Here is a 72,089-nt window from a genome sequence, read left to right as displayed (position 1 = left end):
AATATAATTTAACAAATAGAAAGAAAAGGGAAAACACAGAAGCCTGTAATGTCAACAACAATGTTTTCAACCCACCATCTAATTATAAAAATGCCTTCTGGAAGAAATAACAGCACGATAGCTTTCAGTGTAAGACTGAATGGTGGCACTGTATTATTGCAATCATTTCAGTTGCACCCCAGGTCAATGAAAAGCAAAACAATTGTTAAAATGAGTGTTTTTAATCATTGTATTCCACCAAGACAACGTATTGGCTGCTTTAACCTTCAAAAATGGCTGCAGAAAAAATAAAGAATTCGGTACTCTACGGACCTACGTTTACTAAGAGAAAATGTGTGGAATAAAACGTAAATCTTTTGCTTAAAGTTTGTGTTAATTGCCGGCTCAAATACCAGTTTACGGTAAGGCAACAAGAAAGGGCTCTGACATGCGGCTTTCCAGAAAAATGATACCTTACTCAAGCGGACTGTTAATGGCAGATCGATGTTCTGGGTAAACAGTACTTTTGCCAGTAAAATCATACAGTTATAAATTCCTTAAAAAGCGGCAGGTTAGTGTTCACATTAGGACAGATTTATGGCCCCATCTTAGCTCCATAGAGGCCTGCTATGTGAACGTAATTCTAATAGCAACAATAATTCTCCAAATGTCATCTTTTTGTGCAATGATTATTTTTTAAATTTTTTAAGATGTAAGAGAATATTACACGCAACCATATACAGTTGAAACCAGAAATTTACATACACTAAAAAAAAGACACATCTGCATGTTTTTCTCACTATTTGACATGACATCAGAATAAACGTTTATCGTCAATAGGTCAATTAGGAACCAAAATTATTTATATTTGTCAATTGCTAGAATAATGAGAGCGACAGAGAATGTTTTAAGGCATTTTTATTACTTTCTGCAAAGTCAAAAGTTTACATACACTAAGGGGTACTTTACACGCTACGACATCGCTCAACCAATGTCGTTGGGGTCACGGTGTTTGTGACGCACATCCAGCACCATTAACGACGTCAACGCGTGTGACAGGCTGGAGCGACCTAAAACAATCGCAAAAAAGACAAAATCATTTGTTTTGGAGAGGTTATTTAATAACAAAAAATCATTGTCAGGTAAGTTGCGATGTTGTTCCTCGTTCCTGCGGCATCACACATCGCTATGTGTGACACCAAAGGAGCGACGAACATCTCCTTACCTGCATCCATCGACAATGCGGAAGAAAGGAGGTGGGCGGGATGTTATGTCCCGCTCATGTCCGCCCCTCCGCTTCTATTGGCCGGCCATTTAGTGACGTCGCGGTGACTAGAGATGAGCGAACCGGCCGTGGTTCGGCTCGAGTTCGGTTCGCCGAACGGAGGTCTTGTTCGAGTTCGGTTCGGCGAACCACTCGAACCGCATAGGAAACAATGGAAGGCAATCACAAACACATAAAAACACCTAGAAAACACCCTCAAAGGTGTCCAAACAGTGACAAACAACTCACAACACAACACAAACACATGGGAAAGTGACAAGCATAAATTCTCATGCGAAAACAAAACAGCGTTACAAGGAAAAGAGGATGAGACACAGATATAGGCATGGCATGCCCTTCTAAAATCATGCAAAACACCGCAAAGTAACTCGAAGCGGAGTCTCCATTTTTTCCAAAAATTGGGCCCCACACACACTCACCCTTTCAGTGGCAGCACTTGTGCCCCAGTTGTACACTTCACAGGTAGATTTGCATCAAGAACATTCAAAATTACGCCATCCTTAACTGTCCCCAGGATGACACCGGGGTAGGTAGCAAAGTCTTTCCTGATCCCAGCTATGTTCATCTTGGATCATTTTTAAAAACACTGTAAGCAAGGGTTACTCCAAGCGGAGTCTCCTTTTTTTCCAAAAATTGGGCCACACACACACCCACCCCTTCAGTGGCAGCACTTGTGCCCCAGTTGTACACTTCACAGCTAGATTTGCATCAAGCACATTCAAAAATACGCCATACTTAACTGTCCCCAGGATGACACCGGGGTAGGAAGCAAAGTCTTTGCTGATCCCAGATCTGTTCATCTTGGATCATTTTTAGAAACACTGCAAGCAAGGGTTACTCCAAGCGGAGTCTCCCTTTTTTCCAAAAATTGGGCCACACACACACCCACCCCTTCAGTGGCAGCAGTTGTGCCCCAGTTGTACACTTCACAGGTAGATTTGCATCAAGCACATTCAAAAATACGCCATAATTAACCGTCCCCAGGATGACACCGGGGTAGGTAGCAAAGTCTTTGCTGAACCATGACTTGTTCATCTTGGCTCCTTTTAAAAAACACAGCAAGCAAGGGTTACTCCAAGCGGAGTCTCAATTTTTTCCAAAAATTGGGCCACACACACACAACCACCCCTTCAGTGGCAGCACTTGTGCCCCAGTTGTACACTTCACAGGTAGATTTGCATCAAGAACATTCAAAATCCACAAGCATTTACTCTCCCCAGGATGACACAGGGGTAGTAAATTCCTTGTGGATCCATGACTTGTTCATTTTGATGAACGTTAGTCTGTCCACATTGTCAGTGGACAGACGCGTGCGCTTATCTGTCAGCACACACCCAGCAGCACTGAAAACACGTTCAGAGACAACGCTGGCCGCTGGACATGACAAAATCTCTAAGGCGTAAGTGGAGAGCTCTGGCCATTTTTCAAGATTTGAAGCCCAAAATGAGCAAGGCTCCATTTGCAAAGTCATGGCATCGATGTTCATTTGGAAATACTCCTGTATCATCCTCTCCAGCCATTAACTATGTGTCAGACTTGTTGTCTCTGGTGGCCATGCAAAGGATGGTCTAAAAAAATTATGAAAAGATTCAATAAAATTGCTGTTACCAGCACCAGATACGGTGCTGCTGGTACGGGTAGACTGTTGAAGATGACGAGACCGTCCCATGTTTGTCAAGTTACAACTGGGAGATTCACTCCCTGCACCTGCACGGTTGTTTGGTGGAAAAGCCGAGCTAAGATCGAATAACAGCTTTTGCTGATACTCCTGCATACGTGCGTCTCTTTCTATGGCTGGAATTATGTCACAAAATTTGGACTTGTACCGGGGATCTAATAGTGTGGCAAGTCAGTACTCATCGTCACTTCTAATTTTGACAATACGAAGGTCATGTTGGAGGTAGTGCAGCAAGAAGGCGCTCATGTGTCTTGCGCTGCCATGCGGACCAAGTCCACGCTGTGTTTGTGGCATAGAGGTGCTAACCGTTCTTTCTTCCTCTGACATCTCCCCCCAACCTCTTTCATCTGAAATTTGACCAATGTCTCCCTCATCCGCTGAGTCTTCCATGTCCATGGACAGTTCGTCCTCCATTTCTTCATGTTCTCCTGCACCTTCCTCAACATCTCGCCTGCTACCATGCGCCCTTGTTGATCCCTGTCCCCCATGGTCCCATGCCTGTCGTGTTGGTGATGATGAACGTCTGGACCTTGGTGATGTTGTTGTCTCTTGCGCATATGAATCCTCCTGTAGTTCCTCCCCTTCCTGTTGTCCCACCCCCTGACTCTGAATAGTGTTTAGCGGGTGCTCCAGCATGTAAATGACTGGAATTGTCATGCTGATAATGGCATTGTGAGCGCTAAACATATTCATCGCCATGTCGAAATTGTGCAGAAGGAAGCATAGGTCCTTGATCTGAGACCACTCCATCAGGGTGATCTGCCCCACCTCTGCATCTCTTTGGCCCAGGCTATACATCATGATGTATTGCACCAGGGCTCGACGGTGCTGCCACAGTCGCTGTAACATGTGGAGAGTCGAATTCCAGCGTGTCGGCACATCGCATTTCAGGCGATGAATCGGCAGGCCGAAAGACTTCTGGAGCAATGCAAGTCGCTCAGCAGCGGTGGTTCAACGGCGGAAGTGAGCAGACAGTTTTCGTGCCCTGTTCAGAAGGCCATCTAGGCCGGGATAGTGTGTTAAAAATTGCTGGACAACAAGGTTCAACACGTGAGCCACACAAGGCACGTGTGTCACCTTGCCCAGGCGAAGGGCCGCACCCAGGTTTGCCGCATTGTCGCACACGGCCTTACCAGGCTGCAGGTTGAGTGGAGACAACCATTTACCAAACTCAATCTCCAGAACTGCCCACAACTCAGCCGCTGTGTGACTCTTATTTCCAAGACATTTCAAGCTAAAGACCGCCTGATGCCGTTGCGCTCTGCTGCCAGCATAGTAATGAGGGGTGCGTGATTCCTTCTGCACAGTTAGAACACTGGTGGCCTGACCAGGCAGGCTTGGGGCGGAGGTGGAGGACCCAGACGAGGTGGAGGAGGCAGAAGCAGTGGCGGAACTTGGACAGACAGAAGAGTGACACACAAGTCATGGGGACGGCAAGACTTGTGCAGCAGACCCTTCACCATCTATCACCATAGATACCCAGTGCCTAGTCAGCGACATGTAACGTCCCTGTCCATGCTTACTGGTTCAAGTATCGGTGGTGAAATGCACCCATTCACACACAGAGTTTCTCAAGGAAGCGGTGATGTTCTGTGCGACATGCTGGTGTAGCGCAGGCACACCTTTCTTAGAGAAGTAGTGGCGACTGGGCATCTGGTACTGGGGCACAGCGAAAGACATAAGGTCTCTAAAATCCTGTGTGTCCACCAGGCGGAAAGGCAGCAGAGCTTACACAGGGATAAAGTCAACCTCTTAGATTTGTCATGGGTCGCAGGAAATGGCATTTTATTTGTCCACATCTGAGTGATAGAGATCTGGCTGCTGTGTGTAGATGGTGTTGAGTAGGGTGTCCCTGGAAAAATCCAGGTTTGTGAGGAAAGTGCAGGCATAGACATGATGTTGCCTTCATCCAACGTTGGTGCTATCGATGTCTGAGAGAGCTGTACACACGCACTTGTTTCCCCTTCCAAACCAACTGACGACCTACCAATCAAACTGCCTGTTGCGGTTACAGTGGTGGAAGTTGTGCGTGGAAAACCAGGTGTGACAGCTGTCCCCACAGTCCTAGAAGATGAAGAGCACGCGGATGCACTCAAAGGGGCAGGCGGTGGATCGTTCGCTCCGCTAGGCCGCATTGCAGCATGGTGAGCTTCCCACTGGGACATATGATATTTATTCATGTGACGCTTCATGGAAGAAGTTGTTAAACTGCTGAGGTTTTGCCCTCTACTAACAGAATCACGACAAATTTTACATATCACATAATTTGGGTGATCTTTTGCAATGTCAAAAAAGGACCAGGCTAGGTAATGCTTAGAGGGCATGCGACCTGCTGATCCACCCCGACTAGTGCTAAGAGGCAGAGTGGTGGCTGAGGATGCAGTTGTAGATGTACTACCAGTACTCCGACTCTGTCCAGGATGGCGCAAGGTAACTTCGTCGTCAGTTGCATCCTCCTCCACCGCCTATGTTGACCTCCTGGAGTGCCTGACTATAGGTTGACAGTAGGTGGGATCTAGAACTTCCTCATCAATTGTTGTGTTTGCACTCCCCTCACCCTCAGACCAAGCCTCTTCTTGCCCTGACCGAATATTTAAGTTGTCATCCCAATCTGGTATCTGCATCTCATCGTCATCAGTATGTTCCTCATTGTCTATAACAACAGGTGTTACAGTTTGTGAATAAGGGTCAACATTATGCTCAGAAACTTGGTCCTCATGGCCTGAATCAGAGTCACAAAGGTTCTGGGCATCACTGCAGACCATTTCTTGGTCTGTACTCACTGTAACTTGGGAGCAGACCTCTGATTCCCAGGCTATAGTGTGACTGAACAGCTATGCAGACTCAGCCATCTCAGTTCCACCATACTGTGCAGGGCGGATGGAGACTTGAGAGCTGGGAGAAAGCAAGTGTGATTGAGATGACAACTCAGAGGACTGGTGTTTTTTGGATGCGGTAGTTGAGGTGGCGGAGAGGGCACTTGTTGGACCACTTGAGATCTATTCAAGCATTTTCTTATTTTGGCCATCATCTACCTTTGTTTCAGTTGTTCGTGTCCGTAAAAAAGGGAGCACATCGGATTGTCCACGGTAAGTAGTAGACATCTTACTTTTGCTGGAAGATGGTCTATCTTCAGCAGATGTTAATGGAGCTTTGCCACCTTCCCCACGGACAAACCCTTTTTTTCCTTTTCCAACACGCCTCTTCCCCCAGCATCTGTCATTTTGCCACTCATTTTGATTGCGATAAGATTGTGCACTTAAAATGTGGTAGTAAATATTGAGAGGTGGTGTAGATTTCAGCGGTGGTCTAGCTTTATTAACAGCAGAATAAAAAACAATAACTATCCCTGACAATGCAACTACGGCCCTTAAACTGGCAGTATAGTTTGCTATTAGAATGGCTTAGTAAAAATGAGTTTGAGTGTGCAATGCAGTGGTGCCGCAAATAGCTTTGCACCAATGGGACAATAATGAAGTCCAACAGCCACTTTTAGAATGCCACTAAGTTTCCTCAGTGTTTGCTAGTATAATGGCTTAGTAAGAATGAGTTTGAGTGTGCAATGCAGTGATGCTGCAAATAGCTTTGCACCAATGGGACAATAATGAAGTCCAACAGCCACTTTTAGGATACCACTAAGTTTCCTCAGTGTTTGCTGGTATAATGGCTTAGTAACAATGAGTTTGATTGTGCAATGCAGTGGTGCTGCAAATAGCTTTGCACCAGTGGAACAATAATGAAGTCCAGCAGCCACTTTTACGATGCCACTAAGTTTCCTCAGTGTTTGCTAGTATAATGGCTTAGTAACAATGAGTTTGAGTGTGCAATGCAGTTGTGCTGCAAATATCTTTGCACCAGTGGGACAACAATGAAGTCCAACAGCCACTTTTAGGATGCCACTAAGTTTCCTCAGGGTTTGCTAATATAATGGCTTAGTAACTAGAGATGAGCGAACCGGTCCCGGTTCGGCTCGAGGTCGGTTCGTCGAACGGAGGTCCCGTTCGAGTTCGGTTCGTCGAACGTTCGACGAACCGAACTCGAAACGCATAGGAAACAATGGCAGGCAATCACAAACACATAAAAACACTTAGAAAACACCCTCAAAGGTGTCCAAAAGGTGACAAACAACTTACAACACAACACAAACACATGGGAAAGTGACAAGGACATATACTCATGCGAAAATAAAAGAGCAGGCAAGGAAAAAGAGGAGGACACACAGATATAGGCATGGCACGCCCTGCTAAAATCATGTAAAACACCGCAAGGTGACTCCAAGCGGAGTCTCCCTTTTTTCCAAAAATTGGGCCACACACACACCCACCCATTCAGTGGCAGCAGTTGTGCCCCAGTTGTACACTTCACAGCTAGATTTGCATCAAGCACATTCAAAAATACGCCATAATTAACCGTCCCCAGGATGACACCGGGGTAGGTAGCAAAGTCTTTCCTGAGCCCAGCTCTGTTCATCTTGGATCATTTTAAAAAAACACAGCAATCAAGGGTTACTCCAAGCGGAGTCTCCCTTTTTTTCCAAAAATTGGGCCACACACACACCCACCCATTCCGTGGCAGCAGTTGTGCCCCAGTTGTACACTTCACAGCTAGATTTGCATCAAGCACATTCAAAAATACGCCATAATTAACCGTCCCCAGGATGACACCGGGGTAGGTAGCAAAGTCTTTCCTGAGCCCAGCTCTGTTCATCTTGGATCATTTTAAAAAAACACAGCAATCAAGGGTTACTCCAAGCGGAATCTCCCTTTTTTTCCAAAAATTGGGCCCCACACACACCCACCCATTCAGTGGCAGCAGTTGTGCCCCAGTTGTACACTTCACAGCTAGATTTGCATCAAGCACATTCAAAAATACGCCATAATTAACCGTCCCCAGGATGACACCGGGGTAGGTAGCAAAGTCTTTCATGATCCCAGCTCTGTTCATCTTGGATCATTTTTAAAAAACCCAGCAATCAAGGGTTACTCCAAGCGGAGTCTCCCTTTTTTTCCAAAAATTGGGCCACACACACACCCACCCATTCCGTGGCAGCAGTTGTGCCCCAGTTGTACACTTCACAGCTAGATTTGCATCAAGCACATTCAAAAATACGCCATAATTAACCGTCCCCAGGATGACACCGGGGTAGGTAGCAAAGTCTTTCCTGAGCCCAGCTCTGTTCATCTTGGATCATTTTAAAAAAACACAGCAATCAAGGGTTACTCCAAGCGGAATCTCCCTTTTTTTCCAAAAATTGGGCCCCACACACACCCACCCCTTCAGTGGCAGCAGTTGTGCCCCAGTTGTACACTTCACAGCTAGATTTGCATCAAGCACATTCAAAAATACGCCATAATTAACCGTCCCCAGGATGACACCGGGGTAGGTAGCAAAGTCTTTCCTGATCACAGCTCTGTTCATCTTGGATCATTTTAAAAAAACACAGCAATCAAGGGTTACTCCAAGCGGAGTCTCCCTTTTTTTCCAAAAATTGGGCCACACACACACCCACCCCTTCAGTGGCAGCAGTTGTGCCCCAGTTGTACACTTCACAGCTAGATTTGCATCAAGCACATTCAAAAATATGCCATAATTAACCGTCCCCAGCATCACACCGGGGTGGGTAGCAAAGTCTTTGCTGAACCATGACTTGTTCATCTTGGCTCCTTTTAAAAAACACAGCAAGCAAGTGTTACTCCAAGCGGAGTCTCCCTTTTTTCCAAAAATTGGGCCCCACACAGACACCCCATCAGTGGCAGCACTTGTGCCCCCGTTGCAAACAGGATGTTTTGATTTGCATCAAGCACATTCCAAATCCACAAGCATTTACTCTCCCCAGGATGACACAGGGGTAGTAAATTCCTTGTGGATCCATGACTTGTTCATTTTGATGAACGTCAGTCTGTCCACATTGTCACTGGACAGACGCGTGCGCTTATCTGTCAGCACACACCCAGCAGCACTGAAGACACGTTCTGAGACAACGCTGGCAGCTGGACATGACAAAATCTCCAAGGCGTAAGTTGAGAGCTCTGGCCATTTCTCAAGATTTGAAGCCCAAAATGAGCAAGGCTCCATTTGCAAAGTCATGGCATCGATGTTCATTTGGAGATACTCCTGTATCATCCTCTCCAGCCGTTGACTATGTGTCAGACTTGTTGTCTCTGGTGGCCTTGCAAAGGATGGTCTAAAAAAATTATGAAAAGATTCCATAAAATTGCTGTTACCAGCACCAGATACGGTGCTACTGGTACAGGTAGACTGTTGAAGATGATGAGACCGTCCCATGTTTGTCAAGTTACAACTGGGAGATTCACTCCCTGCACCTGCACGGTTGTTTGGTGGAAAAGCCGAGCTAAGATCGAGTAACAGCTTCTGCTGATACTCCTGCATACGTGCGTCCCTTTCTATGGCTGGATTTATGTCACAAAATTTGGACTTGTGCCGGGGATCCAATAGTGTGGCAAGCCAGTAGTCATCATCACTTCTAATTTTGACAATACGAGGGTCATGTTGGAGGTAGTGTAGCAAGAAGGCGCTCATGTGTCTTGCGCGGCCATGTGGACCAAGTCCACGCTGTGTTTGTGGCATAGAGGTGCTAACCGTTCTTTCTTCCTCTGACATCTCCCCCCAACCTCTTTCAACTGAAATTTGACCAAGGTCTCCCTCATCCGCTAAGTCTTCTATGTCCATGGACAGTTCGTCCTCCATTTCTTCATGTTCTCCTGCACCTTCCTCAACATCTCGCCTGCTACCATGCACCCTTGTTGATCCCTGTCCCCCATGGTCCCATGCCTGCCGCCTTGGTGATGATGAACGTCTGGACCTTGGTGATGTTGTTGTGTCTTGCGCATATGAATCCTCCTGTAGTTCCTCCCCTTCCTGTTGTCCCACCTCCTGACTCCGAATAGTGTTTAGCGTGTGCTCCAGCATGTAAATGACTGGAATTGTCATGCTGATAATGGCATTGTCAGCGCTAAACATATTCGTCACCATGTCGAAACTCTGCAGAAGGGTGCATAGGTCCTTGATCTGAGACCACTCCATCAGGGTGATCTGCCCCACCTCTGCATCTCATTGGCCCAGGCTATACGTCATGACGTATTGCACCAGGGCTCGACGGTGCTGCCACAGTCGCTGTAACATGTGGAGAGTCGAATTCCAGCGTGTCGGCACATCGCATTTCAGGCGATGAACCGGCAGGCCGAAAGACTTCTGGAGCGATGCAAGTCGCTCAGCTGCGGCGGTTGAACGGCGGAAGTGAGCAGACAGTTTTCGTGCCCTGGTCAGAAGGCCATCTAGGCCGGGATAGTGTGTTAAGAATTGCTGGACAACAAGGTTCAACACGTGAGCCATACAAGGCACGTGTGTCACCTTGCCCAGGCGAAGGGCCGCACCCAGGTTTGCAGCATTGTCGCACACGGCCTTACCAGGCTGCAGGTTGAGTGGAGACAACCATTTATCAAACTCGGACCGCAGAGCTGACCACAACTCCTCAGCTGTGTGACTCGTATTCCCAAGACATGTCAAGCTAAAGACCGCCTGATGCCGTTGCGCTCTGCTGCCAGCATAGTAATGAGGGGTGTTTGATTCCTTCTGCGCAGTGAGAACGCTCGTGGCCTGACCAGGCAGGCTTGGGGCGGAAGTGGAGGACACAGATGAGGTGGAGGAGGCAGAAGCAGTGGCGGAACTTGGACAGACAGAGGATTGACACACAAGTCATGGGGACGGCAAGACTTGTGCAGCAGACCCTTCACCATCTATCACCATAGTTAACCAGTGCCCAGTCAGCGACATGTAACGTCCCTGTCCATGCTTACTGGTCCAAGTATCGGTAATGAAATGCACCCGTTGACACACAGAGTTTCTCAAGGAAGCGGTGATGTTGTGTGCGACATGCTGGTGTAGCGCGGGCACACCTTTCTTAGAGAAGTATTGGCAACTGGGCATCTGGTACTGGGGCACAGCGACAGACATAAGGTCTCTAAAATCCTGTGTGTCCACCAGGCGGAAAGGCAGCATTTCGGTAGCCAAGAGCTTACAAAGGGATAAAGTCAACCTCTTAGCTTTGTCATGGGTCGCAGGAAATGGCCTTTTATTTGTCCACATCTGAGGGACAGAGATCTGGCTGCTGTGTGTAGATGGTGTTGAGTAGGGTGTCCCTGGAAAAATGCAGCTTTGTGAGGAAAGTGCAGGCGGAGACATGATGTCGCCTTCATCCAACGTTGGTGCTATCGATGTTTGAGAGAGCTGTACACACGCACTTGTTTCCCCTTCCAAACCAACTGACGACCTACCAATCAAACTGCCTGTTGCGGTTACAGTGGTGGAAGTTGTGCGTTGAAAACCAGATGTGACAGCTGTCCCCACAGTCCTAGAAGATGAAGAGCGCGCGGATGCACTGGAAGGGGCCGGCGGTGGATGGTTCGCTCCGCTAGGCCGCATTGCAGCACGGTGAGCTTCCCACCGGGACATATGATATTTATTCATGTGACGATTCATGGAAGAAGTTGTCAAACTGCTGAGGTTTTGACCTCTACTAAGAGAACCATGGCAAATTTTACAGATCACATAATTTGGGCGATCTTTTGCTATGTCAAAAAAGGACCAGGCTAGGCAAGGCTTAGAGGGCATGCGACCTGTTGATCCACCCCGACTAGTGCTCAGAGGCAGAGTGGTGGCTGAGGATGCAGTTGTAGACGTGCTACCAGTACTCCGACTCTGTCCAGGAAGGCGCAAGGTAACTTCGTCATCAGTTGCATCCTCCTCCACCACCTCTGTTGACCTCCTCGAGTGCCTGACTGTGGGTTGACAGTAGGTGGTATCTCGAACTTCCTCATCAATTGTTGTGTTTGCACTCCCCTCACCCTCAGACCGAGCCTCTTCTTGCCCTGACCGAATATTTAAGTTGTCATCCCAATCTGGTATCTGCGTCTCATCGTCATCAGTATGTTCCTCATTGTCTATTACCACAGGTGTTTCAGTTTGTGAATAAGGGTCAACAAACTTGGTCATCACGGCCTGAATCTGAGTCACAAAGGTTCTGGGCATCACTGCAGACCATTTCCTGTTCTGTACTCACTGTAGCTTGAGAGCAGATCTCTGATTCCCAGGCTATAGTGTGACTAAACAGCTCTGCAGACTCAGCCATCTCAGTTCCACCATACTGTGCAGGGCGGATGGAGACTTCAGAGCTGGGAGAAAGCAAGTTTGATTGGGATGACAACTCAGAGGACTGGTGTTTTTTGGATGCGGTAGTTGAGGTGGCGGAGAGAGCACTTGTTGAACCACTTGAGATCCATTCAAGCATTTTCCTTTTTTGTTCCAGTTGTCCGTGTCCGTAAAAAAGGGAGCACATCGGATTGTCCACGGTAAGTAGTAGACATCTTACTTTTGCTGGAAGATGGTCTATCTTCAGCAGATGTTAATGGAGCTTTGCCACCTTCACCACGGACAAACCCTTTTTTTCCTTTTCCAACACGCCTCTTACCCTTTCCACCAGCATCTGTCATTTTGCCACTCATTTTGATTGCGACAAGATTGTGCACTTAAAATGTGGTAGTAAAAATTGAGAGGTGGTGTAGATTGCAGCGGTGATTTATCTTTATTAACAGCAGAATAAACAACAATAATTATCACTGACAATGCAACTACGGCCCTTAAACTGGCAGCAGTGTTTGCTAGTATAATGGCTTAGCTACAATGAGTTTGAGTTTGCAATGCAGGCACACGTGCTGCAAATATCTTTGCACTAGTGGGACTATATAGAAGTCCAATAGCCACGTTTAGGATGCCACTAGGTACACTCAGTGTTTGCTAGTATAATGGCTTAGCTACAATGAGTTTGAGTGTGCAATGCAGGTAGAGGTGCTGCAAATATCTTTGCACTAGTGGGACTATACAGAAGTCCAATAGCCACGTTTAGGATGCCACTAGGTACACTCAGTGTTTGCTAGTATAATGGCTTAGCTACAATGAGTTTGAGTGTGCAATGCAGGCAGACTTGCTGCAAATATCTTTGCACTAGTGGGACTATACAGAAGTCCAATAGCCACGTTTAGGATGCCACTAGGTACACTCAGTGTTTGCTAGTATAATGGCTTAGCTACAATGAGTTTGAGTGTGCAATGCAGGCAGACGTGCTGCGAAAATCTTTGCACTAGTGGGACTATACAGAAGTCCAATAGCCACGTTTAGGATGCCACTAGGTACACTCAGTGTTTGCTAGTATAATGGCTTAGTAACAATGAGTTGGAGTGTGCAATGCAGGCAGAGGTGCTGCAAATATCTTTGCACTAGTGGGACTATACAGAAGTCCAATAGCCACGTTTAGGATGCCACTAAGTACACTCAGTGTTTGCTAGTATAATGGCTTAGTAACAAAGAGTTTGAGTGTGCAATGCAGGTAGAGGTGCTGCAAATATCTTTGCACTAGTGGGACTATACAGAAGTCCAATAGCCACGTTTAGGATGCCACTAGGTACACTCAGTGTTTGCTAGTATAATGGCTTAGCTACAATGAGTTGGAGTGTGCAATGCAGGCAGACGTGCTGCAAATATCTTTGCACTAGTGGGACTATACAGTAGTCCAATAGCCACGTTTAGGATGCCACTAGGTACACTCAGTGTTTGCTAGTATAATGGCTTAGCTACAATGAGTTGGAGTGTGCAATGCAGGCAGAGGTGCTGCAAATATCTTTGCACTAGTGGGACTATACAGAAGTCCAATAGCCACGTTTAGGATGCCACTAAGTACACTCAGTGTTTGCTAGTATAATGGCTTAGTAACAAAGAGTTTGAGTGTGCAATGCAGGTAGCGGTGCTGCAAATATCTTTGCACTAGTGGGACTATACAGAAGTCCAATAGCCACGTTTAGGATGCCACTAGGTACACTCAGTGTTTGCTAGTATAATGGCTTAGTAACAATGAGTTGGAGTGTGCAATGCAGGCAGAGGTGCTGCAAATATCTTTGCACTAGTGGGACTATACAGAAGTCCAATAGCCACGTTTAGGATGATACTAGGTTCACTTAGTGTTTGCTAGTATAATGGCTTAGTAACAATGAGTTGGAGTGTGCAATGCAGGCAGAGGTGCTGCAAATATCTTTGCACTAGTGGGAGTATACAGAAGTCCAATAGCCACGTTTAGGATGACACTAGGTTCACTCAGTGTTTGCTATTATAATGGCTTAGCTACAATGAGTTTGAGTGTGCAATGCAGGTAGAGGTGCTGCAAATATCTTTGCACTAGTGGGACTATACAGAAGTCCAATAGCCACGTTTAGGATGCCACTAGGTACACTCAGTGTTTGCTAGTATAATGGCTTAGTAACAATGAGTTGGAGTGTGCAATGCAGGCAGAGGTGCTGCAAATATCTTTGCACTAGTGGGACTATACAGAAGTCCAATAGCCACGTTTAGGATGATACTAGGTTCACTCAGTGTTTGCTAGTATAATGGCTTAGTAACAATGAGTTGGAGTGTGCAATGCAGGCACAGGTGCTGCAAATATCTTTGCACTAGTGGGAGTATACAGAAGTCCAATAGCCACGTTTAGGATGACACTAGGTTCACTCAGTGTTTGCTATTATAATGGCTTAGCTACAATGAGTTTGAGTGTGCAATGCAGGTTGAGGTGCTGCAAATATCTTTGCACTAGTGGGACTATACAGAAGTCCAATAGCCACGTTTAGGATGCCACTAGGTACACTCAGTGTTTGCTAGTATAATGGCTTAGTAACATTGAGTTTGAGTGTGCAATGCAGGCAGAGGTGCTGCAAATATCTTAAAAGGACTGATAGAAAGTGCTATCCCTAAGCTGTCCAGCGCTGTGTATGGAGCGCATACAGCAGTATCGGCGATAGGACTCAGGATGGAGCTGCGCCAGTGATGTCTGACACCAAGGACGCAGAAGGCAGATAATGGCGTGCTGGAGGAAAATGTCCTTTTTTATAATGCAGGGACATGTGACATGGACATCGTATCACACATGCCGTTGCTTCTCTGGCTAAAAGTCCACTTAGCTGTGTGTGTGTCTGGGATTGGCTGACATGCTGGCCCTCCCCACTACACGTGCGCGCTTAGGGAAGGAAGACAAGGAAAAAAAAAAAATGGCGATCGCCATTATCCACACAGCAGTGATCTGAATGCGCTGTTCCCGCACACTATACACTGAAATGTCATAATAGTGTGAGTCACAGAGTGACTTACACTATTACAGCGGAAAGCCAGCTAGGAATTAGCTGGTTTTTTTGCTGCTAGAACCGTTCTCGAACGTATCTAGAACTATAGAGCTTTTGCAAAAAGCTCGAGTTCTAGTTCGATCTAGAACAGCCCCCAAAATCACTCGAGCCTCGAACTGGAGAACCTCGAACCGCGAACCGCGCTCAACTCTATTAGTAACAATGAGTTTCAGTGTGCAATGCAGAGGTGCTGCAAATATCTTTGCACCAGTGGGACAATAATGAAGTCCAACAGCCACTTTTAGGATGCTACTAAGTTTCCTCAGTGTTTTCTAGTATAATGGCTTAGTAACAATGAAATGGAGTGTGCAATGCAGGCAGAGGTGCTGCAAATATCTTTGCACTAGTGGGACTATACAGAAGTCCAAAAGCCACGTTTAGGATGCCACTAGGTACACTCAGTGTTTGCTAGTATAATGGCTTAGTAACAATGAGTTAAAGTGTGCAATGCAGGCAGAGGTGCTGCAAATATCTTTGCACTAGTGGGACTATACAGAAGTCCAATAGCCACGTATAGGATGCCACTAGGTACACTCAGTGTTTGCTAGTATAATGGCTTAGTAACAATGAGTTGGAGTGTGCAATGCAGAGGTGCCGCAAATATCTTTGCACCAGTGGGACAATAATGAAGTCCAACAGCCACTTTTAGGATGCCACTAAGTTTCCTCAGTGTTTGCTAGTATAATGGCTTAGTAAAAATGAGCTTGAGTGTGCAATGCAGAGGTGCCGCAAATATCTTCGCACTAGTGGGACAATAATGAAGTCCAGCAGCCACTTTTAGGATGCCACTAAGTTTTCTCAGTGTTTGGTAGTATAATGGCTTAGTAAAAATGAGTTTCAGTGTGCAATGCAGAGGTGCTGCAAATATCTTTGCACTAGTGGGACTATACAGAAGTACAATAGCCACGTTTAGGATGCCACTAGGTACACTCAGTGTTTGCTAGTATAATGGCTTAGCTACAATGAGTTTGAGTGTGCAATGCAGGCAGACGGCCTGCAAATATCTTTGCACTAGTGGGACTATACAGAAGTCCAATAGCCACGTTTAGGATGCCACTAGGTTCACTCAGTGTTTGCTAGTATAATGGCTTAGTAACAATGAGTTGGAGTGTGCAATGCAGGCAGAGGTGCTGCAAATATCTTTGCACTAGTGGGACTATACAGAAGTCCAATAGCCACGTTTAGGATGACACTAGGTTCACTCAGTGTTTGCAAGAATAATGGCTTAGTAACAAAGAGTTGGAGTGTGCAATGCAGGCAGAGGTGCTGCAAATATCTTTGCACTAGTGGGACTATACAGAAGTCCAATAGCCACGTTTAGGATTCCACTAGGTTCAATCAGTGTTTGCTAGTATAATGGCTTAGTAACAATGAGTTTGAGTGTGCAATGCAGGCAGAGGTGCTGCAAATATCTTTGCACTAGTGGGACTATACAGAAGTCCAATAGCCACGTTTACGATGCCACTAGGTACACTCAGTGTTTGCTAGTATAATGGCTTAGTAACAATGAGTTGGAGTGTGCAATGCAGAGGTGCCGCAAATATCTTTGCACCAGTGGGACAATAATGAAGTCCAACAGCCACTTTTAGGATGCCACTAAGTTTCCTCAGTGTTTGCTAGTATAATGGCTTAGTAAAAATGAGCTTGAGTGTGCAATGCAGAGGTGCCGCAAATATCTTCGCACTAGTGGGACAATAATGAAGTCCAGCAGCCACTTTTAGGATGCCACTAAGTTTTCTCAGTGTTTGGTAGTATAATGGCTTAGTAAAAATGAGTTTCAGTGTGCAATGCAGAGGTGACGCAAATACCTTTGCACGAGTGGGACAATAATGTAGTCCAACCGCCACTTTTAGGATGCCACTAAGTTTTCTCAGTGTTTGCTAGTATAATAGCTTAGTAGAAATGAGTTTGAGTGTGCAATGCAGTGGTGCTGCAAATATCGTGGCACCAGTGGGATACTAATGAAGTCCAACAGCCACTTTTAGGATGCCACTAAGTATCCTCAGTGTTTGCTAATATAATAGCTTAGTAAAAATGAGTTTGAGTGTGCAATACGGTGGTGCTGCAAATAGCTTTGCAACAGTGGGACAATAATGAAGTCCAACAGCCACTTTTAGGATGCCACTAAGTTTCAACAGTGTTTGCTTGTATAATGGCTTAGTAAAAATGAGTTTGAGTGTGCAATGCAGTGGTGCTGCAAAAAGCTTTGCACCAGTGGGACAATAATGAAGTCCAACACCCACTTTTAGGATGCCACTAAGTTTACTCAGTGTTTGCTAGTATAATGGCTTAGTAACAATGAGTTTGAGTGTGCAATGCAGTGGTGCTGCAAATAGCTTTGCACCGGTGGAACAATAATGAAATCCAGCAGCCACTTTTACGATGCCACTAAGTTTCCTCAGTGTTTGCTAGTATAATGTCTTACTAAAAATGAGTTTGAGTGTGCAATGCAGAGGTGCCGCAAATACCTTTGCACCAGTGGGACAATAATGTAGTCCAACCGCCACTTTTAGGATGCCACTAAGTTTCCTCAGTGTTTGCTATTATAATGGCTTAGTAACAATGAGTTTGAGTGTGCAATGCAGTGGTGCTGCAAAAAGCTTTGCACCAGTGGGACAATAATGAAGTCCAACAGCCACTTTTAGGATGCCACTAAGTTTTCTCAGTGTTTGCTAGTATAATGGCTTAGTAAAAATGAGTTTCAGTGTTCAATGCAGGGGTGACGCAAATACCTTTGCACCAGTGGGACAATAATGTAGTCCAACCGCCACTTTTAGGATGCCACTAAGTTTCCTCAGTGTTTGCTAGTATAATAGCTTAGTAGAAATGAGTTTGAGTGTGCAATGCAGTGGTGCAGCAAATAGCTTTGCACCAGTGGGACAATAATAAAGTCCAACAGCCACTTTTAGGATGCCAGTAAGTTTCCTCAGTGTTTGCTAGTATATTAGTTTTGTAAAAATGAGTTTGAGTGTGCAATGCAGTGGTGCTGCAAATAGCTTTGCACCAGTGGGAGAATAATGAAGTCCAACAGCCACTTTTAGGATGCTACTAAGTTTTCTCAGTGTTTGCTAGTATAATGGCTTAGTAAAAATGAGTTTGAGTGTGCAATGCAGTGGTGCCGCAAATATCTTTGCACCTGTGGGACAATAATGAAGTCCAACAGCCACTTTTAGGATGCCACTAAGTTTCCTCAGTGTTTGCTAGTATAATAGCTTAGTAGAAATGAGTTTGCGTGTGCAATGCAGTGGTGCCGCAAATAGCTTTGCACCAGTGGGACAATAATGAAGTCCAACAGCCACTTTTAGGATGCCACTAAGTTTCCTCAGTGTTTGCTAGTATAATGGCTTTGTAAAAATGAGTTTGAGTGTGCAATGCAGTGGTGCTGCAAATAGCTTTGCACCAGTGGGACAATAATGAAGTCCAACAGCCACTTTTAGGATGCGACTAAGTTTTCTCAGTGTTTGCTAGTGTAATGGCTTAGTAAAAATGAGTTTGAGTGTGCAATGCAGAGGTGCCGCAAATATCTTTGCACCTGTGGGACAATAATGAAGTCCAACAGCCACTTTTAGGATGCCACTAAGTTTACTCAGTGTTTGCTAGTATAATGGCTTAGTAACAATGAGTTTGAGTGTGCAATGTAGAGGTGCCGCAAATACCTTTGCCTCAATGGGACAATAATGAAGTCCAACAGCCACTTTTAGGATGCCACTAAGTTTCGTCAGTGTTTGCTAGTATAATGGCTTAGTAAAATTGAGTTTGAGTGTGCAATGCAGAAGTGCCGCAAATAGCTTTGCACCAGTGGGACAATAATGAAGTCCAACAGCCACTTTTAGGATGCCACTAAGTATCCTCAGTGTTTGCTAATATAATAGCTTAGTAAAAATGAGTTTGAGTGTGCAATGCGGTGGTGCTGCAAATAGCTTTGCACCAGTGGGACAATAATGAAGTCCAACAGCCACTTTTAGGATGCCACTAAGTTTCAACAGTGTTTGCTTGTATAATGGCTTAGTAACAATGAGTTTGAGTGTGCAATGCAGAGGTGCCGCAAATACCTTTGCACCAGTGGGACAATAATGAAGTCCAACAGCCACTTTTAGGATGCCACTAAGTTTCCTCAGTGTGTGCTAGTATAATGGCTTAGTAAAAATGAGTTTGAGTGTGCAATGCAGTGGTGCTGCAAAAAGCTTTGCACCAGTGGGACAATAATGAAGTCCAACAGCCACTTTTAGGATGCCACTAAGTTTCCTCAGTGTTTGCTAGTATAATGGCTTAGTAAAAATGAGTTTGAGTGTGCAATGCAGAGGTGCCGCAAATATCTTCGCACTAGTGGGACAATAATGAAGTCCAACAGCCACTTTTAGGATTCCACTAAGTTTTCTCAGTGTTTGGTAGTATAATGGCTTAGTAAAAATGAGTTTCAGTGTGCAATGCAGAGGTGACGCAAATACCTTTGCACGAGTGGGACAATAATGTAGTCCAACCGCCACTTTTAGGATGCCACTAAGTTTTCTCAGTGTTTGCTAGTATAATAGCTTAGTAGAAATGAGTTTGAGTGTGCAATGCAGTGGTGCTGCAAATATCGTGGCACCAGTGGGATACTAATGAAGTCCAACAGCCACTTTTAGGATGCCACTAAGTATCCTCAGTGTTTGCTAATATAATAGCTTAGTAAAAATGAGTTTGAGTGTGCAATACGGTGGTGCTGCAAATAGCTTTGCAACAGTGGGACAATAATGAAGTCCAACAGCCACTTTTAGGATGCCACTAAGTTTCAACAGTGTTTGCTTGTATAATGGCTTAGTAAAAATGAGTTTGAGTGTGCAATGCAGTGGTGCTGCAAAAAGCTTTGCACCAGTGAAACAATAATGAAGTCCAACACCCACTTTTAGGATGCCACTAAGTTTACTCAGTGTTTGCTAGTATAATGGCTTAGTAACAATGAGTTTGAGTGTGCAATGCAGTGGTGCTGCAAATAGCTTTGCACCGGTGGAACAATAGTGAAGTCCAGCAGCCACTTTTACGATGCCACTAAGTTTCCTCAGTGTTTGCTAGTATAATGTCTTAGTAAAAATGAGTTTGAGTGTGCAATGCAGAGGTGCGGCAAATAGTTTTGCACCAGTGGGACAATAATGAAGTCCAACAGCCACTTTTAGGATGCCACTAAGTTTCCTCAGTGTTTGCTATTATAATGGCTTAGTAACAATGAGTTTGAGTGTGCAATGCAGTGGTGTTGCAAAAAGCTTTGCACCAGTGGGACAATAATAAAGTCCAACAGCCACTTTTAGGATGCCACTAAGTTTCAACAGTGTTTGCTTGTATAATGGCTTAGTAACAATGAGTTTGAGTGTGCAATGCAGAGGTGCCGCAAATACCTTTGCACCAGTGAGACAATAATGAAGTCCAACAGCCACTTTTAGGATGCCACTAAGTTTCCTCAGTGTGTGCTAGTATAATGGCTTAGTAAAAATGAGTTTGAGTGTGCAATGCAGTGGTGCTGCAAAAAGCTTTGCACCAGTGGGACAATAATGAAGTCCAACAGCCACTTTTAGGATGCCACTAAGTTTCCTCAGTGTGTGCTAGTATAATGGCTTAGTAAAAATGAGTTTGAGTGTGCAATGCAGTGGTGCTGCAAAAAGCTTTGCACCAGTGGGACAATAATGAAGTCCAACAGCCACTTTTAGGATGCCACTAAGTTTCCTCAGTGTTTGCTAGTATAATGGCTTAGTAAAAATGAGTTTGAGTGTGCAATGCACAGGTGCCGCAAATATCTTCGCACTAGTGGGACAATAATGAAGTCCAACAGCCACTTTTAGGATGCCACTAAGTTTTCTCAGTGTTTGCTAGTATAATGGCTTAGTAAAAATGAGTTTCAGTGTGCAATGCAGGGGTGACGCAAATACCTTTTCACCAGTGGGACAATAATGAAGTCCAACAGCCACTTTTAGGATGCCACTAAGTTTCCTCAGTGTTTGCTAGTATAATAGCTTAGTAGAAATGAGTTTGAGTGTGCAATGCAGTGGTGCAGCAAATAGCTTTGCACCAGTGGGATAATAATAAAGTCCAACAGCCACTTTTAGGATGCCAGTAAGTTTCCTCAGTGTTTGCTAGTATATTAGTTTTGTAAAAATGAGTTTGAGTGTGCAATGCAGTGGTGCTGCAAATAGCTTTGCACCAGTGGGAGAATAATGAAGTCCAACAGCCACTTTTAGGATGCTACTAAGTTTTCTCAGTGTTTGCTAGTATAATGGCTTAGTAAAAATGAGTTTGAGTGTGCAATGCAGTGGTGCCGCAAATATCTTTGCACCTGTGGGACAATAATGAAGTCCAACAGCCACTTTTAGGATGCCACTAAGTTTCCTCAGTGTTTGCTAGTATAATAGCTTAGTAGAAATGAGTTTGCGTGTGCAATGCAGTGGTGCCGCAAATAGCTTTGCACCAGTGGGACAATAATGAAGTCCAACAGCCACTTTTAGGATGCCACTAAGTTTCCTCAGTGTTTGCTAGTATAATGGCTTTGTAAAAATGATTTTGAGTGTGCAATGCAGTGGTGCTGCAAATAGCTTTGCACCAGTGGGACAATAATGAAGTCCAACAGCCACTTTTAGGATGCGACTAAGTTTTCTCAGTGTTTGCTAGTGTAATGGCTTAGTAAAAATGAGTTTGAGTGTGCAATGCAGAGGGGCCGCAAATATCTTTGCACCTGTGGGACAATAATGAAGTCCAACAGCCACTTTTAGGATGCCACTAAGTTTACTCAGTGTTTGCTAGTATAATGGCTTAGTAACAATGAGTTTGAGTGTGCAATGTAGAGGTGCCGCAAATACCTTTGCCTCAATGGGACAATAATGAAGTCCAACAGCCACTTTTAGGATGCCACTAAGTTTCGTCAGTGTTTGCTAGTATAATGGCTTAGTAAAAATGAGTTTGAGTGTGCAATGCAGAAGTGCCGCAAATAGCTTTGCACCAGTGGGACAATAATGAAGTCCAACAGCCACTTTTAGGATGCCACTAAGTATCCTCAGTGTTTGCTAATATAATAGCTTAGTAAAAATGAGTTTGAGTGTGCAATGCGGTGGTGCTGCAAATAGCTTTGCACCAGTGGGACAATAATGAAGTCCAACAGCCACTTTTAGGATGCCACTAAGTTTCAACAGTGTTTGCTTGTATAATGGCTTAGTAACAATGAGTTTGAGTGTGCAATGCAGAGGTGCCGCAAATACCTTTGCACCAGTGGGACAATAATGAAGTCCAACAGCCACTTTTAGGATTCCACTAAGTTTTCTCAGTGTTTGGTAGTATAATGGCTTAGTAAAAATGAGTTTCAGTGTGCAATGCAGAGGTGACGCAAATACCTTTGCACGAGTGGGACAATAATGTAGTCCAACCGCCACTTTTAGGATGCCACTAAGTTTTCTCAGTGTTTGCTAGTATAATAGCTTAGTAGAAATGAGTTTGAGTGTGCAATGCAGTGGTGCCGCAAATATCGTGGCACCAGTGGGATACTAATGAAGTCCAACAGCCACTTTTAGGATGCCACTAAGTATCCTCAGTGTTTGCTAATATAATAGCTTAGTAAAAATGAGTTTGAGTGTGCAATACGGTGGTGCTGCAAATAGCTTTGCAACAGTGGGACAATAATGAAGTCCAACAGCCACTTTTAGGATGCCACTAAGTTTCAACAGTGTTTGCTTGTATAATGGCTTAGTAAAAATGAGTTTGAGTGTGCAATGCAGTGGTGCTGCAAAAAGCTTTGCACCAGTGAAACAATAATGAAGTCCAACACCCACTTTTAGGATGCCACTAAGTTTACTCAGTGTTTGCTAGTATAATGGCTTAGTAACAATGAGTTTGAGTGTGCAATGCAGTGGTGCTGCAAATAGCTTTGCACCGGTGGAACAATAATGAAGTCCAGCAGCCACTTTTACGATGCCACTAAGTTTCCTCAGTGTTTGCTAGTATAATGTCTTAGTAAAAATGAGTTTGAGTGTGCAATGCAGAGGTGCCGCAAATAGTTTTGCACCAGTGGGACAATAATGAAGTCCAACAGCCACTTTTAGGATGCCACTAAGTTTCCTCAGTGTTTGCTATTATAATGGCTTAGTAACAATGAGTTTGAGTGTGCAATGCAGTGGTGCTGCAAAAAGCTTTGCACCAGTGGGACAATAATGAAGTCCAACAGCCACTTTTAGGATGCCACTAAGTTTCCTCAGTGTGTGCTAGTATAATGGCTTAGTAAAAATGAGTTTGAGTGTGCAATGCAGTGGTGCTGCAAAAAGCTTTGCACCAGTGGGACAATAATGAAGTCCAACAGCCACTTTTAGGATGCCACTAAGTTTCCTCAGTGTTTGCTAGTATAATGGCTTAGTAAAAATGAGTTTGAGTGTGCAATGCACAGGTGCCGCAAATATCTTGGCACTAGTGGGACAATAATGAAGTCCAACAGCCACTTTTAGGATGCCACTAAGTTTTCTCAGTGTTTGGTAGTATAATGGCTTAGTAAAAATGAGTTTCAGTGTGCAATGCAGAGGTGACGCAAATACCTTTGCACGAGTGGGACAATAATGTAGTCCAACCGCCACTTTTAGGATGCCACTAAGTTTCCTCAGTGTTTGCTAGTATAATAGCTTAGTAGAAATGAGTTTGAGTGTGCAATGCAGTGGTGCTGCAAATATCGTGGCACCAGTGGGATACTAATGAAGTCCAACAGCCACTTTTAGGATGCCACTAAGTATCCTCAGTGTTTGCTAATATAATAGCTTAGTAAAAATGAGTTTGAGTGTGCAATATGGTGGTGCTGCAAATAGCTTTGCAACAGTGGGACAATAATGAAGTCCAACAGCCACTTTTAGGATGCCACTAAGTTTCAACAGTGTTTGCTTGTATAATGGCTTAGTAAAAATGAGTTTGAGTGTGCAATGCAGTGGTGCTGCAAAAAGCTTTGCACCAGTGGGACAATACTGAAGTCCAACACCCACTTTTAGGATGCCACTAATTTTACTCAGTGTTTGCTAGTATAATGGCTTAGTAACAATGAGTTTGAGTGTGCAATGCAGTGGTGCTGCAAATAGCTTTGCACCGGTGGAACAATAATGAAGTCCAGCAGCCACTTTTACGATGCCACTAAGTTTCCTCAGTGTTTGCTAGTATAATGTCTTAGTAAAAATGAGTTTGAGTGTGCAATGCAGAGGTGCCGCAAATAGTTTTGCACCAGTGGGACAATAATGAAGTCCAACAGCCACTTTTAGGATGCCACTAAGTTTCCTCAGTGTTTGCTATTATAATGGCTTAGTAACAATGAGTTTGAGTGTGCAATGCAGTGGTGCTGCAAAAAGCTTTGCACCAGTGGGACAATAATGAAGTCCAACAGCCACTTTTAGGATGCCACTAAGTTTTCTCAGTGTTTGCTAGTATAATGGCTTAGTAAAAATGAGTTTCAGTGTGCAATGCAGGGGTAACGCAAATACCTTTGCACCAGTGGGACAATAATGTAGTCCAACCGCCACTTTTAGGATGCCACTAAGTTTCCTCAGTGTTTGCTAGTATAATAGCTTAGTAGAAATGAGTTTGAGTGTGCAATGCAGTGGTGCTGCAAATAGCTTTGCACCAGTGGGAGAATAATGAAGTCCAACAGCCACTTTTAGGATGCTACTAAGTTTTCTCAGTGTTTGCTAGTATAATAGCTTAGTAGAAATGAGTTTGCATGTGCAATGCAGTGGTGCCGCAAATAGCTTTGCACCAGTGGGACAATAATGAAGTCCAACAGCCACTTTTCGGATGCCACTAAGTTTCCTCAGTGTTTGCTAGTATAATGGCTTTGTAAAAATGGGTTTGAGTGTGCAATGCAGTGGTGCTGCAAATAGCTTTGCACCAGTGGGACAATAATGAAGTCCAACAGCCACTTTTAGGATGCCACTAAGTTTCCTCAGTGTTTGCTAGTATAATAGCTTAGTAGAAATGAGTTTGCGTGTGCAATGCAGTGGTGCTGCAAATAGCTTTGCACCAGTGGGACAATAATGAAGTCCAACAGCCACTTTTAGGATGCGACTAAGTTTTCTCAGTGTTTGCTAGTATAATGGCTTAGTAACAATGAGTTTGAGTGTGCAATGTAGAGGTGCCGCAAATACCTTTGCCTCAATGGGACAATAATGAAGTCCAACAGCCACTTTTAGGATGCCACTAAGTTTCGTCAGTGTTTGCTAGTATAATGGCTTAGTAACAATGAGTTTGAGTGTGCAATGTAGAGGTGCCGCAAATACCTTTGCCTCAATGGGACAATAATGAAGTCCATCAGCCACTTTTAGGATGCCACTAAGTTTCGTCAGTGTTTGCTAGTATAATGTCTTAGTAAAAATGAGTTTGAGTGTGCAATGCAGAAGTGCCGCAAATAGTTTTGCACCAGTGGGACAATAATGAAGTCCAACAGCCACTTTTAGGATGCCACTAAGTATCCTCAGTGTTTGCTAGTATAATAGCTTAGTAGAAATGAGTTTGAGTGTGTAATGCAGTGATGCTGCAAATAGCTTTGCACCAGTGGGACAATAATAAAGTCCAACAGCCACTTTTAGGATGCCATTAAGTTTCCTCAGTGTTTGCTAGTATAATGGCTTAGTAACAATGAGTTTGAGTGTGCAATGCAGAGGTGCTGCAAATAGCTTTGCACCAGTGGGACAATAATAAAGTCCAACAGCCACTTTTAGGATGCCACTAAGTTTCCTCAGTGTTTGCTAGTATAATGGCTTAGTAACAATGAGTTTGAGTGTGCAATGCAGAGGTGCCGCAAATATTTTTGCACCAGTGGGACAATAATGAAGTCCAACAGACACTTTTAGGATGCCACTAATTTTTCTCAGTGTTTGCTAGTATAATGGCTTAGTAACAATGAGTTTGAGTGTGCAATGCAGTGGTGCTGCAAATATCTTTGCACCAGTAGGACAATAATGTAGTATAATGGCTTAGTAAAAATGAGTTTCAGTGTGCAATTCAGAGGTGACGCAAATACCTTTGCACCAGTGGGACAATAATAAAGTCCAACAGCCACTTTTAGGATGCCACTAAGTTTCCTCAGTGTTTGCTAGTATAATGGCTTAGTAACAATGAGTTTGAGTGTGCAATGCAGAAGTGCCGCAAATAGCTTTGCACCAGTGGGACAATAATGAAGTCCAACAGCCACTTTTAGGATGAAACTAAGTATGCTTAGTGTTTGCTAGTATAATAGCTTAGTAGAAATGAGTTTGAGTGTGCAATGCAGAAGTGCCGTAAATAGCTTTGCACCAGTGGGACAATAATGAAGTTCAACAGCCACTTTTAGGATGCCACTAAGTATCCTCAAAGTTTGCTAGTATAATAGCTTAGTAGAAATGAGTTTGAGTGTGCAATGCAGTGGTACTGCAAATAGCTTTGCACCAGTGGGACAATAATGAAGTCCCACAGCCACTTTTAGGATGCCACTAAGTTTCCTCAGTGTTTCCTGGTATAATGGCTTAGTAAAAATGAGTTTGAGTGTGCAATGCAGTGGTGCTGCAAATAGCTTTGCACCAGTGGGACAATAATGAAGTCCAACAGCCACTTTTAGGATGCCACTAAGTTTTCTCAGTGTTTGCTAGTATAATGGCTTAGTAAAAATGAGTTTCAGTGTGCAATGCCGAGGTGACGCAAATACCTTTGCACCAGTGGGATAATAATGTAGTCCAACCGCCACTTTTAGGATGCCACTAAGTTTCCTCAGTGTTTGCTAGTACAATAGCTTTGTAAAAATGAGTTTGAGTGTGCAATGCAGTGGTGCTGCAAATAGCTTTGCACCAGTGGGAGAATAATGAAGTCCAACAGCCACTTTTAGGATGCCACTAAGTTTTCTCAGTGTTTGCTAGTATAATGGCTTAGTAAAAATGAGTTTGAGTGTGCAATGCAGAGGTGTGCCGCAAATATCTTTGCACCTGTGGGACAATAATGAAGTCCAACAGCCACTTTTAGGATGCCACTAAGTTTACTCAGTGTTTGCTAGTATAATGGCTTAGTAAAAATGAGTTTGAGTGTGCAATGCAGAGGTGTGCCGCAAATATCTTTGCACCTGTGGGACAATAATGAAGTCCAACAGCCACTTTTAGGATGCCACTAAGTTTACTCAGTGTTTGCTAGTATAATGGCTTAGTAAAAATTAGTTTCAGTGTGCAATGCAGTGGTGCCGCAAATAGCTTTGCACCAGTGGGAGAATAATGAAGTCGAACAGCCACTTTTAGGATGCCACTAAGTTTTCCCAGTGTTTGCTAGTATAATGGCTTAGTAAAAATGAGTTTGAGTGTGCAATGCAGAGGTGCCGCAAACATCTTTGCACCAGTGGGACAATAATGAAGTCCAACAGCCACTTTTAGGATGCCACTAAGTTTCCTCAGTGTGTGCTAGTATAATGGCTTAGTAAAAATGAGTTTGTGTGTGCAATGCAGAGGTGCCGCAAACAGCTTTACACCAGTGGGACAATAATGAAGTCCAACAGCCACTATTAGGATGCTACTAAGGGCGGCTTTGCACGTTGCGACATTGCACGTGCGATGTCGATGGGGTCAAATCGAAAGTGACGCACATCCGGCGTCGCAGTCGATATCGCAACGTGCAAATCCTTTTTGATACGATGAACGAGCGCAAATGCGTCGTTATCGTATCATCGCTGCAGCCTCCGACATTTCCATAATGCCGGTGCAGCGACAGGTGCGATGTTGTTCCTCGCTCCTGCGGCAGCACACATCGCTGTGTGTAAAGCCGCAGGAGCGAGGAACTTCACCTTACCTGCCGCCACCTGCAATGAGAAAAACGGAGGTGGGCGGGACGTTTACATCCTGCTCATCTCCGCCCCTCCACTTCAATTGGCCGCCTGCCGTGTGACGTCGCTGTGACGCCGCACGACCCGCCCCCTTAGGAAGGAGGCGGGTCGCTGGCCAGAGGGACGTCGCACGGCAGGTATGTGCATGTGAAACTGCCGTAGCGATAATAATCGCTACGGCAGCTTTCACTAGATATTGCACGTGCGACGGGGGCGGGGCTATCGCTGCAGCATCGGTAACACATTGTTACCGATGTCTCAGCGTGCAAAACCCCCTAAGTTTCCTCAGTGTTTGCTAGTATAATGCCTTAGTAACAATGAGTTTGAGCGTGCAATGCAGTGGTGCTGCAAATATCTTTGCACCAGTGGGACAATAATGAAGTCCAACAGCCACTTTTAGGATGCCACTAAGTTTCCTCAGTGTTTACTAGTATAATAGCTTAGTAAAAATGAGTTTGAGTGTGCAATGCAGTGGTGCTGCAAATAGCTTTGCACTATTGGGACAATAATGAAGTCCAACAGCCACTTTTAGGATGCCACTAAGCTTCCTCAGTGTTTGCTAGTATAAAGGCTTTGTAACAATGAGCCTGAGTGTGCAAAGGGCAGGAGGGTACAGTGGCAGCATTGTGGGTCTGTGTAGAGGAAAGGAAGCTTCACTTTCTATCCCTCCTAATGGGGAAATGCAGCGAGGAAGTCCCTGAGCTTAGCTACACAGACGCACTTATCTGTAGCTGTTAAAATCTGTTTCCACAGACCTGACTGTCACCTATGGCTCTGAGCCTGCTGTTATTAGCCCTTACAAGGGCTAAAAGAAACTTCTATCTCTATTCTTTATAGCGCTGTGTGTAGAGCGTACACAGCGGTATCGGAGACAGGAGCTACGCCAGCGGTGACTGACGCCCAGACGCAGAAGGCAGATAATGGCGTCCTGACGGGCAGATACCCGTTTTTATAATGCAGGGACATGTGACATGGACATCCTATCACACATGCCGTTGCTTTTCTGGCTACAAGTCCACTTAGATGTGTGTGTGTCTGGGATTGGCTGACATGCTGGCCCGCCCCACTACACGCGCGTGCTTAGGGAAGGAAGACAATGAAAAAAAAAAATGGCGATCGCCATTATCCCAGCAGCAGTGATCTGAATGCGCAGTCCACACACACTATACGCTGAAATTTCATAACAGTGTGAGTCATAGAGTGACATACAGTATTACAGCGGAAAGCCAGCTAGTAATTAGCTTGGCTTTTTGCTGCTAGAACCATTCTCGAATGTAACTAGAACTATTGAGCTTTAGCAAAAAGCTCGAGTTCTAGTTCGATCTAGAACAGCCCCCAAAATCACTCGAACCGCGAACTGAAGAACCACGAACCGCGCTCAACTCGCGGTGACACCGAACGCACCTCTCCCTTGAGGGAGCGATTGTTCGGCAGTCACAGCGACATCGCTGAACAGGTATGTGCGTGTGACGCTGCTGTAGCGATAATGTTCGCTACGGCAGTGATCACCACATATCGTTATAACGACGGGGGCGGGTGCTATCGCACGCAACATCGCTAGCAATTGCTAGCGATATTGCAGCGTGTAAAGTACCCTAAAGAGTATTATGCCTTTAAACAATATGAGTCAGCCCATATGGTGATGTCATGTCTTTGGAAGCTTCTGATAGGTTTATTGGCAACATCTGAGTTAATTAGAGACATTTCTGTGGATGTTTGTCCCCCCACCTCAAAGTCACTGCCCTCCTCTAGAGTTGTATGCCCCTGATTGTTGTATACTCTTTCCTCAGTAATATGTATTCCCCCCCAGTAATTTGTATGTCCCCAGCCTCTCTTGTGATGTATATACAGTACAGACCAAAAGTTTGGACACACCTTCTCATTCAAAGAGTTTTCTTTATTTTCAAGACTCTGAAAATTGTAGGCTCACATTGAAGGCATCAAAACTATGAATTAAAACATGTGAAATGAAATACTTAAAAAAGTGTGAAACAACTGAAAATATGTCTTATATTCTAGGTTCTTCAAAGTAGCCACCTTTTGCTTTCATTACTACTTTGCACACTCTTGGCATTCTCTTGATGAGCTTTAAGAGGTAGTCACCGGAAATGGTTTTCCAAGAGTCTTGAAGGAGTTCCCAAAGATGCTTAGCACCTGTTGGCCCTTTTGCCTTCACTCTGCCATCCAACTGACCCCAAACCATCTCGATTGGGTTCAGGTCTGGTGACTGTGGAGACCAGGTCATCTGGCGTAGCCCCCCATCACTCTCCTTCTTAGTCAAATAGCCCTTACACAGCCTGGAGGTGTTTTTGGGGTCATTGTCCTGTTGAAAAATAAATGATGGTCCAACTAAACGCAAACCGGATGGAATAGCACGCCGCTGCAAGATGCTGTGGTAGCCATGCTGGTTCAGTATGCCTTCAATTTTGAATAAATCCCCAACAGTGTCACCATCAAAGCACCCCCACTGTTACGAGGGGGACCCGGGGAAGCGTGCCAAGATGGGAAATGGACAGCTTCCGCCGGTCAAGGTCCACTGTGCGGTGTAAGGGACCGCTGCTATGGTCAGGAAAGAGTGAGCGGGTTGCTGCTAGTGATCGTCTGGAATGTCACAGATGATCTATGTACACCGGTCCGCCCTAACCCGTGAGGGTTGTATGGCTCGGGGCTTCTCGTACGGTGTACCTGTTGCACGGGGACGCACAGAGGTGCCTACACACGTGTGCCAGCGGGAGTCACAGGAATATGGCACGGGGGTAGCACAGAGGTGCTCACGTACGTGTGCTTCAGAAACCAAGTGAGTCCGACAGAGACTCGAGGAGCTCACCTGGGACAGGAACACAGCCTGCTAAACGGGATACTGCCGGAGCAGCAAGGCAGGGGCAAGACCTGCTAACTAGGTGCTGCCTGAGCAGCAAGGGCAAAGCCCACAAAAGACAATAATGCCTAAGCAGTGGCGTGGCAGCACGCTGCCAGACATCCAAACATAGAAGGACAGTCACGCACCGCCATGATGGCAGGGGGAGCTTTTAAGGAGGTGTAGCTCCACCCAAGGGCGGGCGCGAGACGGGCGTGACCCAATCAGGGTTCGTGACGTCCTGGCCCAGCCAGTCAGGATTCAGCACATCACCAGCCTCGTCATGGGGCCGTGTGACATCAGTGAGCGAATCAGAAGACGTCACGTGGAGCACATGCTCATCTTCCTGCCTCTGGGTCATAAACGCGGGATCCCCGGTTTCACAATGTGCAGAGACATAGGAAGTCTTGCTGCTTCCCTGAGCATCTATTCTTTGCACACTGCGCAACCTCCCAGAACCTCCGTGATGCTGAGCAGGAGAGCTCGTGGCAGGCAAGGGATGGGAGACCGCTCCATTCCTTGCAAGGAGAGAACCACTAGGTGTCACCCTTCTGCTGTGTCTCTGAGAAGGCAACTCCTGCAGACTGCGCAGTCTCCCAGACCTTTGGTGCTGCTGAGCAGGAGGGCTCGTGGCCGACAAGGAATGGGGGACCACCTCATTCCTTGCAATAAGAGAGCCACGACGTGTAACACCCCACACCATCGCACCTCCTCCTCCATGCTTCACGGTGGGAACCAGGCATGTAGAGTCCATCCGTTAACCTTTTCTACAAAGACACGGTGGTTGGATCCAAAGATCTCAAATTTGGACTCATCAGACCAAAGTACAGATTTCCACTGGTCTAATGTCCATTCCTTGTGTTCTTTAGCCCAAACAAGTCTCTTCTGCTTGTTGCCTGTCCTTAGCAGTGGTTTCCTAGCAGCTATTTTACCATGAAGGCCTGCTGCACAAAGACTCCTCTTAACAGTTGTTCTAGAGATGAGAAAGTGTGTCCAAACTTTTGGTCTGTACTGTATACTGAGGCAAATAAGCCTTAAGGGTGCTTTACATGCTGCGACATCGCTAACGATTTATCGTCGGGGTCACGGTGTTTGTGACGCACATCCGGCGTCGTTATCAACATCGCAGCATGTAACACCTCTGAGCGTCCTAAAACGATCGCAAAAGAGGTAAAAATCGTTGGCATTGGAGAAGTCGCTCCAACAACAAAAATCTTTGACAGGTGAGTAGCGAGGTTGTTTGTCGTTCCTGCGGCGGCACACATCGCTATGTGTGACACCACAGGTACGAGGAAACTCACCGTACCTGCGTCCCGCCGGCAATAAGGAAGGAAAGAAGTGGGCGTGATGTTTGGCCTGCTCATCTCCGCCCCTGCTCTGCTATTGGGCGGCCACTTAGTGACGTTGCTATGACGCCGAACGAACCGCCCCCTTAGAAAGGAGGTGATTCGCCAGCCACTGCAACGTCGCTAGGCAGGTAAGTAGTGTGACGGGTGTAAGCGATGTTGTGCGCCACGGGCAGCGATTTGCCCGTGTCGCACAACCGACGGGGGCGGGTACGCTCGCTAGCGATATCGGTACCGATATTCCAGCGTGTAAAGTACCCTTCAGTCCAAGTGTCCAGTGGTAACTAACTGATCATGCAGAGCTCTATGTTTAGACTGTGTTTCATATTATCAGTATTGTGAACAATATACCTGATGTATGAGTATTATGTCGTTAGTATGATAAATCCCTTGTTATCTCTGATAGGGAATCAATATAGCAAATATTTCTGAAGCTGTAAAAATATACGTGGGAAACAACAGTCTCTCTTTCACCCCTTAACCAGATGCCTGTTCTTTAGTCTTTCTTTTCGTTTTCAATCAATAAGTATATGTAAATTCCCAAATGTAAAGCTAGCGAGCTTCTCTGGCTGATTTTATCTCCCAACACGTCACCCCTCGTATTGACATCTTTAATCAGCCACTCTGTTTCTGTTCCTTGACCTTTAAACTGCTGGGATTGCTGCATCTAAATGTCTGATGAAACTTCTCAGTGGTAAATAAATTTAAGACTTTTCGAGAATCGTGCCGCTGTCCTTTTTCTTTTTGGTGGTCATTAACATAATATGAATACAGTACCATGTTCATGTTTCAATTAAGGTGTCATACACCTGGCTAAACAGTCCACAACCACCTCTCCAGCTCGCTCATACACACAAATGCATATTTTTAATGTCAAGAGGGCAAAAAATCCCTACCAGACACTTCTGGGGTGGCTTATCTCTTAGAACAAAATGATTGCATGGTTGTCCTTGCACTATCCAAACCTTAATTCCTTCATCATCATAGGTCAGGGAAAAGCGTAATGTGAATACAGATACAAAAAATTATTTATTACAAAGCTGTTTGCAATCCAAAAAAGTACATGTTTAACGTTTCAGTCATTGCTGGATCTTCATCAGTACGGATTACCAGGACACATCTGTGTGCAGCAGTATGATAGTTTAGCATCCATCACTTACTGCGAGGCATGCCACTGAGGGCCAATGGTGACCGAACTGTTCAAAACATTTATTTTTTGGGATTGCAAACAGCTTTGTAATAAATATTAATATATTTTTTTCCCAAAATATTGGAGTGTCAAGTATGTGTCTTCACATTATATGTTTGGAGCCGACTAATCCACCATCAGTTAGTGGAAGTGCCACAGATACTTAATGAGGGAAAAGAATGGAGGCCTCCGTAGAGATTAAAAAGTTATCTTACCTTACCGAAAATTGTTTAAGGTGTATGAGTCCTTTAGTTTAGATATACACAGGGACATAATGCTGTGTTAACATTTTAGTAGTACCAGGTTTTGCCCATCAACCTAAATCGACTATTACACTACATTACTATATTATCACTATGGAAATAAAAGTCTAATGGCCTACCCAACAAAGCAATTACCATGAAAGCCATTAAAAGCAATGTGATAAAGTAACTAGAGGGGTGTTCTAGTATCAGATTTAAATCTGGCTGTAAATTTATTGTTTGTCTTTTTTTCTTAAATCCATCGCTTGTTGATCATAAGAATTGAAGACAATGTATAATGGTGATTCCAGCCTGTAGGGACTCTCCATACAACACATACAAGAACATAAAGTTACATTTTTACTATTTTACTAGTGTTGACAGTAAGGCTATGTGCACACGCTGCAGATTTGGTGCAGAAATTTTCTGCACCAGATCTGCACGCTGTGGCAAAAAAAAAAAAAACGCATCAAAACCGGATGCTGTTTTGATGTAGTTTTGATGCTGTTTTTACGTGGTTTGATGTGGTTTTGGTGCTGGTTTAATGCGTTTAAGTCAATGAATTGCGTTAAGGTCAATGAATTGAAGTCGGTGGGTGAAAAAAACACTGCTAAACCTGACCAATTATTGACATTTTCTCCATCAAAATCTGCACCAAAAACGCATGGAAAAAAAACCCCACAGTGTGTGCACAGCAAATCTAAAATCCCATAGACTTTGCTGGCTAGAGGAGAGGCATGCAGATTTTGATGCAGATTTAAAAAAACTGTGTAAAAAAAAAATGAGACAAAAACCTCAGCGTGTACACAGGGCCTAAAGTGTCACTAGTTCTCCCAGTAGATATTGGAGGATTGTCCTTTCTTTTTATCATTTTTTATTAATTCTTCATTTTTTTTAAGGCAGATACCTCGATGGGTGTGAAAAGTGCATTGTTTTGTATGAAGTGTTTTCATCAATGGCTAAACTAAAAGAATCCTAACATAGCAGCTATCATTGTTCAACTGATACAGAGGAAGTATAGTGTAGAAGATTTGAATGTTGTTTGGATAATCCGTAGAACGTAGACCTAAAAGTAAAATGATATCAGCAAGTTATCTTAAGGGTGCTAAGTGCTGTGACTGGGTGTTTTTGATTGTGTGTTTGGGTTGTGGGGCAAAGAAATCCTGATCCAATATAATTTTGTTATATAAAAGATAACACGAACATAATCTAGCATGAGGGACAGTGTAGGAGCACAATGTCCCTTGCTATACGAAAGTCACATCGTAATACGTGGCTTGTAAAGTGGTGATCAACCCTTTTAATGAAGATGGTGTGGAAAGGAAAGAACATGACCTTTCTAACATCTTCAAGTATTTTCTTTCTTTCCCTGGTTTTCTTGACTTTCCATAAGGCCTCTTTCACACATCTGTGTCTCCGGTACGTGTTTGGTCCGTTTCCTCACGTGCCGGAGACACGAGCACAAGTAGACCCATTAAAATCAATGGGTCTGCGCACACATACGTATTCTGGCATGGACCGTGTGTACGTGTGGAGCATACGTGTGCCCGTGTGCTCCACACGTGAACAGGTCCATTTTTCTCCGGCATCACGGGTGTCACATGGCCCGCATACGGACCACACGGAGGTGTCCCGTGTGACACGCACCGGAGAAAACACACGTGTCTGAGAAAAAAAATAACAAATCTTTACTCACCTTCTCCAGCCCTCCTGTCTCTGCCGCTGCTGTCACTTGCTTACGACCACCGCTCATTATGCTCATTGCATATTCACTTCACTACGGCAGGAAGCAGCAGCAGCGGGTAGTCAGCAGGACCGGAGACCGCAGATCAGCAGCACAGACAGCTACGCCAGGGTCAGGTGAGCAGAAAGCTCCTGTTCTCCGTGTGTTATTGTGAAGCCCCGCATGTACTGTGTCGGTGCATTACCTTCAGGGACTCCACGTGGATGGAACAGTCTGGTCACAGGTAGGGAACCTTCTTCTAGGATGGTCGTGACGCCACTCTCAGAATTGCGGTCAGTGGGGACCGCCACTGCAGATTAAGGGATGCCTGGGGCTGATGATGGGTGCAGTCAGTTGTAATAGCCTCCTGAGAGTGAGGCGAGCCCCAGGGCCCTGTGTAAGTGTGTAGAACCACAAGGCGCAGAATAACTCCACACAAGCAGAATGTCTTTCAGGGGTTTTACTCACGGAAGGTGGCAGAGTGAGTAACCCGGGCGTAGCTGGGATGAACCAGGCTGGAACCAGGTGTCCTTCAGGCTGACTGATGAGGGTGACTACCGACTCGCCTTCCTTAGCCCTTTGCGTTTTGGGGTAACCCCGACTTTTAGTCCCTATGGGGGTCACCCAGGGAAGTTGCTGAAGCCTCTCTCCCCTTCGTTTTGTCCGTTTGCTTGTAGCCTGGACCAGGACACTCCGGCTGCTTGCCTCCTGTGAACTATGGGCCCTAACTGTGGCGACGTGGCTGCGGACTTTGTAGTGTGATCTTGGGGGTGTAAAGTACCCCCTCAAGCAGGTTTGGCAAGGAAAGGTGGATCTATCCCTGCACTGGGACCTACTACCCGTTTGGGCCTGGTAACTCCCTAGCAGTCTCCTTACTTCCCACTCCGTTGCTCTCTCTTTAGCTGAAGATGGCTTTCGGGTAGCACTACTAGGTGACCGTTCTCCCCCGTCGGTAGTCACTGCGCGGGCGCTGTTAGACTGCCACAGCCCCAGGGGTCTGCTCCTGACGTCTGCTCTCCCTGGACTGCACACTAAACCGGCTCACTGCTCCTCCTCTCCTGTTCTTGCCTACGCCACCTAGCAACCAGGCTCTCTTACCACACCCCTCGAGTGGAGATGGAGGCTTTGCCCCCTCCACTGCTCAAGTGGAGGTGAAGGCTTTGCCCCCTCCTGGGATCCCCAGGGGTCCTCTCAAAGGTACATGTGTGAGACCTGATCACTATGCGCCTGTGTAGTCACACCTCGGTCAGCCTTCTGGATTACCTGTATTGTACTGTCCCAGCATGGGTGCAGTACTCAGTGGTGCCTGACCAGGTCAGGGGCGCCACATTCCCCCTTAGTTATCACCAGCACGTCCTCGGGCTGCAAGATAACATTTTAAAATGCATAAAACATTAAAACATGGTAAAACTTTTAAAACCACCAGGTACCATACATCACCACCCTCCACCCACAAGTCCGTTAACCCACCCTAAACCCTTTCAGGAGGCAGGTCACCGGTCCTTTTGGTAACCAGGTCTGGGCCATCCACTTCCCCAGACCTTTCCTCCAATCTTCCTCTCCCGTTGGCCGCGCCTTCAGCCACTTCTGGCAGGATGTAGAGGCGGCTTTCGTGGTTTAGTGGTCTTCAGGGCATACCTGGCCTGGTGAAGCCGCGCCTTCAGCCACTTCTGGCAGGATCCAGAGGCGGCCTTCACAGTTGGTGCTGACCAGGTACCCTCTTTGTGGTGGAGAGCCAGGCCCCATAAACAGGCGTGCTCCCTGGTTGCAGGCGAGCCAGGCCCCTAAACAGGCTGGCTCTGGTGGTGGTACCTCTGGGGTAACCATTTACACTGCGAGAGTTTGTGGCTATAGCCAGTTCATAGCCTTAAGGTTCATGGGTTTCTCACATTAGTTCATGTGGGCACATTTCTTAAACATTAACGTTGCAAAACTTCAAACTTGTCAAACTGGTAACTTCTGTACTTCTTTCTTTACTTTACGCAGATTCCTCCTCACCAGGGCTTGGGCCTGTAGGGCTGCGGCACCTGTTGCTTTCTCCATCTCTGTCTTTTCTTTCTTCTTCTGTGTCTGTTTCTTTTTCTGTATCTGTTTCTTTTTCTGTATCTGTTTCTTTTTCTGTTGAGACAGCAGGTTCACTGTAGGGATTGCTGGAACATGGTGTAACATCCAGTGCATACCATCCTCTTTCTCCTTGGTGCATGGTGAATTCCACTGAATCTCCTGTCCGTAGGTTCCTTCCTGGATGTCCTCTGGGCAAATGAGCTCTAACGTCTCTTCTGTTGACAAAGATGCCTTCTTTCATACCAGGAGCTACTATGAAACCATATCCACTCTTCAAGCTGAAGTCTTCTACTACACCACGACAAAGGGGACCTCTGACCTGGGATTTGGCCCTCCTCAAGAACCGTTTCTCCTCCAAGTCTCTGGCCGTGACTTCATCTTTCTTCTCTGGAGATTGCAGTGCAGGGGAAAACTTTGTTCTGCTGCGGCGCCGTGTCTTGCGGGCTGGATTCTGCTGGGTTGCGACTTCGCGGCTTGCGGGCTCCCAGATAAGGTTTCTGGACAAATCTTCCTCTTCATCCCAGCGGGAGTACGGCAGCATCTCTGGCTCTGGGCATGGATCCACTGCTGATGGCTCCGGGGTCAGCTCCTCAGCTTCCTGGCCTCCCCTCCCCCTTAGTTCTTCTGAGCACTCCTGTCGTGGCAGTGCTGGGGATGGACTTTCATCAGCAGGCCCGGGCGGGGGACTCTTTGGCGTGGTTGCTGCAGGAGTCGCCTTGGGGGTGTGCGGAGGAAGCAGATACCGGTCCACCATCTCCTGTGGGAACTGGGCCTCTAGGTCAGCCTTCAGCTTCCAGTATGCGGGGTCCTCTCCTATCAGGGACTTCCTAGCAGGGACTTCCTTGGACTGGGGAGCGGTGTCTGCTCTGGCCTTGCAGGCCGGGGTAAACGGTGGTACATTCTTGTCTTGGCGGGCCGCGCCTGACATGGCGGCGGCCTGGTCTTGGCGGGCCGCGCCCTGCACGGCGGCGGCCTGGATCAGCGTCGCTGTCGCAGCTGGAGTCTTAGCGGGCATCGCTACTGTGGACGGTTCTTGGCGGGCCGGGCAGAGCATCGCTGCGGCGGCCTGGATTGGCGTCGCAGCTGCGATGGGATCCGTGCAGGCTGGGCTGGGCGTCGCTGCAGCGATCGGGGCTTGGCGGGCCGCACCTGACGTGGCTGCGGCCTGGTTCAGCACCTCACTTGCGGCGCGGACGAGCGTCGCTGCTGCGGTGGGGTCTTGGCGGGCCGGGCCTAGCATGGCGGCGGCCTGGGTCAGCGTCACACCTGCGGCGTGGATGAGGGTCGCGGCGGCAGCCGGATCTTTGCGGGCCGGACAGGGCATCGCTGCGGCGGCCTGGGCTTGGCGGGCCGCACCTGGCGTGGCTGCGGCCTGGTTCAGCGTCGCCGCGCCGGGCGCCTCTTCAGGGACCGCGGGCGTGGCAGCAGGGATCGGGGCACTCGCGCTGGCAGGGGCAACTCTGGACTCACCCATCGGTGGCATCATCGGGGTCTGAGTCGTCGCCGTCCGGTCTGGCACTCGTCGCGTGGCTCTCCCCTCGTAGGCCTGAACCGCTGCAGCCATCTCCAGAAGCTCCGTGCGTCCCTCTCTGATCTGCCTTACAACCCTGGCCTCCAGTTGGTCGCATAGCTGGGCAAGCTCCCGACACCACCAGGCAGCGGAGCCTGGCTCTGGGTCTCTGTGTTCAGACGCCATTTCCTCTAACAGCAGACTTCTGGCTTCCTTTCTGTCCCGACGTTTCTGAACGCCTCCGCTCTCATCACTTGCGAGGTCAGGACTCTGCAGGGGATCTCTGGGTAGCCACACCTCTTCGTGGGCGGTAACTTCTCCCAGCGCGGGCTGCTGTTGTTTTTCAGCGCGCTTTTCATGGTGGCAATATGGCGGCGCTTCCAATTTTTCAAGCGGACCGCCCAGGCACATGGTCACCTGTCTTAACAGGTCTAGTCCTTATCCTGTTCGTGACGCCAGATGTGAAGCCCCGCATGTACTGTGTCGGTGCATTACCTTCAGGGACTCCACGTGGATGGAACAGTCTGGTCACAGGTAGGGAACCTTCTTCTAGGATTGTCGTGACGCCACTCTCAGAATTGGGGACCGCCACTGCAGATTAAGGGATGCCTGGGGCTGATGATGGGTGCAGTCAGTTGTAATAGCCTCCTGAGAGTGAGGCGAGCCCCAGGGCCCTGTGTAAGTGTGTAGAACCACAAGGCGCAGAATAACTCCACACAAGCAGAATGTCTTTCAGGGGTTTTACTCACGGAAGGTGGCAGAGTGAGTAACCCGGGCGTAGCTGGGATGAACCAGGCTGGAACCAGGTGTCCTTCAGGCTGACTGATGAGGGTGACTACCGACTCGCCTTCCTTAGCCCTTTGCGTTTTGGGGTAACCCCGACTTTTAGTCCCTATGGGGGTCACCCAGGGAAGTTGCTGAAGCCTCTCTCCCCTTCGTTTTGTCCGTTTGCTTGTAGCCTGGACCAGGACACTCCGGCTGCTTGCCTCCTGTGAACTATGGGCCCTAACTGTGGCGACGTGGCTGCGGACTTTGTAGTGTGATCTTGGGGGTGTAAAGTACCCCCTCAAGCAGGTTTGGCAAGGAAAGGTGGATCTATCCCTGCACTGGGACCTACTACCCGTTTGGGCCTGGTAACTCCCTAGCAGTCTCCTTACTTCCCATTCCGTTGCTCTCTCTTTAGCTGAAGATGGCTTTCGGGTAGCACTACTAGGTGACCGTTCTCCCCCGTCGGTAGTCACTGCGCGGGCGCTGTTAGACTGCCACAGCCCCAGGGGTCTGCTCCTGACGTCTGCTCTCCCTGGACTGCACACTAAACCGGCTCACTGCTCCTCCTCTCCTGTTCTTGCCTACGCCACCTAGCAACCAGGCTCTCTTACCACACCCCTCGAGTGGAGATGGAGGCTTTGCCCCCTCCACTGCTCAAGTGGAGGTGAAGGCTTTGCCCCCTCCTGGGATCCCCAGGGGTCCTCTCAAAGGTACATGTGTGAGACCTGATCACTATGCGCCTGTGTAGTCACACCTCGGTCAGCCTTCTGGATTACCTGTATTGTACTGTCCCAGCATGGGTGCAGTACTCAGTGGTGCCTGACCAGGTCAGGGGCGCCACATTATCATGGATAACACACGGAGAACACATGTGTGCCATAAACACGGCTCATGGAGGCCAATACGCACCTTTGATACATGCGTGATTTTCACGGATGTGTGAAAGAGGCCCAAAGCAGCACTTCTCACTCTGAAGACTTTGATTGACATCAATGGTTTAAAAAGGAAACTGCTTTGCACAAGTGTTGTATGGGCTGTCGGGAGTCTGCGCGCTGCAAAGATGTTCCTCTGACCATGTATGTATGCTTAGCCTTGGCTAATCTGAGTATGGATGAAACATAGCAATGCTCATCTGTTTGAGGGAAGGAAGGGTCAGGGGCCACCACTGAAGAGCTGAATGCATCATGAAAGCGGCAGAAACGGTTATATATTACCTTACTATATTAAATTGCGAAGTCGTTTTAAAATTGTCTGATCTTAATAATAAAACGATAATAATAAAACAAAAATTACTCTTTAACAACAAAGGACTATGTCAGGCCATGAGATAATACATTAGATAAACAAGTATGAGCCTCATATATACTGCACTTATGTGTGTTTCCCATCGTTTTCACAATTTATAGGGAGCCCCTCTTACAAACATGGTCCAGTCTTCTTATTTTGCAACAGAGGAGAGGGGAAAACACTAACTTTGAAATTTACTATACAATTTCAATCATAGAAATCAGTATTTTCACATTAAGTTATTAAAATATTGTCAGCAATGCTCACACAAAATGATTGACACATTTCCTGTGACATCAGTATTTAAATGACACGCATACTGGGGCTTATGCGCGCTGTCTTCCATTGACCCTCTCTGAGACCCGCAACACACATCCTTTTTTTTGTACGTGTGCGATACGTATTTGCACGTACCGGAGACACGTACACACGGAGACCCATGTTATTCAATGGTAGATGGCACACACACTTAAAATCACACGGAACGTGTGTCCGTGTGATAAGTACGTGTGTGCGCTTTTCTGCACGGACGACATGTCTGTTTTTGGCCGGCAGCACGCAGGCACGGACCCGCTAAAGTCTATTGGTCCGTGCCTGCACGGACCGCACACGGAGTATGTCCGTGTTCAGCACATTTCGTGCGTGTGCGTTTTTACACTAGCGATCTTATTTATTTATTTTTTTTAAATTAAATTCAGTATACTTACCTTTTTTCATGATGTTCTCAGTCATACTTACATTGGCGCTCGGTTTTTTTCTTCCCCCGGCTCATACCGCTCCCCGATCACCAGCGCGGCGAGGAACAGCTGTGCAGAGAATACGCGGCAACAATTACTTTGAATATGCCGGCCGCTCATTAATCAATCTCGTATTCCCTGCTTTCCCCACCCACAGACGCCTGTGATTGGTTGCAGTCAGACACGCCCCCCACGCTGAGTGACAGGTGTCTCACTGCACCCAATCAGAGCAGCCGGTGGGCGTGTCTATACTGTGCAGTAAAATAAAAAAATAAATAATTTAAAAAAACGGCCAGATAAAGCCATACGGCTGAAGGCTGGTATTCTCAGGATGGGGAGCCCCACGTTATGGGGAGCCCCCCAGCCTAATGATATCAGTCAGCAGCCGCCCAGAATTGCCGTATACATTATATGCGACAGTTCTGGGACTGTACCCGGCTCTTCCCGATTTGCCCTGGTGCATTGGCATTCGGAGTAATAAGGAGTTTTTGGCAGCCCATAGCTACCAATAAGTCCTAGATTAATCATGTCAGGCGTCTCCCCGAGATACCTTCCATGATTAATCTGTAAATTACAGTAAATAAACACACACACCCGAACAATCCTTTATTGGAAAAAAAAACACTAACAAATTGCCTTGTTCACCAATTTTCTAAGCCCGAAAAAGCCCTCCATGTCCGGCATAATCCAGGATGGTCCAGCGTCGCTTCCAGCAATCAAATGATCACAGGTTCAAGTTCCCTAGGGGGACTAAAAATAATATAACATTTTGAATATGGAATTAATTCACTTGATCAGTAAATGGCAAAGAGAGAAAATAAATCATGATGCCAGAATTCTGGGGGGGTTTGTCACTTTACCTTTCTAGAAAAAAATAATAATAAGCTATCAAAGCATCATATGTACACAATATGAATATTAATAAAAACTTCAGGTCCCCGTTCTACAAACAAGCCCTTACCCTGTCACATAAAAAAATGTTACAAGTCTTGGAAATGGCAACACAAAGGTAAACATTTTTTTCCAATATTCTGAATTATTTTTCATTACTTAAATAGGAAAAAATCAATGCATATTTGGTATCATTGTAAGAGGGTAGATCTAGCATCATGTTGCCCCCATTATGGATGGTTATTCTTATTTAAGACTTTTGCTCCCAAATAATTACTTCACCCCCCATAGACTTTGGCCCTTCAGTATTGGATTCTGTCTCTGAGGGACTTTTGCCATAGTCATAAGGACTGTTGTTGGAGGGAGGGGAAACAAACAACCCAATATTCTGGCCGATTCAGGTACCTTGAGGATTGTCCCTTCGATGCAGAGCACCTCCCCTTTGCAAGAATGGACTGTCTCATACAAGCCCTTGATAAAATTGACTACACCTATAGGGATGGACTGTGCTTTTGCACAGGAAGGGCTGCTGTGTTGTTGGCCTGTGAGCTTCTGTTAAAATATGGACATGGGCAATTTGTCCTGGGCTAATATAACTTCCATGACTAAAAAACTGTTCAATAGTAAAGTGAAACTGCAATGATGGTGCCTCTGTGTTATACAGAGGATACCATGAAGTGTGCTGCCTGCTATCAACATGCCTGTTATCCTTATCTGGAAGTCCCATGGATGTGGTGACAGGACCAGTCTGAAGGCACTCAAAGTATTAGCACTAGCAAACACAGACACTCCCAAACCCCAGTTTTCTGTAGCATGTAGGACAGATAGCACTCACCCATGACTAACTCCAAGGGCACATTCACATCATTGTAATTGAATTGGCCTGGGCAACTGTGGTGCCCTGGACAAGCCAGGATGTCACAGGTACTGCAACAACACACCCCACACCCCGGTTAGGCACATCAGCCACACACACAAATCCTTGTTGCCTCCCTCCAGGGGCTGATGTCCACACCAGGTGGGGTGGAGCCAGGTGGTTGGCCCCACCCACGGAGGAGTTCACAGTCCTGGAGGCGGAAAAAGGAAGGGAGTTCAGTTAGGGAGAGCGAAGTGAAAAGAGTGTGAAAGAGTAGAGGAACAACTGACTGCCGGTGTCCGGGTACGTGGCCCGGGCACATATAGCAAGGTTGGCAGATGGTGGTGACCGTCTGCAGGAGAGGCCGATTGACGTACAACCGTAAGGACCGGGGAAGGGCGGTGGCCCGCCGGTACCGAACCAGGGAGCGAAGAGAAGCCAGCACCATTCGGCAGGGCCTACGGACCCCGACCAGGCTAGGAGTCGCCGTTAAACCAGTCAAATCCATCAGCGACGGGAACCTCCGGGGTTTCCCAGCAGTAAAGACCCGACTGAAGGCAACCGTCCAAACCATGAGGGAGAGAAAGCTACCGTCAGAGCTAGAGCTTCCAGGGCCAGAGCCTGCGGGCAAACAGGGGCTCCCTTAGCCAACCAACCGCTGGGGAGCGGGTTACCAGTGGAAAGCCATTGGCGCCGAGAACAGAACACCGGTGCAGGGAGAGACAGTTACCGCCAACCTACCGGGAGTGACCGTCGCAGCCGTCTGTGGGACTCGTCCATCCAGCCGTTTGTTTTACCAGAGACTCCGTGTGCATTACTGGCTGAGTGAGTACCGTCTGGCACTGCGCTGCCCCGCGACCCTGCACCCGGCCAGGCCCCCGCAACTCACCTTCCGACCTCCACCACCGGGACCCGGGACCACCAAAACCCCCTACCCACGGAGGGGAGAGAAACATCTCAGCTGCTCCCTGCCATCGCTCCCGGGATCCACGTACAGAGCAGCGGTGGTGCCACAACCTCGCCACACACCGTGGGTGGCGTCACAAACTGACATCCCAAACACCAACCAACCACCCCTTTCACTCACAGGCGAGGAGCGCCGCTCGAGTCCCTGGATCCGGCCGAACGCTGGAGCCACAGAGCAGCAGCAGCAGCGCCGGACCCGAGTGTGGTGAGCGCAGCGCCCCGCCGCCCGCGACAACTTGGCGTCACAAAGAGGATCCTACCATTCTACTGCCTGGTGGAAGTGCGCCTTGTGTTCCGCCGGAGGTGTCTGGCCGAACATTTTCGGAAGTCGCCATATTGGGCGCGAAAAGTCCCCGCTCAAGCATCTTCCCGAGCAGTGGAGGCGCGAAAGCCGAAGCTCCGCCCCTGAAGAGGAGGTGTCAGAGAAGCACTAAGGGGGGACGGAAACAAGATGTCGGCGCCTGACAAAGCCGCTGGGGAAGCGGTGGATGTAGCCGCAGACATGCCGGCAGATGGAAATGGGCCCGGCTGTGCTCTGGCCGCAGGAGCGGGGGGCCGTGGCCCCCGCACTTGCTCAGGTGATGCCGTTCTCCTTGCCCTATGTGCCCGGAGCTACCTGGCTGCTGCAGTACGACGGGAAACCTGATACCTTGCAGGTCTTCTGGAAAAAGCTTAGCCCGCTTTTAGAACTGTACCCCCTGACTGAGAAGCAGCGTGCAGCGGTGGTGCTAGGGCAGCTAACCGGCGCCGCTGAGCAGGAGACGGAGACCTGGGCCGAGGGGGACCGGTCCTCTGTGGCTACTATCTTCAAAAAGCTACAGGTTGCCTTTGAAATTCGCACCGGGGCTGAGCTGCGAATGCAGTTTTACCAATGCCGACAGCGGCCTGCCGACAGTATCAGAGACTATGCCCTGCGTCTACAAACTTCTCTCCGAACGTTGAAGCAGGTGGACCCCTTCAATGATGCTGACAGTAACAAAATGCTGGTAGAGCAATTCGTGCAGGGGATGAGATCCCCGGAGGACCGCAAACAGCTGCGTCTGTGGGCCTTAGAGCACCCTGATGTAGACTTTGCTGTGTTGAAAGAACGGGCCATTAAGGCTCTGCAGCCCCTGGCATCCGAAGTCCCGGAAGCGGCCCCGTGGCCAGCTGAGACGGCTCCCATCATAGTAGCTCCTTCTCCCCCAACGCCGGCAGCGCCTGGGAATTCTGGCAGAACGATGGAGGAGCTGGCTGCCCAGGTCCGTCGTATGGATGGAGACCTCGCCAAGATCCTCGCCGCACTGCAGCCTCCAATGAGGTCCAGGCCCCTGGGGGGGTTAAAGGTCGCCGATCGCCCTGAAGATGTTCCCTGGATGCAGCGGAGAAGGGCTACTGCCCCGCGGTATGGACCTCCGATCTGCTACAAGTGCAGCAAGCCCGGTCACTACTTCCGATGGTGTCCGTTAAACAAACAACCCCTGGGGCCAAGGGCCAATCCTCAGGAGTAGAACCCAGTGGCCCCCCCGACTGGCGGGACCGGTTCATCGGGGCCCGTCCCATCATCCCTCTGGCTGTGGACGGCGTCCCGCTGATGGCACTCCTGGACACTGGATCTCAGGTAACCACGATCCCGTATACACTGTATCAACGTTATTGGGGGGAGGATGAACTTGCCCCTCCAGATAGCAGCATGACATTGATTGCCGCTGATGGCCTCCCTTTGACCCAAGTGGGGTACAAACATGTGGCTGTGACTGTGGGGCGAACCGAGCTACAACACCAAGGGATGGTCGTGATAAGGAATAACCCCAGCGATCATGATCCAAAGGTGGTGCTAGGAACGAATGTAATGGAGCATTGCATGAGTGAGGTGCTGACCCTACTACAACAGCTGGCCGCCACCGCAGCGGGAGGTCGACAAAGGGCGGTGCAGCGAGAGATTCGGGCCTTGATGTACCGGCAGCAAGTGAACTCTGCGGGAGGAGAGATTGGGGGAGTGAGAGTGATGGATGTGGCCCCTTTAACTGTGCCTCCCCGGAGCGAAATGATGATATGGTGTAGGGCAGCGGTAGGTCCCCAGGGACGTGATTACCTGGCCATGGTAGAGCCCATGCCCTCAGAACACTGGCCCACCGTAATGGCCGCCAGAGGAGTGGTGGACGTTAAGAAGGGGAGGGTGCCCGTGAGAGTGCTAAATTGTGGGGAGGAAGAGGTTAGGCTCCCACGGTACACCACCCTCGCCAAGCTACTCACCCTGGACCCCCACACCATCCAAGAGGCAGTCTCCCCAACCTCCTCGCCCTCCGCCAGTCGCCACACGCCCCCTGCCCAGTTGGGTGAGTGGTGTCGAGAGCTGCATGTAGGCACTGACGATACCCCCACACATCACAGGGACGGGGTATACCGGGTAGTACAGGAATGCAAGCAGGTTTTCAGCAAACACCCGCTAGACTTTGGGCAGATTAAGGGGGTCCAACACTACATACCCACCGGCAGGCACCCCCCTATTAAAGAGAGGTATAGGCCTATTCCGCCCGCACATTACCAATGCGCCAAAGATATGTTGAAAAACATGAAAGAGGCAGGGGTTATTCGGGATAGCTGCAGTCCCTGGGCAGCTCAGTTGGTGCTGGTCAAGAAAAAGGATGGCACAATGAGGATGTGTGTGGATTACCGGAAGATCAACCAGATAACCCATAAAGATGCCTATCCTGTGCCCCGTATTGAAGAATCTCTAGCCGCGCTGAGGACTGCTAACTACTTCTCTACCCTCGACCTCACCAGCGGGTACTGGCAGGTGGCCGAAGACCATGAAAAGACCGCCTTCGCTACCCCCATGGGACTCTGTGAGTTCAACAGCATGCCGTTTGGGCTGTGCAACGCCCCTGGAACCTTCCAACGGCTAATGGAATGCTGTCTGGGACACCTGAATTTTGAAACTGTCTTGCTGTACCTGGACGATGTAATCGTGTACTCACAGACGTATGAAGCTCACCTGGAGCACCTCGCTGAGGTGTTCGCGTCCATTGCCAAGTATGGGATGAAACTGAAACCCTCCAAGTGTCACCTGTTGAAGCCCAGGGTACAGTACCTCGGACACGTGGTGGGCGCAGAAGGTGTCGCCTCGGACCCGGAAAAGATCACTGCCATACAGGACTGGCCGAGGCCGACTACGGTGAGGGAGGTGAGACAGTTCCTGGGCCTAGTGGGCTACTACCGCCGCTTCATAAAAGGGTACACGAAGATGGCTGCGTGTACCCACGTGGCTGCCCCCATGTGGTAGGCCTACTGGGACTCCGTTAGTGTGGGTGGAAAAGTGTTTCCACCAGCTGAAGGCGTCGTTGACCGGGGAAGAGATCCTAGCGTACCCCGACTACAGCCTCCCATTCATCCTTTACACTGATGCCAGCAATGTGCGCTTGGGAGCGGTATTGGCCCAGAATCAAGACGGAAGAGAAAGGGTGATCGGTTATGCCAGCCGAAAACTCCGACCCACCGAAAGGAATCCTGAGCATTACAGCTCCTTCAAGCTTGAGCTTCTAGCACTAGCGTGGGCTATCACCGAGCGGTTCCTCCATTACCTAGCATCGGCCAAGTTCACCGCTTACACGGACAATAACCCACTAACCCATCTGGATACAGCCAAGCTGGGTGCATTGGAGCAGTGGTGGGTGGCCAGGCTGGCCAATTATGACTTCACCATCAAATACCGGGCCGGCCGTACAAATGCCAACGCCGATGCCCTCTCCCGGATGCCCCACCTGTCAGAAGAGGGGCTGGACGATGATGACCTCGAAGAAATCGAGTTGCCTGCGTTTCACCGGCCGCCAGGCGAGAAGTTGCGGGTCTATCAACAACAGGTGAACCTGGACCCGCTGCCCAGTAAGGGGTGGCAAGAAGCCCAAGATCAAGCACCCGCTGTCCGCTTGGTCAAAACCCTGGTGGAACAGGGCTCGGCTGGAATGGACCCTACTGCCCCTACCGAGGCCCAACGCTTGTGGCGGGAACGAACCCGGTTATACCTGCATCAAGGGAAGCTGTATCGGGAGTTAATCAATCCGAAGACCCACGAGAAGATTCGCCAGCTGGTGATTCCTCAAGCTAATGTGCCCATTGTCCTCCAGGCATACCAAGACGGTGCCGGACACTTCGGTTGGAAAAAGCTGGAAATGCTGTTAAGAGAGCGGTTCTATTGGAGTGGGATGTGGGAATCTGTGGAGGCCTGGTGCCGAGAATGCGGCCCCTGCACACTGAGAAGAAGGGATGAGGCCAGCCAGAAGGCCCCGCTACGCCCAATCGTTACACATCAACCGCTGGAGCTGGTGGCCCTCGACCATGTGAAGCTCACCCCTAGCCGAAGTGGGTATACTTATGCCCTGACCATTGTGGACCACTATTCAAGATTTATGGTGGTTGTCCCAGTCAAGGACCTGACCGGCCATACCGCCGCTAGAGCATTCCAGGCCTATTTCTGTCGGTCACATGGATACACGGAGAAGGTACTTACCGACCAGGGCCCGGCCTTTGAAGCGGAGGTGTTCCAGGAATTCTGCCAGCTGTACGGTTGCAAGAAAATTCGGGCCACGTCTTATCACGCCCAAACCAATGGCATGTGCGAAAAGATGAACCACTTGGTCCTGAACCTCCTTAAGACGTTGCCACTGGAGGAGCGGAACCTATGACCAGAGAAACTACCTGACCTGGTCGATATGTACAACAAAATTCCTTCTAGCTCTACAAAGTGCACACGGCGTACCTGATGAGAGCTCGGCCCGGTCGACTGCCAGTGGACCTAGAAATGGGGTTGGAGGCCCTGGAAGCGCTCTCTTCGACCATGGGGTGGGACATTCAACGCAGAGCACAGTACCAACAGGTCCAGGACTATGTAGAAAAGAATTTGTGCCAGAGTCGGAAGCAGCAAGAGCAGTGCTTCAACAAAAAGGCGGCTGCAGGTCCCTTCCTGCCTGGAGATGTCGTCTTGAAGCCGAAGCGAAGGACCCACAAGCTAGACGACCAGTGGGAGGAGGCCCCGTATGTAATACAACCCACCAAATGGGAGAATGGAAAGGCCTACCAGATCAGACGTGACCAGGGAAAGACTTCGGCCACGGTTTCCCGAGATCACCTGAAGAGGTGTCCCCCACCATTGAGGACGGCAACTGAAGCCCTGGCCACCAAACCGGCTGAGGAGAAGGAGAAAGGGGTAATCCACACCATGATGGGCGATTTCCCGGCCGATTGGCCAACACAGAACGGCGCAGTGATCCTTCCTGTAATACTGTTCCCACAACCCGTGGAGGAAAAAGAGATGGAAGTGGCCGTTAATGCCCAAGCGCCCAGGGATGTGCCCGTACCCAGCTCCCCTATGCCTCTGCCTGCCCCACATGATAGCCGGGGGGAGGGACTAGCTGTGCCCTCTACTCCACTGCCTACCACCACCAACATTGGCCCCCGTAGGTCCACACGTCCCAACCTAGGTCGACCCCCGCTTAGGTACAGGTAGACTAACATTTAAGGGTGTGATGTTCTTGTATGTTGTTGAATGATAAGAGGAAGCAATCAACCGAAGAAGTTTATCAGATTAACACCGTGATTGAACTGGCCGTTGCCGGCAACTAGTCCCAGTTGGGACTTTCTGCACCGTGCGTAAGGAACTTCTTATGGACACGCCCGTGAACTTGCAGGGCAACCACAAAATTGTGGAATGTAAAATAATTGGCTTAATTCCGTGACCGCCTCCGGAGAGGAAGAATGGAGGAAGGGCCCGCAGTGGAGTAGGCTGGGGCCCGGCCACCACCTGGACCTGTGCCGATCCTCCGGGGGTCAGGGGTTCCCCATGGACGTGGGTCCCCTGAAAGAGACCGTACCCGCTCGGGCAACTTGGGTCTGGACTGGGGCAAGGGGTGCTGCCCATTTTCTTAGGGGCAGCATCAGGGCCAGGTTGTTTGGGCGGGGGGAAGAGCGGAAGCCGTACCGTTTAATAAAAATGTTTGGTAACGTTAAAAGAAAGTGCCTCCCGTTAAGGGAAGTTTATACAGAAATGCTTGTGTTTTATATGTTTTTCCATTTTCTATCTTTTCGTAGTTGTGAAAATAAAACCGGTGACGGACGAGCAGCACGCGGATGGCGCTTAACCAAGGGGGAATGTGGCGCCCTGGACAAGCCAGGACGTCACAGGTACTGCAACAACACAGAAAAGTAGAGATAAAGATATTCAGCTCACCCATATAATGTCCTCCAAACTGCGATAAATGCACGTAGTCCCCCGGACAGGCAGGTCCGTGTTCCAAGATAGGTAGCAGAAAAGGGGGGGTGGGTGGGACTCAGCACCAATACGAATAAGTAAAATTCTTCATGCTTTATTTAGATAAATTAAAAAGAAGGTCACAGATCATCCAAAACCGCCACTGCAACAACACACCCCACACCCCGGTTAGGCACATCAGCCGCACACACAAATCCTTGTTGCCTCCCTCCAGGGGCTGATGTCCACACCAGGTGGGGTGGAGCCAGGCGGTTGGCCCCACCCACGGAGGAGTTCACAGTCCTGGAGGCGGAAAAAGGAAGGAAGTTCAGTTAGGGAGAGCGAAGTGAAAGGAGTGTGAAGGAGTAGAAGAGCAACTGACTGCCGGTGTCCGGGTACGTGGCCCGGGCACATACAGCAAGGTTGGCAGACGGTGGTGACCGTCTGCAGGAGAGGCCGATTGACGTACAACCGTAAGGACTGGGGACGGGCGGTGGCCCGCCGGTACCGAACCAGGGAGCGAAGAGAAGCCAGCACCATTTGGCAGGGCCTACGGACCCCGACCAGGCTAGGAGTCACCGTTAAACCGGTCAAATCCATCAGCGACGGGAACCTCCGGGGTTTACCAGCAGTAAAGACCCGACTGAAGACAACCGTCCAAACCGTGAGGGAGAGAAAGCTACCGTCAGAGCTAGAGCTCCAAGGGCCAGAGCCTGCGGGCAAACAGGGGCTCCCTTAGCCAACCAACCACTGGGGAGCGGGTTACCAGGGGGAAGCCATTGGGGCCGAGAACAGAACACCAGTGCAGGGAGAGACAGTTACCGCCAACCTACTGGGAGTGACCGTCGCATCCGTCTGTGGGACTCGTCCATCCAGCCGTTTGTTTTACCAGAGACTCCGTGTGCATTACTGGCTGAGTGAGTACCACCGTGCCGTCTGGCACTGTGCTGCCCCGCGACCCTGCACCCGGCCAGGCCCCCGCAACCCACCTTCCGACCTCCACCCCCGGGACCACCAAAACCCCCTACCCATGGAGGGGAGAGAAACATCTCAGCTGCTCCCTGCCATCGCTCCCAGGATACCCGTACAGAGCAGCGGTGGTGCCCCAACCTCACCACACACCGTGGGTGGCGTCACAAACCGACATCCCAAACACCAACCAACCACCCCTTTCACTCACGGGCGAAGAGCGCCGCTCGAGTCCCCGGATCCGGCCCAACCCTCGAGCCACCGAGCAGAAGCAGCAGCGCCGGACCCGAGCGTGGTGAACGCAGCGCCCCGTCGCCCGCGACACAACCATATTTCCAGGTCATCCTTACCCCACAATGAATGTTGAACAAGCAACACCCAAAAAACAAAGGCAGAATTCTATTTTTTTTTTCACTATTTCATTCCACTTGGAATATTATTTCAGTTTTTCTGTACATTATTTGGTAAAATAATTGATGTCATTCAAAACTGCAACTCGTACTGCTAAAGACAAGCCTTCAGATGTCTATCTTGAGAGCAAGTAAAAAAATATGGCTTTTGGCCCTGTGGGAGGAAAAAGCAAAAGCGCAAAAACTAAAAGTTACCATATTTTTCAGATTATAAGATGCACTTTTCCTCCAAAAAATTTGGGAGGAAAATGAGGGGCGCGTCTTATAATGCAAATGTAGCTTACTGGGGGTGGGGCAGATGGGTCACAGGAGGCAGAAGCAATGCTGCGGACTATGAGCTGCTCTGTGCTGCGGGCGGTTGGTGTGCTGCTCTGTGCTGCAGGCGGGCGATGCTCTGCTCTGTGCTGCGGGTGGGCGATGCTCTGCTCTGTGCTGCAGGCGGGTGGTGCTCTGCTCTGTGCTGCAGGCGGTGTGATGTGAGCTGTAGTGAAGCAGCGGCCGTCCTGAAGATAGGCTTCAAGCAATGGTGCCCGGAGTTGGCGCGTGCGCAGATGGAGCTCTTGGCTCAAGATCTCATCTGCGCACGCGCTTCCTCCAGCCCATTGATCTCCCATTAGCCAACAACGAAAATGGCACCAGGAGGTGGCGCATGCGCAGATGAGATCTTGACTTGTCACTGAGCCGATAGCTCAATCTGTGCAAATGCTTAATCTGGGCGCCATTTCTTTGAAGCCCACACTGCCAACATCTTCAGGATGGCCCCAGCCCACCATCCGCCCGCAGCACAGAGCACTGCCTGCTCACAGGACAGAGCAGAACACCGCCCGCAGCGCACCGCCCCTGCCTCCTGGTACCCTTGCTCAACTCCTGCTGCCGCCCTCCTCCTCCCCTTGGTTAAACCACCGGATTATAAAATGGACCCCATTTTTTTTCCTTACATTTGGGGTGCATCTTATAATCCGATGCATGCGTCTTATAAAATGAAAAATACGGTACTTGGCTGAGAAGAGTTAAAAAGTCAGGTTCATATAACATAAGTATAGAAGTCTTCTCATGCAGTTTTTATACATTTCATGCATACAAACTTGTATTGATATCCAGTTTATTCGTCAGAGAACATTTAAAAGTATTTATTTGTGTGCTTAGAATTTTTTAAGGATTTTTTTCTTTATTAGACTGAAATGTCAGATGTGGGTGAAACAGTATGCGAAGAAATCACGAACAAATTACTTGATTAACACATAATACATTTGCAGGTAGAAAACAGCGACCAAAATAATACACTGTAATAATCAAAAAAGAGATTACTATTCCCACAGCGCACAAAGTCCGCTGGATTCATTTATTTGCTTGGAAACCTATTCAGCAGTGCCTTCCTTTTACACTAGTTGTTATTTTTACCATTTTATCTTTCAGTATAAAAAAAAGAAGAAACTAAAGTACAGTATGCTGAGGGCATATTATTGACAATGTATGATATCTGTAATACCAGAGCAGCAGATTATAGAGGAAATCAGTGGACGATTTCAGTTCACTTTATCCTTGTACTCAACCTCTTAATATTGAACTGATTAATACTGAGTTGTGGAATCGCAGCTTCACATCATTTTAGCTCTGGTTGTCTGGTGAATAGGCAGAATTTGGCATGTTGCGATTGCAAGGGCTGATGATAGTGATCTGCTGCACTTTCCAGTGCTGGCATTGTGCGTGAGATTGTCAGAAATCTCAACCCCATCTGCAAACGTTATCCAAAGCATAAATGAAAATTAGCTGTGGGTTTGAGATATATGTGCCGCCCCTGCAGCGATCGAACCGCTCCGATCCGGGGGTGATTATTTGTGGCTTGAGGGTCTCCGGACCCGGGGGGCTAGGGGCCACACTCGAATGAAGAGGGGGGTATTTACAGGGGAGATATAGTTCATGACGCTGAAACGCCTGCGCCGGGGCTTGCAGGGCTCGCACGGTCATCGAGCCGGTGGTATTCGGGGTCAGGCTGTGAGTGGCCCTACCTGGCTTCCGTGATCCCCGGCGGGTTTCAATAAAAGGAAAGTCCGACCGTCAGTCCGGTGTTACAAGGGGGATGGAAGGAGGGTAACGGGGTTCCTGGGGAGCTTGTCATCGCTCTCCCCCAGGAAACGGTACGGGATAGGGATGGGGGATGCTTGCAGCGCCACCCGTGGTTTGCAGCCAGGTGTTCAACCGCCGCTGTGCAGTCTCTCTCCGGGGCAGGTGTTACGGGCAGCCGGATGGAATCGCTCCCCATGGGTGGAGCGGGGTGGCCTCGGGAGGTTTATGAGACCCAGGGCAACAGTCCTCAGGGACACTGGGGGCACAGGGCGGCGGCATTACTCACACCAGTCACAGAGTGCGGTTCCAGTTGTTCTTTATTTAAAGTTCGTCTCACATCACACCCGGGTGCTGGTCCTCGCTGCCTGTAGCCTTTGGTCGGTCCCGGGCAGGTAGGAGGAAGGGGTGTCTGGTGAGGTGTTCTTGGGGTCTCTCCCTTTCGGTGCGTTAGTGCCGTCCCCGTGGCATAGAGCATCTTGGGAACTCGCCACCTCTCTGTCTCTCTCATCCCTGGTAGCGGACCTAACACAACCACCACCGGGTACAACTTTCTCCAGGGAACCCCAGTCCTCAGCTCCATTCCCCTCCTCTAGGTGTTATCAGCCCTGGTCTCGTGGCATCTCCTCAGCAGGAGCTGTTCTCTGGACGTCTGCACGCCCTTGCAGCCTCTGACGTTCTGCCTCAACTTTCTGCGTGTTCTGCACTAAACTCACTCCTATTCAGGCCCCCCTCCCCTTGGTTGTCATGGGGACCTGCCTATGTCCAGCCACCTGCTCATTAAGGAGACAGGATGAGTCATGGACTCAAAACTTTATGCTGCAAAAGCTATTAACTCCTTCCTGCCAGTGTGATGTGAGTGTATGTTGTAGGGACTCTTCTTCCTCCTGCCCGGGAAAAAATGGGGTAACATTTAAAACCCTGTAATGACCTGTTTACAGGGGCGTTACAACGCCACCCATGGTGTTCGGTAATTGGGAGTACCGCCGCTGCCGTTGGGAGTATTCGGGTTGATGGAGTGGGGCAGCTACGGTGTCGTCGCCCTCCACGGGTAGGGGAAAGCCCCGGGACTCGGTGGGATGCCGTGGGATGCAGGGGTCACTCAGCTACTCACTCAGTCAATAAGCAGACGCTGACAACCACGTAAACCAAATCTCGGGGTATCGCTGCCGCTTGAGGGGAGCACATCCGGGTCCCGTCCCCTATGGTGTTGCCTGGTGATCCGGGACCTGCCTCCTGGCACTAAGTTTAACTTCAACGTGGTGGCCTAGTAGTCTGAAACTTGCCGGGCCCCGCTCCCCATTGTGGCTAAGTGTGGGAGTCTGCTCTCAGGGCTCACGCTTGGGATTTTCTGAACCGTTTTGTTGGAAGGCCCTATCCCTCTCGCTGTGCTAGTGCCCCGATTCTGGAGCGGGTGGGAACAGATCATAAAGACTCCATTCTCCTCAGATTAATTGTCGGGTTGCCTGAAGCTTCTCCCCGTAGCGCAGAACCCCGAGGAAGGTCACGAAACGTGCGCGTCGGAGCATGCCACGGCGGTTAGACAGCACACATGGGTAAGTTTCACATTTAATATGGCTCTTTAAATTTCAATTCCCACTGATAACTTTTTTCGAGGGAGTTTTATATATGAGCTTTCACATGTGAAACTGAGCACATCGCTCCTTACATATGCACACTATCAACAGGTTTTCTGTTTGGCATTGCTGGCATTTACCTTATTGTATCTAGCATTGCCTCCTTGAGACTTGGCTTAGCTTTGTCTTAGCGTTAAAATTATTTACTTCTAAATGGATCTGATTTAATTATCGCCCCTGGGGTATGGTTAGGTCACTGGTATCTGATTATGATTCACTCAGTGAATTTTTGCTTGCTTTTCTAAATATGATTTTTATTCATGCAATATAAATCTGAGTATTTTTCACCTTTGGTGATTTATTTACCTTTGGATTATATCAGTGATCCAGTGATCCCTACCACCCATTTGTGGAGTAATATCCATTCATTATTGCTAGACATTGTCTATTCCTGACTTTTATAACATCTTCTATATTTTTGTATCCTGCTGATATTTTTATATCTTTGTGTTACTCAGTGTGTGCACTACCCGTTCTCTCTGGTTCCTGGTATTTTCCGTTTTTAGCCTCTTTGTCCATTATACCTACCTTATATTTCTACTATTTAATGAATTTTCTCCTCTTTGGCTGTATTTATGCAATAATAAAATTTCATTGGATTTTTTTTCAAGAGGTTGAGTCACTGTGTATTATTTCTGACCACTTTTGTGGCCTCACTAGTAGAAACCCCGTTTCTTTCTCTTGTTTCTTGATACTTTCATTATGGGGTCTAGTAACTTTAGACATCAATTATGACAGGCCCAAACGTCCCTATTCTTGTTATATGTGGTGGCCTAGTAGTCTGAAACTTGCCGGGCCCCGCTCCCCATTGTGGCTAAGTGTGGGAGTCCGCTCTCAGGGCTCACGCTTGGGATTTTCTGAACCATTTTGTTGGAAGGCTCTATCCCTCTCGCTGTGCTAGTGCCCCGATTCTGGAGCGGGTGGGAACAGATCATAAAGACTCCGTTCTCCTCAGATTAATTGTCGGGTTGCCTGAAGCTTCTACCCCACCTAGGGTCCGTCTACCCCACCGTGCCTTCGATCCCGGACCGGTGATAGTGCCAGGCTGCTGACCAATCCCCTTGACAGGTCCAGGCACCTAGCTGCAATCCCCTGTGACCGGGGCTCCAACTCCTCTAGGTCCAGACCACCGTCTGCAACCTAGACAGCTTCTCTTGGGTGCCACCACTCCCAACCTCCTCTCACTCACTCTCTCTGACTACATTCACTGACTACACTCCTCACCTCCTGAACCCACAAGTGGGCGACTCTATTCCACTCAAGCAGCCCATTGGTGTGCCTGGTGGGTGTGGTGCAATGTGTATCTAGGATTTGATTTGCTGTTGGAGGCAACACCTTAAGATAGGGACCCAGAACCATGAGGGACTTGGAATACTGCACGGAAGGGCAGTTTGTGCAGTACCCTGTGATGACCTGATAGTCCAGGGGCGTCACACTTACAATAGGTCCCTTTATGCAGAAGTGAAATGTGCAACCCTCCCGCATCAGAAAGTCAGTGTTTAAGTAAGTCCACACGAGCGTAATTTTGCTGTCATGCTGTCCATGAAAAAACGGAAAATCACTCAACCAGTGTTATTCAATGGGGCAGTACAGATGAGCGAATTATTTTCACTGAACAAATCTGCATGTGAAAAAAATCACATTGTGCGTTTGTTTCTTACGTGTAACAAATGCAATTCAGTCATTCAAGACTATGGGTGCACAAAAAATTTGGGTGCCGTAAGAAGCTACCTTATAGCTATAACATCTGCCCTGGACCACAGTCGCAGGATGGCAATCACAGACAGTTAAAAGCTAGCCGTCCACTCAGCAGGATCCCGAGAACCCTGAAACACTTTAACCCCTGTACAGAGATCTGGAATTACTACAGTGTCCAGGATGTTGCTGCTTATGGAAGGCTGCAATCCAGAGAAGAGTAGTTGTCAGGCAGTGTCAAAACCAGGAGGTACAAAAAGGGACAACATTGGCAGGCAAGAGTTTAGTCAGGTAATCAGGGCAAGGTCAAACCACATATGGCAACAAGGTACAAAAACAGCAGGCAGGAGAGTCGTCAGTGAACAGGCAGGGATCAATACATGGAAATCACTAATACAGAGCAGGTTGTGAACCAGAGACAAGCAGTAATAACTAGACTATATCTGGCAGGGAACAGCAGACCACTGAAGGTATAAGAAGGGTGAGGTGCCATCCAATAGGCTGGGGCTGGAAGCTGATAACTTCACCTGGAAGGCATTATACCACCACAGTTAGCTAGTGGTACTGCAAGTCCCAGGCCTACCAAGCATAGTGGATGGGAGGAGACTGCGCTCACCCGAGCTACTGGTACTGACTCCACCTCTATTACCGCCCACTCTGGGAATGTGGCGGCGCCTGGTGGCCGGAGCAGACACAGAATCTGGTGGAGACATGACTATAGCATCCATTTTTACCATTACAATTCTGTAAAGTAGAATCCTGTACATGGTCTTGTTAAATATTAATAACAATCAGCATGATGTCGGCTGTCCCAACCTGTCTACATAGCAGGGTGGATGAGAAGCCAGCGCTCTGTTGTTGTAATGTCAGCAGAAACTGCAGAAATCGCCAGTAGGAGTGGTCTGTAACCGATCTGTGCCGGTGGAGAAGGTTGCCGGCAGAACAGGCAGGTAGGTAGCAACTATCTGCCTTTTTTTGCTTAGGCACATTTTTTTTTTTTTTGTAAAGTCCCAGATGTACCCTTTAAGGGTTTCACATAATGAAGATGAAAAATCTTTTCACCATTTTGCTGCAATTTGCATTTTTTGTGCCATTTTTCTTTACTTCATACAGTGAAATGAATAATGTTATGCAAAACTACAATTCGTCCCATGAAAAACAAGTCCTTGTACATCAATGTTAGCAGAAAAATAGAAAGTTATTGCGACTTCAAAAAAAGAAGGATAAAATGAAAGTTCTGCAGTGATAATCTCCTGCTGATAAAACAGTGATTATATTGAAACCACTGCAAACTGTTGGGCAATCATGCTCTCTGCCCCTACGTTATGCTGCTCTCAGGTTAACCACTGGCAGATTCCCTTTATAGGGAATCATGACAGGTTTCTATAAAGTTTGGGCAGTTGTCTAATTTTCTAGTGCCAAAGTGGCCAGAAACTTTATCCTTGATCTAACCTTGACCCTTTTATATTTTTTAACAAGCAAAATGATATACCATTAACATAGAGAAAAATATTTCATTAGTCACAATGCATAAAATCAATTTTGTTCATTTGTTGCTCATAGACTTATATAACCGTATTCAAAGATTAGATATATAGGGGTAAAAACTGTTCAGAACAGTCTTGTAACCCTTGTTGGCCTTGAGATATGTCTTACGTTTAGAGTTGAGCGAGTCCCTAACTGTTCGTACTCGCTATATTCATAACGAATACTGTCTAATACTCGCGTACTTGTTCCAAATAGCGTGTGCAATGCAAATCAATGGGGAAAAACTTGCAAAGTAACGAGTAACCTGAATGCCGTACTATTTGTGCAAGTAGAAAATAGTACGGCATTCGGGTTACTCGTTACATTGCAAGTTTTTCCCAATTGACTTGCATTGCACACACTATTCGGAACAAATATGCGAGTATTAGACAGTATTCGTTATGAGTAGAGCGAGTACCAATAGTTAGGGACTCGCTCAACTCTACTTACGTTACAAAAGGGGGGGGCATAAGTGGCAAACTGTTGTTCGGGCACTTTGAGTATAATTGAGTCCGCTAGTTGAGGGCTATTAGCGTTATAACCTTCAATGACCTCACTGCTTCACCACCGTGCGGAGCTGCCGCCCCACCACCGTGCGGAGCTGCTGCCCCACCACCGTGCGGAGCTGCCGCCCCATCTACACCCCACCTACTGTCTCCTCCCCATAATCCTATACAATGTAAGCCCGCAAGGGCAGGGCCCTCTTCCCTCTGTACTAGTCTGTCTACTGTAACTTGTATATGTATTTTGTATGTAACCCCCTTCTCATGTACAGCACCATGGAACTAATGGTGCTATATAAATAATAATAATAATAATAATAAATGTACTGTATATGGTAGAGAATCAATAATATTCAGCCAGTTTCCTTTAAGAGCGTCTCATTTTTCCGAGAGTACATTCTCTTTCTATGAAATGCTCATAAAATGATAGGAACAGCTCTAAAATCCTGTTTTATCCGTTCAGGCTTTCTCAGACCTTGGAAAACAGGCTCCCTGAATTAATACCCAGAAAGAACTAGGAAGCTTTATGTGCCAGGAGTGATGTCTAACCACATGATAAATCTAGGCTTTAGCAGTGATTCCGATAACAAGGGATTGTGGCATCATTCTTCCATCTAGGTAGCCCTAGCTATAATGCTGGCAGGGCCAGATTTCCTATTATTTGCTTCATGTGGTTTCTTATTATTCTTTGTAATCATCTAAAATAAAATATCAGAAGCAGATCAGCATGTCGACAAATCATGAAATTACTAAAAAGCAAACATTATGCAACTCAAATTATACAGAGCCACAAAATGATAAATCCTTTTGTTTTTTGTTATTGAGGAAATAATTATAGACCATGCAATAGCTGTTTTTACTCATTGTATTTGATGTATATAGTTATACAATGTTTATATAGTTTATTTGCATTGTTTTCAAAGGTACCAGATAAGGCAGCTGCAATACCCCTTCACTTTCCCTCCATCACAGTGCCTAATGACTGAAGTCATGAGAAGTAATGAGGCAGAAAACAGATGCATGTACAGACTAACCTTTTTATTTGCATTTTATTCTAACAGCTACTGTAAAACCCATATCCAACTTGTGCTATAAATCACCACTAGAGGGGGTTAGCACTGGAGTGGGGCCTTGCATGTAAGTCCCCTGCTCCTCCAGTATTATACTTACCGGCCACCGTCTTCATCATTTTTCGGTGCCGCTCCAATCCTGTGGCACCATATTCTAAAGTTACATCACAAGGTCTCAATGCAAGTCTATGAGAGCCAGCATGAGGCCATAAAGAGGCTCTCATAGACTTGTATTGAGTTCTAACCTCCACTAAAGGGGGCTTTACACGGTAGTGATATCGCTAGCAATTTCTAGCGATATCGAGAGTATAAGTACCCGCCCCCGTTGCGCATGCGATTGTTTGTGATCACTGCCGTAGCGAACATTATCGCTATGGCAGCGTCACACGTACTTACCTGGTCGGCGGCGTCGCTGTTACTGCCGAATAATCCCTCCTTCAAGGGGGAGGGACGTTCGGCATCACAGCGACGTCACGGCAACGTCACTAAGCAGCCAGCCAATCAAAGCGGAGGGGCGGAGATGAGCAGGACGTAACATCCCGCCCACCTCCTTCCTTCCTTATTGTGGCCGGCGGCAGGTAAGGCGACGTTCCTCGCTCCTGCGATGTCACACATAGTGATGTGTGCTGCCGCATGAGCGATGAACAACATGGATAAACAACCCTTACCGATTTTTGAGTTTGGGACGACCTCTCTATGGTGAACGATTTTCCCCATTTTTGAGGTCGCTTAGGGTCGCTGGTCAGTGTCACACGCTGCGATATCGTTAATGACGCCGGATGTGCGTCACTAACAACGTGACCCCGACGATAAAACATTAATGATATCGTAGCGTGTAAAGCCCCCTTTACTCCATGAAACACGATAGCTTCTGGTGGATCACAAATCGCTTAGAGTGACCCTGAAAAAAAATGAAGATGGCAGTAAGTGAATATACTACAGGGGGCAGGGAACTTACACTTAAAGCGGCACTCCAACGCTGAAATAAAAATAATTGGTGGAATGGTGCTTTAAAGCCGTTACAATTACTGATCATTATGCCGTGAGCGGTGGCTGCAATCATTCCTTGAAATTACATTAATTGTAAGCTGTCAAGCAAAGTGCCTAGGAGTGATCACAGCTGCCCTTCACAGGATAGTTAGCGGTGACTGTAACCGATCCATGCACCAATGATTAGAAGTGAGCAGCTACAAGTAGGATATACGTTCATTTTCTCACTATAAGGCAGCACAGCATTATTTTAAACTGTGTTACCTTCAAATTAACCCAATATTTGCAGTTAAATAGCATTTCCTGACATGACAAAGTCCCTTCAAGGCATAACACAATGAATTTCTTTTATTCGGAGTGTTTCTTTGACCCACAAACAACATATATCACCAATATGAGTCCCGGGAGATCAGAAGTCAACGGCACAATCCATTCGATATCCAAAACGTGTTTTATTTAATCCAATTAATCTCCAATCCACAGAATAGATGATTAATGTACTTTAGCTCCAGAAATATTTGGACAGTGACCGAATCTTTGTGATTTGAGCTCAGCATGCCAAAGGTTTTTATTTAATTTGAAACTGAGATGTAATTGAAATGGAGATTTTCCGGTGTCATATTCATCTCCCCACATGTACAGTAGAGACCAGTGGCAGCTTTTGGACTGGAGCCTCTCATCCTGCGCTCTATATTTAAATGGGTTTCATTTCTCTTGGCACCAACGTGGTCAAGTGTCAGTTTTTCTCTTGCAGCCTTTCCAAGCAGTTCCTTGCTGAATGCTTTCAGCTGCACTTACTTTGTAGTCACACTCGCCAGTGCACTCAGATTTATTCAAGATATATCAAACTGTTAGTTTAGCCACTCCTAGTATTTCCACTATCTCTCTGATGGTTCATCTTTTTTTTCAGCATAACAATCGTCTGTTTCTCTTTTATTGAGAGCTCATTGACCATTTGTTGTGAGATAAAAGCAACAGCTTCCAAACAAATATGCCACACCTGGAATCAGCTCCAGACCTTTTACTGCTTAATTGATTATGTATAATCAAGGAAATAGTCCATGCAGCCTATAAAAGGAAATCAACCAGCAGGATTTTCACATAGAAAGTAAAGGCAGTGCCACACTGGCACTAGGATGGTGAGTCAAATCATACCTTTAGTTTACAAATTGGATGTTTGATTGCAGAAAAAAAACATTGTCAAAGTTTCAGACATGAAGTTCATTGGTTGAGTGGCATGTGCATTGGGGCGGGACTATGTGGGTTTTGTTTTACATTAATATCCCTCCCCTGTGTGCTTTGCTGACCTCTATGTAAATTTCATCCCCCCATTGTTGCCATTATATTTATGGCTAGCGCATGCACAGTAATAATCTAGAAATGTTTTATGAACTCTTCAATAAAATGGCATCAGAGTCAGTGCCTGTGCATACCACTATCTCCAGCACCATCTTATTAAACACACCACCCTTGACATGAGCATCCAAAAAGTCAGAAGCAGAAGAACAGCGTTGTCAATAAGATGGCGTGGAGATAGCAATATGCGCAGGTACTGACTCTGATGTCATTTTATTGAAGAGTTCATAAAATACTTCTATATTCTACTGCGCACGCGCCGGCCATAAGTATATGGCGGGGATATGGGGAAGAAACTTACATAGAGACCAGCAAAGTACAAAGGGGAGGAATTGTGACTCAAGGCCTGACGACATAGTCCTGCAGTCCCGATGCAGATGCCACTTAACCAATGCGCTAATTTCTGGACCTCTGATAACATATTTTTCTGCAATCAAACATCCAATCTCTAAACTCAAGGTATGATTGGATTCATTATCCTAACCCTAGTATGCACTGCCTTTACTTTATATGTGAATATTTTGCTGGTTGGTTCCTTTAATTTTTGGAGGTAATTGTCCAATTACTTTTGGTCCCTGGAAAAAAGTCAGCTATATACTAAAGAGCTGTAATTCCTAAACTCTTACTCCAATTAGGATATGAACAACCACAAATTAAGACCGATAGGCTGCACTTTAAGCTTATAATGATTATAGAACGGTATCTTGAAAATGTTTTAGTAAACAGCTAAAATGACAAAAACTAGTGTCATTGACCAAATATTTCTGGCCCTAACTGTATGAAACCAATTCCATAAAAAGCTTAGGTGGGAATAAACTTTTAGGGGCACTTTGCACACTACGACATCCCAGGTGCGATGTCGGTGGGGTCAAATTGAAAGTGATGCACATCCGGCGTTGCAAGCGATATCGTAGTCTGTAAAGCCTTTTTGATATGATTAACGAGCACAAAATCGTCGTAATCGTATCATCGGTGTAACGTCGGTCATTTCCATAATTTAGAAATGACCGATGTTACGATGTTGTTACTCGTTCCAGCAGCATCACACATCGCTGTGTGTGAAGCCGCAGGAGCGAGGAACATCTCCCACCTGCATCCTGTGGCTCACGCCAGCTATGCGGAAGGAAGGAGGTGGGCGGGATGTTTACATCCCGCTCATCTCCGCCCCTCCGCTTCTATTATCTGCCTGCCGTGTGACGTCGCTATGACGCCGCACGACCCGCCCCCTTAGTAAGGAGGCGGGACGCCGGCCACAGCGAAGTCGCAGGGCACGTGAGTGCATGTGAAGCTGCCGTAGCGATAATGTTCGCTACGACAGCTATCACAAGATATTGCACCTGCGACGGGGGCGGAGACTATCGCTGCAGCATCAATAACACATTGTTACTGATGTCACAGCGTGCAAAGCCCACCTTAGGATTCCAAATGCGTAACTGCCAGTCACAACTAATAATAGTGAACGTAGCTGCAGAAAAATCGAAGAGGTTGGAATTTATGCTGATGTTTGGTCTTGATCACAACAGGATGTTATGCGCCGGAGGCGAGTGCCTTCTGCCTCTCCTTTGTCCGAGGTTCCCTCTGCAGCCACTGCTTCATCTAAGCACCAGTCTCAAGTTTGTTTGGGGCGGTGCTTAGGTTATATATGCATGCCGCCAATGTTGTACTGTGCTCAGTCTTTCTCAGCCTTATGGTGTGAGGGTGTTAGGCAGATTGCTTGAATTGCGTTTTCAGTACCGGTGTGTGTCCTGGTTAAGCGTGCTCTGCACCGCACATAGGCAGGTTGCTTGAATTGCGTCTTTAGTACCGGTGTGCACACTAGTTAAGTGTGCTGTGCACCGCATACAGGCAGGTTGCTTGAATTTGCATTACTTTATGTTACTGCTAGTGCAGCCTGTTTGCAAATAACACAGAACCTAGTGCACTCATTAATACCCAGCTTTACGTTAATCTGCTGTTGTCCGCCCTGCTCTCTGGGCTCTTAGCAGCTATATTCCATCCATAGCACGGTGGTCCCCGGGTTGCGCTTAGGATTGTACACTCCTTCCTTCCTAAGCCGTCAACCCTGTAACACAGGTCACCTTAATGGTTTTAACTATGACAGACTAATGCTATTGGAAGGGAAGTAGAGCTCTTTAGCACCACAAGAAGCGCACTAAAACTGTATATAGTGAAAATGTACAGTATTAATGCAATTTTCAAATCAATTAGGGTGGACACTCAGGGCCTAATTCAATAAGACTGGTATTGTGCTCTCCAGTCTCAATGAATGGGATCACTGGAGTAATGGCACACCTAATTCATTAAAGATGCAAGCCACCTATTGACCTAGGTACTGTGAATATGCCAGAAATGTTAGTGGACTATTTTTCTGGTGAAATTTATATCACTAAAGTGGTGAGAATTTTAATTAGTGGGACACGCCACGTCCCTCTCATGCTACACCTATTTTGAACACTGTTGAAGTAATTGCCATGATTTACAGTATAAGATATAATAAATTATAAGATTTATAAAATGGCAAAATGATCATTTTTTCTTATTGGCAGATATAAAATCACAATTAGAAATCCATTGTTGTTAATATGAATGGCACAATTCTTCTTACTTAAAGCTTTTTGATTATGAACATGTGAAATATAACGTTGAATAAACCCTAAATTCTGGGGATTCAAAAAAATCTCGTCATGTCATAAACATAACCTCCGTACTTCTATATATGAATGAATGTGATTGTGTAACTATAATAAACTTTAATTAATGCGGCCCATGGCCCTTTATGCCCCGTGATAAGCTAAATATAGGCTGCTGCACAGAGATGCCAAAGGGTAACAAGATATTCAGGAGTTTCTACTAAGCTTTTTATTTTACAGTTTTGAAACTTACTTCAAGTAATCATTTGTATAGAAATGATTTATACAGCTCTCTATAACATCATCTAAATAAAATACATAGAAAATAAGTCTACCTTCCTTCGGATGCGTGATATACCAGCTTCGAAAGTAATGGCACCAATCTTATAGCTAAAGCAAGCAATATACACAGCTTAAATTTCAAAAATGCTTTATTAACAATAAATTCTGGTAAAAATGAATCAAATGGAAAAACGCAGATGACGTGCTTCGTCCACGGTAGCTGCGAAACGCGTGTCAGTGTTCGTGGGGGCCGCTGTACTGATACCTTTTGGATACTTTACTTCTTGGTAATATGATTTGTGCCTTGCAACTTTAATCTCACTGTCCTTACACATAGTAACTTATTATTTATTTATTTACATACTTTGTAATAGATTGGCTGTGACTTCCACTGCTAGGCACACATTCTAATAGCCTTTTTTACTATCTTGCTGGTATATGGTGGTGTGAATTTCTCACCACAAGTGTCGTGTCCCCCATGTGTAATTATTCCATCCGTCATCTGGGTGGTTCCATTTGATTCATTTTTACCAGAATTTATTGTTAATAAAGCATTTTGAAATTTAAGCTGTGTATATTGCTTGCTTTAGCTATAAGATTGGTGTCTATACTATGTAGCAAATATCTGATGATATTGTGGCATTGGTGTTATATTTAGCTTCGAAAGTAATGTCAAAATTTAAATAAATTTTAATATACTCAAATCTGAGTGAGTGGGGCTTTGCTGGAATATCAGACTTGCCCCATGGATGGTACTGTTTCTGAAGTAGGTTGGGTGAACCTCAATTATGGCATGCCTATTCATGTATTCAGCCAGAGCTGACCCAGAAGTAGCTGCAGAGGTGAGAGACAGCGAGGGCTGGATGCTGCAGAGCTGGAGATTTCAGCACCATGGACAGCAGGAACAGGACAGGTGAGTATATGTCCATGTGCAATCACGGAGTACGGATCACATATCACGGATTGCACATGGACAACCCACATGTGCCGTGAATCATGAAACACGGAGGGACATATGAGTTTTTTACTCGTCAGTGAAACAGGCCTTATATGTGGCACCCTGGTTTTAAAAGACCTGAAAGTAATTAGACAATTGACTCATTGACGGACTGGGTCCTTAGTGTTTATTGATGATGTGACACAGGACAGAAGCAGCCGGATGAATTCTAGGGTTTTCAGAGACACACTGTGTGCTCAAATCCAGCCAAATGCAGCCAAACTGATTGGTTGGCGTTTCATAATACAGATGGACAATGACCCAAAACATAAAGCCAAGGCAACCCAGGAGTTTATTAAAGCAAAGAAGTGGAATATTCTTCAATGGCCAAGTCAGTCACCTGATCTCAACTCAATAGAGCCGCATTTCACTTGTTAAAGACTAAACTTCAGACAGAAAGACCCACAAACAGCCAGCAACTGAAAATCCCTGCAGTAAAGGCCGGCAGAGCATTAAAAAGGAGCAAACACAGCGCTTGATGATGGCCGTCAGTTCAAGAGTTTTCAACCAAGTATTAGAAACTAACATTTTATTTACAAATATTTAATTTGTCCAATTACATTTGAGCCCTGAAATGAAAGGATAAAGGTTAAAAAATGCTTTGGCTCCTCATATTTTATGCAATCATTTTGTTCAACCCACTGAAATACAGTTAGGTCCAGAAATATTTGGACAGTGACACAATTTTCGCGAGTTGGGCTCTGCATGCCACCACATTGGATTTGAAATAAAACCTCTACAACAGAATTCAAGTTCAGATTGTAACGTTTAATTTGAAGGTTTGAACAAAAATATCTGATAGAAATTGTAGGAATTGTACACATTTCTTTACAAACACTCCACATTTTAGGAGGTCAAAAGTAATTGGACAAATAAACCAAACCCAAACAAAATATTTTTATTTTCAATATTTTGTTGCGAATCCTTTGGAGGCAATCACTGCCTTAAGTCTAGAACCCATGGACATCACCAAACGCTGGGTTTCCTCCTTCTTAATGCGTGCCAGGCCTTTACAGCCACAGCCTTCAGCTCTTGCTTGTTTGTGGGTCTTTCCGTCTTAAGTCTGGATTTGAGCAAGTGAAATGCATGCTCAATTGGGTTAAGATCTAGTGATTGACTTGGCCATTGCAGAATGTTCCACTTTTTTGCACTCATGAACTCCTGGGTAGCTTTGGCTGTATGCTTGGGGTCATTGTCCATCTGTACTATGAAGCGCCGTCCGATCAACTTTGCGGCATTTGGCTGAATCTGGGCTGAAAGTATATCCTGGTACACTTCAGAATTCATCCGGCTACTCTTGTCTGCTGTTATGTCATCAATAAACACAAGTGACTCAGTGCCATTGAAAGCCATGCATGCCCATGCCATCACGTTGCCTCCACCATGTTTTACAGAGGATGTGGTGTGCCTTGGATCATGTGCCGTTCCCCTTCTTCTCCAAACTTTTTTCTTCCCATCATTCTGGTACAGCTTGATCTTTGTCTCATCTGTCCATAGAATACTTTTCCAGAACTGAGCTGGCTTCATGAGGTGTTTTTCAGCAAATTTAACTCTGGCCTGTCTATTTTTGGAATTGATGAATGGTTTGCATCTAGATGTGAACCCTTTGTATTTACTTTCATGGAGTCTTCTCTTTACTGTTGACTTAGAGACAGAGACACCTACTTCACTGAGAGTGTTCTGGACTTCAGTTGATGTTGTGAACAGGTTCTTCTTCACCAAAGAAAGTATGCGGCGATCATCCACCACTGTTGTCATCCGTGGACGCCCAGGCCTTTTTGAGTTCCCAAGCTCACCAGTCAATTCCTTTTTTCTCAGAATGTACCCGACTGTTGATTTTGCTACTCCAAGCATGTCTGCTATCTCTCTGATGGATTTTTTCTTTTTTTTCAGCCTCAGGATGTTCTGCTTCACCTCAATTGAGAGTTCCTTAGACCGCATGTTGTCTGGTCACAGCAACAGCTTCCAAATGCAAAACCACACACCTGTAATCAACCCCAGACCTTTTAACTACTTCATTGATTACAGGTTAACGAGGGAGACGCCTTCAGAGTTAATTGGAGCCCTTAGAGTCCCTTGTCCAATTACTTTTGGTCCCTTGAAAAAGAGGAGGCTATACATTACAGAGCTATAATTCCTAAACCCTTTCTCCGATTTGGATGTGAAAACTCTCATATTGCAGCTGGGAGTGTGCACTTTCAGCCCATATTATATATATAATTGTATTTCTGAACATGTTTTTGTAAACAGCTAAAATAACAAAACTTGTGTCACTGTCCAAATATTTCTGGACCTAACTCTAAATGTGAAAGTCTGAACTTCAACTGCATCTGCATCTGAATTGTTTTATTCAAAATCCATGGTGGTAATGTACAGAACAAAAATGTGTTGTCTCTGTCCAAATATATATGGACCTAATTGTATTTTATTTCCTTTCTTTCATCGAAACTTTGGTGCCTTACACTGTCCATTGTATTCTCCAGAGTAGACTGCACAGCGTGATGCTTCTTAGGCAGTTAAAGAAGCATTATTATGAAACTTTTTATTGGCCAAATCTGTGTAAGCGTATATGTAATGTAGTGTAAGTGTGGTAATATACTCACCGATCAGTGGAGCATTAGAACAAGGCTCCTTAGATTTAGTCCCCTTTCAGACATCCATGTTTAATCAGGTACAAGCCACACACATCGGTATGGTCATACGTGTGTCATACATGTGTCATCATGCGTGTGTCACACATGTGACATCTGTGTTTGCATATGTGTGACATCAGTGTGACGCATACTGGAGAAAACACGGGTCTTTGAAGTAAAAAGATGTTCTATATTGACCTGTATCCAGCGCTGTTTTCTTTGGCTCTGCTGTCTCCTGCTTCTGACCTCATTCATTATATTAATTGATTATTCACTGAACTGAGGACCTGGATGCCGGAGCATCGCCGGGACAGCCCCGCCGAGGACAGCACTGCCACATTGCCGCTGACAGGTCTAGCAAGCAGTATGTGTGCAGTGAAGTCCAGAAGGTCACTGGAGTTTCCAATGAACTCTGATGACATCCTGATGACACCCCTGCAACACCTGAACTCCAGTGACCTCCTGGATGTCACTACGCACACACTTCTTGCTTGCTGAATACTCACCTGTACTCGTCGGTGCTGTCCCTGGCACTGTCCCCGGCGATGCTGTGTCCGCGATGCTCCAGCTTCCAGCTCCTCAGTGCAGTGAATAATCAATGAATATAATGAGCGGGGGTCAGAAGCGGGAGACAGCAGAGCTGCAGAAAACAGCGCTGGATATAAGTGAATATAGAAAATCTTTCTATTGAAAAGACCCGTGTTTTCTCCGGTACGTGTCACACTGATGTCACACAGATCACATCAGTGTGTGATTTGTGTGGCACCCATGCTGCCGGAAAAAAAACGGACATGTCTGCATGTGTGCGTGCGGGGCCATGAGGGGTCACACAGTCCATGTGAAAACATAGCCATGTGAGGAACACCAGAGAATAACATGGGTACGTGTGGCATCCATGTTAAAAATGGATATCCCACATACCTGAAACACTGACGTCTGAAAGGGGCCTTACATTGTAAAAGGGACTTCCGGTTCACACAGATATCCGAATGTGATCTGGCAAGTCGGATTGGAAGTCATTACAGTTGGTGAGGCGTGTATTCAGTAATTTCAGTACTATATATAACATATATACAAATTAGACAGACGCCTAGAGCAGTACTGCGCAAGAGGCAGCAGAGAAATTGTTTATATTGATTTATGTGTGGGGATTAATTTAATTTAAGTATTAGTCAAACAGCCTAAAGCAACTTAAATAACTAACTAAACATTAAATGTCCTCAACCATATAACTTAACAAATAACCCCCTGACCCACAGATTGCTGGACGCATGGATGGATGATAGAAACGCTAAAAAAACAACTGACCAGCAGCTCTCAACAGAATACAGCGAGTGTGACCACATGCAAAGTGCTATGACTGCATAATAGACAAACAAACCTGCCCTTTTTACCCTTCAATACCAATCACAGACATAGCACATCATGAACTGGTGTGAGTTCCTGTACTATGACATGCTTGGTGCATCATGGCTAGGCTATGTACGCACGTTGCGTACTGACTCTGCAGAAATTTCTGCAGCGATTTGAACAGCACACGTGCGCTTCAAATCGCTGCAGAAACAAAAGCCGATTCCATGCGCTCTGCATTTAGCCCCTCCCAGCCCCTCCCATAGACAGAGCAGGGACTGCATGCAGAGCGCACGAAAGAAGTGACATGTCACTTCTTAGAACGCGCGCTTCGGGCAGCAGCCGAATCGCTGCGCTCTAATACGCCACGTGTGCACGTCTCCTGCACAATCTCCACAGATTGTGCAGGGGACGCAGGACGCATGCAGTTACGCTGCGGTGCAGATCGCAGCGTAACTGCATGCAATTACGCAACGTGCGCACATAGCCTTACTGTGTATAAACACACAGTGACAGTTCTGTGCCAACAGCTTCAACAGCTGTCACTGACAGCTGACGAGAACAAGAAGAGGTGCAGGAATCCATGTCGGCGGTCCCCGCACTCAGATCACTGTGATTAGTCAGTCAATCTGATGATTGTGCAGAGAAGGGCTGAATATCAGCACCTCCCACAAGATCACTGCAGGGGCTCGGCACAGCAAACAGCCAAGCTCCTGCAGAAACAACAGCCAGGAACGGCATGCTCGCTGACCCTGGCTGATTCACCCTGTAGATGCCGCAATCAATAGGCATCGTAGCATTTATAAGGATGAGGGGGTAACGCTCCCTCTCACACCCCCAACGGTCTTGCGGTGATGAAGTCACAGTGAGCTGATGGTTGTCATGGCACCTGGAGGTCAAACAATGAAATTCTGATGTGCCGTGTAAGGTGGGCATTCTGTCAGTGTAATCCGAAAGGTCTCATACATTGCAATACATGTCTATTACAATACATAACACCAGTGATCAGAAGAATACAAGTTTTATATATTTGGTATCTCCACATCCGGAACAACGTAATATAGAAACATGGCCAATCATTTAACCCCTACAGTGAACACTGTAAAAAAACATTTACAAGAAATTATGCTTTTTCATCATACACCCGAAATAAAAGTGGAGTAAAATGCAATCAAAAAGACAAATGTAAATAAAAAGGTATAGCTGGAAACATCATCTTCTCTGACAAAAAACAAGCTACCACATAGCTGCATCAGTGGAAAATTAAAAAGCTATAGCCGTCAGAATACAGCGATACCAAAACAATACTTTTTTTTATA

This window comes from Anomaloglossus baeobatrachus, chromosome 1, assembly GCF_048569485.1.
Source record: "Anomaloglossus baeobatrachus isolate aAnoBae1 chromosome 1, aAnoBae1.hap1, whole genome shotgun sequence".
Taxonomy (NCBI): domain Eukaryota; kingdom Metazoa; phylum Chordata; class Amphibia; order Anura; family Aromobatidae; genus Anomaloglossus; species Anomaloglossus baeobatrachus.
The sequence above is the reverse complement of the archived record's forward strand: the minus strand, read 5'-3'. Positions refer to the sequence as shown.